The sequence below is a fragment of the Pleurodeles waltl genome, chromosome 11, assembly GCF_031143425.1.
Source record: "Pleurodeles waltl isolate 20211129_DDA chromosome 11, aPleWal1.hap1.20221129, whole genome shotgun sequence".
Classification (NCBI taxonomy): domain Eukaryota; kingdom Metazoa; phylum Chordata; class Amphibia; order Caudata; family Salamandridae; genus Pleurodeles; species Pleurodeles waltl.
Window position 1 is genome coordinate 256,273,698 of NC_090450.1, and position 72,089 is coordinate 256,345,786.

Here is a 72,089-nt window from a genome sequence, read left to right on the forward strand (position 1 = left end):
CGTACCGTGCATTGGTGGTAGGTCTTGGAAGTCTGCGCTGTCCTGCGATTCCGGTGAGCAGCACCTCCGGGATAACTCTTGCCACCATCTCCTCCAGGTCATCCAGGTCCTCTTTTGGGTGGTGGACTTCCACCTCCAGTCTGCAGTGCTACCTGTCGGTTCCTGGCCAGTTTCTCTTTGGTTCTGCGCTTGCAATCATGCCAGTCCTTACAATCAGTGACAGTCTTCTTCACCTCTGCCACACTGTTGACTTTATCTACTGTTACCTGTCAAATGGCCTCCTCCTACCTATTGGCAATTTGGAGGTGGCAAAGTGCTGGTATTGGTGCTCGGTCACCTCTCTGGCCAAGTTGTCATTTTCCTCCTCACTGAAGTAACACTTCTGCTTTCTTTTCTCCTTCTCCTGGGATTTTCCTGGCTAGCTTGTACTGTGCTGTTTGGGATCTCTCTGGGGTCTCTCCTGGCCTGCATTCTCCATCTTGGCTCCTTGTTTTTTTTTGCTTACAGGCTTTTTTTTACGCTAATGCTGCAAATATGACACGAACATGATTAGCATCAAAAAAACATGCCTCTAATCATGCTAACACCACTTTTGCAGCATAAGAGTCGTTTTACCTTATGATATGTCGCAAAGGTTAGCATTATTATTTTTGCCACTCACCTTTCCTTTGCGCCATGGTGCGTAATTTTCTAAATATGACACACAATTGGCGCAAGGAAATGTAATTAGCAGGCTTTAAATATTTTGATGCACAACTGCGCTAGCGCAGGTGTGTGTCATTTTTCTTAAATCTGGACCAAAGTGTGACAACATTCTGAGAGCTCTAAAATCTTTACCCTTTGGTAGCATTGATTCAGCCCTAGATTAGCACTTCCCAACCTACAGACTGTGAGGCAACAATCTAAAAGATGGCTAACTGGTAGTTTACTCCAACTATCAGTATATAATATTGCTTCATTAGCAGGCGCAGCAGCGATGGTGATTGTATTATTCTGTGGAAGGGCTGGCTCATCAATGGGAGATGTTATGACATTAGAATGTCTATACCAACTTAAAGCCACATTTTTCAGAAATAAGTCAAATGTCTAACACAACTTAGGCCGCATGCAATGTGATAAGGATTCTGACTTCCCTATTTGTGCTACCAATGCCACCCTCCTGCCAAGTGTCTTTTCTGATAAGACCCATGAAATCTATAACAGTATCAAAGTTGGGATCGCTTCAGCAGATTCTATCTGTGAATATGTTTGCAGCCTCATTGCAACCTAACCATGTACCGGTCACTAGCCTACTCACCAAAATATATTCTTTAAGTACTATTATTGAGATGATACATTGTTTAATCTCATAAATTGGCAATCAGATTGGAGCCTCTGGCTGATATCTGTCCTGAAGTCATTGCTGCAGAAGGAATTCCCACAGAGAACTCTGCACTAAATACCTTTCATCATCATCATCATCATCAACTTTATTCCGGTAAGAAAAAACATACCATAAAAGTAAAATACAAACATCATAAATTGTTAATTTTTTGAAATGAGTAGATTTTGAAATTAGTAGAACACTAAAAATATAAACACAGTAAAAATATAAAAGAGATAATAGGGAGTTAAAATTCGAGCAAAATGATCAGAATATATGTCTCCTAAATTTTGAGTGTACCACACAATAAGGACCCTATTCCCTATGCCTTTAGGTGTTCAATAATGCAATAAAACGGTGTCTTAATATTAAAAATTAAATACTAAAATCAGACATCAAAAAGTCAATTAAAGTGCATACATAGATCTAAAAATTAGCTACCCAGTCTTATTCTTTAAAATTGCTAGTCTAAGGCGCCAGATTGATTCGAGGAATTTTGCCACTGGTAAAACTACCTCGGCAGATGGATCAGATTTAAAAATTCTCTCAGCGTACAAATGAGACCTGGCACCTATAGATTTGCAGAGCGGGATAATCCAACAAGCTCTTTGTTTGTGATATGCATGACAATAAAAGAGAACATGTGAGATAGACTCTTCACGTTGGCAGCCCATCGGGCAGAGCTTGGAACTATTAGTGGAAAAATGCCAATTGTACGTTAGAGAACACAGAGGGAGGGACCCTATTCTGAATCTAACAAAAAGAGCTCGCGCAAATGGAGATAATGCTATATCCATATAAGGCTCAAATTCATAGTGGCATTTGAGTAATAAATAATTATCAGACATTGACAGCGGAACGATCTTAGTAAATTGCACAATCTGAGCGTTGTGCCAAAAAGCATCCTTCAGTAGCTGCACAGCATTTTTAGGAATGGGAATAGGGTCCAACCAATAGGACCCAAAACCTAGATGGAATAAGGATTCTTTGACATAGGTACACCATTTCGTTTTACTAATAGTGTTGCTGCCCACCAATTTGAGAAGCCCACAACCAAATGGAGAAAGAGCATCTGTTATCCAGAGCCGGATCCAATATAGTAAGGGCCTTAAAGCAACAATCTGCAAAATAGAAAAAAGATTTAAATCCATACGGATGGGCAAAGATGGAGTGCTGGAAGGAACTTTTAACAATGATTTCAAAAATTGATTTTCCGCCCTTTCCAAGTCCACCAGGTTACAATGGCCCCAAAGTTCAGCACCATATAAGGCCCCCCCCCCGGGCTTGGAATTTATATATTTAGCGGGCGGGAGACATTGCAAACTTGGGAGATCTAGAAGCAAATCTTACAATGCCACCCGCCCTTTGCTTCAGGCACAATAAGGATTTCTGGCAGTGTGCATGCCAAAGGTGTGAGTCTTCCAGTTTAATACCTAAGTAGTCAAAAGTGCCCACTCTTTCCAAGGGTGCACCATCCAGGTATACTGGTCTCTTCATTTTGCACCTATTGTCCCCAAAGACCATATACTTTGTTTTTGCTGAGTTGATTTCCCACCCATGGTCTTTGCAAAACTCCAAAAATCGTGATAGCAATCTGGAAAGGCCCATGGCAGTTCGCGAGAGTAACAGGGTGTCGTCTGCAAACAGTAGACAGGGGAACTTCTGGCCACGCAAAATCGGGGCATCACCATTACAATCTAAGAGGTATGGGATGCAAGCGTTGATAAACAATAGGAATAGGGTGGGTGCAAGGCACACCCCTGCCTCACACCTCGCGTTGTAGAAAAAGCTGGGGTCAGGTCACCAGCCGAACCCCAGCGCACTCTGGTGTAATTATCAGAGTAAAGATCTTGGATAACATTAATCAAAGAACCCGGAACTCCAATATTGCTCAGGACCTCCCAGAGCTTAGCACGCGGGACAAGGTCAAACGCAGATTTCAAATCGACAAAGGCCACAAATAAATGGCCTTTGTCTGCGTCTACGGTCTTCCACTTGATGGTAGTAAATCGGAAGACCTGATCGATGGTACTGACCTTGTCCCGGAAACCAGCCTGGAGATGGCTTAAAACCTGATTTTTTGTTATCCAGTGTTTTAATCTGGATAACAACTGGAAAGAGAATATTTTTGTAGGTTATCTAATAGACTAATCGGTCTGTAGCTCCCAGGGGAGCTCTTATCTCCTTTTTTGTGTATGGGGACGATAATAGCCACCTTCCACGTATCTGGGTAAGAACGAGTTGTCAGAACAATATTCGATAGCCTATTAATGTACCGGGTCCAAACAGATAAATCTGATTTATACAGGTCCGATGGGACACTGTCTAAGCCAGGAGCCTTCCCTGTTCTTTGAGCACGGATTGCCAGCTCAGTTTCCTTTAGGGTAAAAGGTGACACAGGGGAAAAGCACAATGAAGAATCATTAGGAGAGTTGTTCAGATTGGAGCAAGACCCATAAAGTTCCCGAAAATGGGAGAGCCAGGATTCTGCATCAATGTGACATTCAGTAGTAGATGAAAGGGCGGGGTCTCTGCGTGATACCAGGGTCCAAAAAAGTTTAAGGTCACAGGCGCTAGCTGCCTCCAGCAGACGCTCCCACGATTTTTCTTCGTATTTAAGTTTAGATGACTTACAAGTAGAAGCATAGGGCCGTATTTATACTCTGGTTGCGCCGAATTTGCGTCGTTTTTTTCGACGCAAATTCGACGCTAAACTAACGCCAACTAACGCCATATTTATACTATGGCGTTAGACGCTTCGGGCGCCAAAGTGCCCGGAGTGAGCGTCATTTTTTAGCGTGAACCCCTTCCTTGCGTTAATGAGATGCAAGGGAGGCGTTCCCGTCTAAAAAAATGACTCCCAGGCCTTTACGTGGTATTTATACTCCCGGGCAAAAATGACGCCCGGGAGTGGGCGTGGCCAAAAACGGCACATTTGCGCCGCTTTTTAACGCCTGGGTCAGGGATGGCGTTAAGGGACAAGTGGGCTCAAAATGAGCCCCCAGTGCCCTCCCCTGCCCCCAGGGACCCCCCCTGCCACCCCTGCCCACCCCAGGAGGACACCCAAGGATGGAGGGACCCATCCCAGTGAAGTACAGGTAAGTTCAGGTAAGTATAATTTTTGTTATTTTTCAAAAAATTTTTGTGGCATAGGGGGGCCTTATTTGTGCCCCCCTACATGCCACTATGCCCAATGACCATGCCCAGGGGACAGAAGTCCCCTGGGCATGGCCATTGGGCAAGGGGGCATGACTCCTATCTTTACAATGATAGGAGTCATGTTGATGGGGGATGGGCGTCGAAAAAAAATGGCGCAAGTCGAGTTACGACGATTTTTTCGACGTAACCTGACTTGCCCCATTTTAAGACGCCCATACGCCATTTTCCCCCTACGCCGGCGCTGTCTGGTGTACGTGGTTTTTTTCCACGCAAACCAGGCAGCGCCGGTCTGCTTGCGCCGGCTAACGCCATTCCATAAATACGGCGCCCGCATGGCGCTTCAGAATGGCGTTAGACGGCGCAAAAATTTATGACGCTAAACTGCGTTAGCGCAGTTTAGCGTCAAAAAGTATAAATATGGGCCATAGTTCCTTCTTGCATGTATGATAGCATCCCGGCTCTTTAGCTTTAGAGCTTTGGACAAAAGGCTCTTAGCCTCCTGACACTCCTTATCAAACCACTTACAATTGGGCATGGAGGAATTGTTTTGGGTTGAGGGGGGTTTAGTAAAGAGCTCCTTAAGATCCCTAAAAAGAGTCGCATGAGAGGACATAACTTCTGAGGGAGATAAGACAATAGAGTCATCAAAAAGCTGGTGGCAAGAGACTAGGTCGTGAAGCTTATCATTAAGCAGGTTGGATTTCAAAAACGAAGACCATCTCACCACACGCCTATTGCTGGATAATTCCAGCCTATCATTGGGAGCATCCAAAACATAAGGTGGAGTGAGCCCTGAAAAAAGAGTTGCATTATATTCAATTTGTAAAGGGGCATGGTCGCTAGTGCACCGAGAACCAACCTCAACATTGATTATGAAATGCCAGACTCGCAGGTAAAAAATAACTTAATCCAGAGTGCTACTATAGTGGCCTCTGTAGAAGGTAGGTCTAAAGTTGTCATTTAAAAAACGGCCATTTCCAAAATGCAGGCCATAAGTTACTACAAGGTCTATTATCGGCATAACCCTAAGGGGAGGGGTACATGGCACTGGTTGGATTGAAAGTGGGGGAAGATTCCATACTTCATCTTCGGCCTGGATACACTCGACAAAAGCTGAATCAAATTCAATTTGGGCATTGAGATCACCTGCAATAATAACACAATATTTAGAATAAAGATCGGATAAAAATTTGTGCAACAGATGAATAGTACCAGACTGGCGGTTAGATGGGCCTGGCCTATTATAAATATTAATACATAACACCGGAGTGCCTGTGATAGGCCATATTGCTATTGCAAGGATATCGCAAGAGTCAACAGTGATTTTCTTTACCCTGCCCACTTCAGTCCACTTGACCCAAGTGCATAGACCCCCAATCGCCCTTCCCCTAGTGGGCGGAGTCGCCTTTTTAGTGAAACAACAATAGCCTTGCCTATACGCACAATCCATAGCCCAAGTTTCCTGAAACATACATATGGAAAAAGATTCAACATAAGCCCCCCAGTCCAGGTCAGATAATTTGCTCTTGATGCCAGCCACATTCCAAGACAATCCTTTTTGTAGTGCTACAAGCTGGCGTACGAGAGTCGGCATCGGGAGCAGAATTGGAAGTCCCATTAGTGGTGCAGGGTAAAGCCCTTGTAGTATTGTCACCCAAACCGAATGAAGATCTTGTAAGTGTTGTTGCCCAGACATGTGGAACATTATGTTTGCAAGAATTAGAGTGACATAGTCAATCCACATCAGATGTATCCCCTGAGGTGGGGGGGTCTTGTATGAAGGTACCTTTATTGTTGCAAACCAAAGCAGCCCCGTCGCCTGGAAAAGGCAACAAGTCAGGGGAGACAGTTGAAACAGAGACATTTCGAGGAATTGGGATGGCTCCGGGTGGACGCAAGAACATGATCTTGTGACCCATAGCAGGCAAACTTTCTCTAAAAAAAATGTCAGAGTCAGATCTTAATGAATTACGAGCTTCCATCTACAAGATCCCTTTAAATAAAGTGGGGCTGGCAAGATGAAGTTTGATAGTGTCCCGCCCACCAGGGCCTCGCACACGAGAAGCAAAGGCAATATCCGCGTGAATGATAGAGCCACAACCCCTAGTGTGGCGAATCCAATACGACACCTTGTTAATAAGAGAGGAAGTGTCTTCCCTCGTATGTGATGGAAGTCGAGGGACGTTACACATGTCGATGCAATTTCGGTTGGGCACATGAGTAGAATGGCCCGGATTAAGAGGAAAGAGTGACGAATTCGCTTGAGCAGAGGTCGAGTGATTTCCATGATGATGACTATAACTAGAACCCTTGACCGTTTCCTGTGGCGGTAAGGAATCTACTGGCAGAGCAACAGGAGCCAATGGCCGAGAAGCTTGTGCAATGGCTGAGTTCGGGATAAACTGAGGAGTTAGGTCAGATTTTTTGAGTAATTTAAGGACCTCAAATAAGAGACTCTTCAATTCCCCGACTTCACGCTTTAGACTAGATACCAGAGCTAAGACATCATCACTCGGAGGATCAAAAATGGGTTTAAGAGGCACAGGCACAGGGAGCGAAGGCTGTATGGCACTTGCTAGTTCTGGTTGGTCCAAAACAAAGAACCGATTTGTGCATGGAATCCCATTAACAGTGGAAACAGAACGGGTTACGTCCAAATTAGAACTGATGCCAAGCGAAAGCGAAGAATTAGCCAGGCCAGTCGAGCATGGAGGGACAGCAACCTGGGCTGAAGTTTTCTGAGGCTGAATGTCAGTAGGTTTAGTGGAGGTAGTCGTTAAAAATGGTAGTAAAGATCCTGGTTTCAGTTTCTTACAGGCATTACCCTCTTTTTCCTTGAGGATGGATTCCACTTCCTCAATTAAGTTATCAATTTCTCTGGAAACGCAATTGGAGAGGAATTGCATTGCTCTGTTGGATTTAGAGCTTTTGGATTTGGCTATAGCCAGGTCAGGACTAGAACAAACCTTGCGCTTTCCAATGCTGAACAGAGAATGGGGAAGAGAAAAAAGGTGGAAACTTACTCAGCACCACAGGTCACGGCAGGTCGACGCAGCACAAAGACCAAGGGATTAAGGGGTATGGCCCAGCCCAGCCTCTTCCGGGCGCTGACGGGCGAAGGACGGGCCCGCCCTTGGCCCAGGCTTTGCCCGGGCACTGCCCGCGGGCGTCCCGCGACGGCTGGAGCGCAACGAAGTTTTTAAAGGGCTCCTGCCCTGTTGTAGTGACGCCGCCCCCTGGCTCCAGCAATGCGCGACCCGCGACGGCGGGAGTGCAACAAAGTTTTTAAAGGGCTCCTGCCCTGTTGTAGTGACGCCGCCCCCTGGCTCCAGCAATGCGCAACCCGCGACGGCGGGAGCGCAACAAAGTTTTTAAAGGGCTCCTGCCCTGTTGTAGTGACGCCGCCCCCTGGCTCCAGCAATGCGCGACCCGAAAATACCTTTCACTCTGATTAGGTTGTGCCTCATGTTGAATGCTGGTTGTAATGAAATCTCTGCTCAAACAGCCCACCCTGAATGCCTTGGTTGATACCTACTACCCCATTTCTTTTCTACCATTTAGTGGCAAAAGTGCTAAACAATTGGTAACAGAATGGCAGTTCAATTACCTAGTGACAATGGGGGCTATTAAATGCATTACACAAATGAAATTTTATATAGGAATGTTAATAGAACCAGCATTGGTATCTACGCTTGACAGCATAAGACTGAGCTTTGAACAGGATACCCCACTGGTCTTATTCTACTAGGTCTCTTCAGCACTTTCCACATAGTAGAAATGTCCATCTTGATCCACCATCTAGAAGAGTAGGGATTGGGGACGTTTCTCTCCTGATAATACTTCTTATATCTGGGTGGAATTATTCTTTGGAACTTCACTTTTGTGGTCTAATCAGAGGCCAATTGTTGTGGGAGCCTCACTTGCGCCTCTAATACAAGATCTCGTGGTGTAAACCTGGGTCTCATTTAATGTCTGGGTAGCAGTCTGCGAGCACATTACTTTAGAAGAGGTTGTGGCGTTTATTCAGCATGGAGCGGACCATCCAACTGATGTAGATATCCAAGCCTCCTTGTTGGGGAATACTTCAGTGAAGATGCTGCCTCAATGATTCCAGAGAAAGTACTGATCCATTGCTGAGTAGTCCCAATGTTTGACACACCCATTAGGAAAACTATTTTGTTCTGCAATAAAAGACTTTGAAAGTAAGAGTTTGTTATGGTAGGAAAAATAACAATATTCATGATGTTCAGTAAGTTTTCCCACTGCAAGTGGGTATAAATGTGGGATTTCATTAACTAGGACCACCATGTTTCACAAAACGGTTCCCCTTAAGGAAAATGAGTGATGGTCTCCCCATACTAAATAGTAAGAGTGACTGTCACTGTAACCCAGCAGTTCTGGGTTAGATGGAGCCAGTTGACGATAAACTAGATACCCAGAAATATTCTCATCACTAATAAGGTGAGTGAACTGAAATTTTATAGAGGTCTGCAACAATTGTTTTATGTATTATGCACCATTCCACCAAACTCTAAATTATTTCATTTGTTTCTTACCTAAAAGACACATAGCTGATGTTGTTCATCTCGCACCTTAATCATCCTTAATCTGAGTTTAAGGGGTAGATCATTCAGCCTTGTTTGTGGCCCATCCACACTTGGATGAAACGTGACTGTTGTACTTATTTTTATCCAGGACTGCTTTTGGCACCAAGCTCTTAATGAGGTTGAATGGGTCTTCCACCCCTAAGTTAGCCATGTTAAATCACCATTTCATTCCATCTGGACAAAGATTTTTTGATGAGAATACAGGTAAAACCTGTAGCATCATCATCCTTACACCAGCTGAGGTACTCTTAAGAAACTTCCCCCCCTCAACACCTTCAAGCCTCTATGGTCAGTGCAAGAATTATTTCCAAGATGGTTCCTTGTTTTTCAAAGAATTCATTTAAAGTCATCAGGGCCAGATAATGCTGGACTTTTCTGGTGGAGATAAAAATAAAGCTCCTGTTTTATGCACCTGCAGGACGGAAAGTGAATTCAATTACTCCTAAATTTCTGAGAGCTAGTGCATTATTTTCAGGCAGGAAAGCTCAAAATTAGAAGCAAGTACAGTTGTTCAAGGAGTTTGCCAAAATGACTTTATGATTGTACTCCTAGTTCTGTTCTTTGGATTAAACAAGTGTTACACATCAATTAGTTGGAGTGTGTGATGTTCCTCATTTCTAAGGTTGAGCGATTCTGCTGATTCTAATATGCTCTTAAACGTACTGCTTTTGTCAGGGCAGGTGTGAGTAAGTGTGGGCAGACAAACACATACACATTTGTTTGCATGTATATCTATTTATATATATATATAAATGTATACACACACACGCACACATATACACAGATATATTCATATATATAATAATACCTAATGGCAGTCACCAGTAGGTAGTTACAGTTAGGACCTAGTTTCCATAGGAAAAGCAGTTCAGCTGCTGTGTTGAATGTTTCGGAGTAATTCATCAAGCAGGGGGCGAGAAAAAGGGGGGTCCCAAAATGTTTTTTCCCATGCAGTTTCCATACGGATTTTTAGAACCGCTGGATGGAATTACACCAAATTTGGCAAAATAGATTTGTATATCTGGGCAGAGCCTACGCCCAGATCTCATGGTGAGATCTGATATGCTCTCCGCACTTCAGCCAGAAAGTGCTGACAGACATCTTTGGACCAATCTACATGACAGCACCCTTTTAAAATGCAAGGTAGTGAATGGCAGGGTTTGAACATCACAAAAACAAGAATGTATAAAGGGCAATATCAGATTTTAGTTACAATATAAATAATCTGTTAATGGTACCTCATTATTTTTGGGAAATATGGTGTGTTGTAAGGTGATTTTATCACTTGAAAGAGCCTTCTGCTGAGATATCAGGAATCATGTTTGAGAGAAAACTGTTTTCTCATGATTTTCACCTAGAGGTTATGGAAGGTGCTCCAGAAGTTAAAATTATGACATATTTTTCTAAATTCACAATCTTACTCAGCCATATGAAATTGAAGTCTCACATTCTCAGTAAAAGTTGTACTACCAATAGGAGCAGCCTGTTAGTTGGTACTTTTGTGTTCTACTGCAGCCTCTCAGAGTGTTCTAAAGAGCGCATTTCCTTTTAATTTAAGTATGGCACACCTGGAGCCATCTTGATTGAATCAAACTGGTAAAACTAAAAACATTTAATTTAGACAGGAACAACATGAGGGGGTTCATTTTATCATAGAAATGATAGTTAGTCCTGTGAAAAAAAATTAGGACACGTTTTAATTGAGTTTTCAAATATCTTCATCTTCTATTTTATTAAAATATTCTGACATACAGACTGAAACATGCACTTTCAACACCAGCAGCAGACTGCCAGTTAACTCCCTAGTGATCAGCAGATTTACTACAGTGTTCTAGTGAGCAACTAAAGTGATAACATTCTGAATTTATGCCAAAAGTGAGGGAATCAAAGTGGAAAAATAAAGTAACTTTTTACTGAGGTTACTGCAGCAATTGTGGTAGAGAGCTTCATAACAAATAAGTGTCCCAAATGGCCTTCTGAAAAAGAGCCCAAATGTAGCAGGAAATCACCCAAATGTAGCCCAAGTATAGCCCAATGACAGAAGTGTGCAAAGCACTTAGGGCTTAATTTACATGAAACTGACGCATCTGCCCGAAGAGTCAGATTTCTTGTGCTGCCCAATGATTCCCTTACTACACCATGGATGCGCTGAATGTATCCGCCTCCCTCCATTCCGCTCTGATGTCACCAAAATCATCTGCGGCGTACCCCAAGGTTCATCCCTCAGCCCAACTCTCTTTAATATCTACATGGCTCCGCTCGCTAACATCGCCCAATCTCACAACCTCAACATTATCTCATCAGCCGATGACACTCAGCTGATCCTCTTCCTCACCAAGGACACTGCCAAGACCAACTTCCACGAAGGAATGAAGGCCATTACTGAATGGATGAAGAACAGCTGCCTTAAACTGAATTCTGACAAGACTGAGGTCCTCATCTTTGGCTCCACCCCTCTGCATGGGATGACTCCTGGTGGCCTGCCACACTGGGAACTGCTCCGACACCCACCGACCACACATGCAACATGGGATTCATCCTGGACTCCTCACTATCTATGTCAAGTCAACGCCATCTCCTCCTCCTGCTTCAAAACCCTCCACATGCTCTGAATGATCTACAAATGGATCCCCACAGAAACCAGAAGAACAGTCACCCAAGCCCTCATAAGCAGCAAACTGGATTACGGCAATGCCCCCTACGCAGGAACCACGGCCAAACTCCAGAAAAGGCTGCAACGCATTCCAGAATGCCACTGCACGCCTCAACCTGGACATCCCCCACCACTGCCACATCAAAGGCCACCTGAGAGACCTGCATTGGCTCCCCGTCAATAAGAGAATCACCTTCAAACTCCTCACCCACACTCACAAGGCACTGCACAACACCAGACCAGAATACTTAACAGATGGCTCTCCTTCTACACCCCGACCCGACAGCTCTGCTCCGCCGACCTCACCCTCGCCACCCTCCCACGCATCCACAGAACAACCACCAGTGGCAGATCATTCTCGCACCTCGCCGCCAAGACGTGGAACACTCTTCTCACCCACCTGCGTCAGACCAGGACCTCCTTACCTTTAGGAGGCTTCCCAAGACTTGGCTGTTCGAGCAGTAGCAGCCCCCCTCCCAGTGTCTTGAGACCCTAACGGGTGAGTAGTGCACTTTACAAATTCCCTGATTGAATGATAGATTACCCCAGAGCCCAGGAAAGCAGGAGTAAATCACAGTAACTTTCCTAGAACACACAAGAACAAGAGAAAGAAGATAATGCAAGAACGAGAAGAGGATGCAAGACATCAATAGTTGATTCTTGTACCTGAAGACCTGTGGAAGAAGGGTACCAAGTCCAAGAAGCACAGAAGAGTCCAGTCGGAGAACAGGAGCCCCTGCTAACCCGGTTGAAGGTGCAAAAGAGGAACCACCGGTGAGGAACAACAGTCAGTACTGCAACCAAGAGGACGGATGCGGGTTCCTGGTTGGTGCAGATGATGTCCCACACCGGATGGATGATTGCAGTCTGGTTTGCATCGCTGGATTCCACCAAAAAGCCTTGGCACATACAAAGCTTGCGGTTAGCAGAAAATGGCGCTGCCCGGCACTAGGAGGGACCTAGTGGAGTCTACCCAGAAGAGGGAGTCAGAGGGGGCTCTGAGCAACTCTGAGAGCCCTCAGAAGACCAAGCAGCGCAGGTAGACAAAGAAGGTGCAAAAGGAGGCCCAAGCAGCACTACAACAAAGGATCCGACGCCGCTGGAGAACCACTCAGGAAGCTGTGCATCACAGAATGTAGTGCTGGGGGCTGGAGCTGCACGGTGCATGAAGAACTTCATGGAAGGATGCCAACAATCCTTGGCAACTGCAAAACACGTGGTGCACAGAGGTACTGTCTTTCACGGGGAGGCAAGCTCTTACCTCTACTAAAGTTGGACAGTAGGACCATCGGGACCACTTCGGTCCACCACCCGTGATGCTGGATCCACTCATCTTGTCAGGAGGGGGGACCCACACTGCCGGTCGTCGATGCAGAGAGGTGCCTGCTGAAGCAGGGGAGTGACTCCTTCACTCCACAGGTGCAGGCTGAAGACAAGATGTAGTCTGAGGATGCATGCTAGCCCAGGTGTTCTAATAAAAATTATTAATGAGTGTTCATGTATTCTGAATAATGGGTTTGTGTAGAAAATATAATAACGTAGAAAAATAATGCACGCATTTGAAAATGTGATCACGATGAGCGGCCACCAATGTTCATAAAGTGTACTTATTAATATTCTAATACTGTGAAATGTTGAATACCTGTTTTGACTAATGTAGTAAAATGACATATTAAAGGTTCTGCATTATGTATTAGCTTTATTAATTGTAGGCCTTAATTTACGGAAGGTCTTGGCCTACTGCCAAGCCTCATGTCAAGCTGTATTTCTTAACGTTTAATAAATGGCTGTCCTAGAGATTTAAACTATGATTTTCCATTTGCATTGTTTAAATGTGCTCATAGATGAACATTTTTCTCATGAGAACCAACTGCTAGAAGATGCTTTTCTTGCTAATGTAACATTATGGCCCTCATTACAACCCTGGCGGTCGGTGTTAAAGTGGCGGTAAGACCGCCAACAGGCCGGTGGTAAAAAAAAGGGAATTATGACCGTGGCGGGAACTGCCAACATAGACAGCCACTTTAACACTCCGACCGCCACGGCAGTACAAACAAACAGCATGTCGGTCCCTGCCAACAGACAGGCGGAAGACAATGTACCGCGCACACCATTATGAGAGGCCAATCTGCCACCTTTTCCGGGGCGGATTCAATGCGAACAAAAACACGGTGGAAACAGGACTTGGAAGGGAAAACACTCACCTCTACACACCCTACGAGGAACGAGGACGCCATGGAGCCGGAACTCCAAATTCTCCCTGTGATTGTCTTCCTGCTCCTCTACCAGGAGCAGGACCGACGGCAGCGACGACCACGGTGAGTACTGCACCTACAACACAGGGGAGGGGGGAGGGAATAGAGAGTGACACACACACGCAACACGCAACACCCCTACCACCACCCTCACACACAACAACACACACACAAATACATGCTGAAACATTACATTTCCCCCCCAACCCCCCCTGGAAGAACGCAAGGACAAAAGGAAATCAGTTGCACGATTGTAATCAGGAAAAATCCATTACTCAAAAATATATATACACTATTAACAAATATGTACACCAAGAATTCAAGTGCATGTACTGCACCTACATGGTCCGTGGACCACTGGGCCCAAAATGCATGGGCGAGGCCCATACACAATACCCGATCCAAACAGAGAGAACACTGCAGGGGCATCAGATCGAAATAAAACAGGCACCTCAGGGGGAAGGGAAGAGGGGGGCACCTCAGCCGGATGAGTGCACGATGCCAGCTCCACAAGGGGGCTCCATGCCCATTGAGGTATCCTGGGGAGTGCAAAGCCACAGTCGCCCAAGTCTCTCCAGTGGGTGGTTTTCCCACTGCTGCATCCTGGGGAGTGCAAAGCCACAGTCTCTCAAGTCTCTCCAGTGGGTGGTTGCCCACTGCTTTATCCTGGGGAGTGCAAAGCCACAGTCTCTCAAGTGGATAACAGTCTCCACTGGTTCTGGAGGGGGCTTTGTGCCCAGAGTGATTCATCCTGCCAAGGACAGAGGTAGTGGATGCCTTTCTCCACTGGTTCTGGAGGGGGCTTTGTACCCAGAGTGCTTCATCCTGCCAAGGACAGAGGTAGTGGATGCCCTTCTCCACTGGTTCTGAAGGGGTCTTTGTGCCCAGAGTGCTTCATCCTGCCAAGGACAGAGGTAGTGGATGTGATACTCCACTGGTTCTGGAGGGGGCTTTGTGCCCAGAGTGCTTCATCCTGCCAAGGACAGAGGTAGTGGATCTGACACTCCACTGACGGTGGGGCAACATGGAGCTGTCCAAGCCCCTGGAACTGACCACCAGCCTCGTACGACTGAACACTGGGGATGGCAGCCATGTCTGCGGTGGTGCCATTGGCACAGGATGTGGCGTGGCCGCTGGCGGTGCTGGTTGCGGGCTCAGTAGCGGCGGTGCTTGCGGTGCTCATTGGGCTGCGGTGCTGGTGGGGGGCTCACTGAGCATGCTGCTGGCGGTGGTATCCTGAGTGGCGGTGCTGGTGGGGGGCTCACTGAGCGTGCTGCTGGCAGCGGTGTACTGAGCGGCGGTGCTGGTGGGGGGCTCACTGAGCGTGATGCTGGCGGCGGCGTCCTGAGCGGCGGTGCTGGTGGGGAGCTCACTGAGCGTGCTGCTGGCGGCGGTGTCCTGAGCAGCGGTGCATGTGGCGGTCTTGTCCGCCGTGCAGGTTGGCGGCAACTTCCCTTTCTTTCTCTGGCCCTTCCCCACCTTGGATGGTGGCGCAGCTGTGTTGCCACTCCCAACTGTTGTTCTGGCTGAGCCCTTGGTGGCAGGTGTTTTGGCCTTCTCCCTCCGGGCTGTGGGCAACTTCTTTTGTTTTGGAGATGGGGGAATGTCCTTGGCCTCGCTCTTTGAGACACGGGCTGCCCTGCTGCTTGGCGCACCCCAGAAGCAGGTTACCGCTGGCACCACTGTTCCCGGAGATGTGGTGGCTGAGGTGCTGGGTTGGGACCTGGAAAGGCCGGTGCTAGGGGACAGAAGGGGTGGGGGAGGTGAAGGGAAGAGGTCAAGGTTTGACAGGAAAAGTTTTTTAGACACACTGGGATGGGTAGATGGAGGGGGTTTGGGAGTGGAGGAAGAGGTAGTGGTTGTAGGAGGTGTTCATTTGCTGACGTAGGGTGAAGGTGCATGGGCTGGAGGCTGTCATGAGGTGGATGGCTGTTGGGTGGGTGTGTGACTGCGTTTGTGTAGTTTGGGAGGAGGGCTCACAGACACACTGGGAGAGGACACAGGGGATGTGTGAATGGTAGTGGGGGTGGTGAGTGCACGTGAGCGGTGTATGGTGATGGGCATGCTGGTGATGGACATAGTGGCTGAAGATGTAGTGCATGCAGGTGAGAGTGGAGATGTGACAGGGAGGGAGGAGGGAGACGTGGAGGAGGGCGACACAGTGGAGGCAGTGGATGTTGGTATGTGTGCATGGGTATGATGCTTCTGTGAGTGCCTGTGGGATGTGTGCTGCTTATGTTTGCCAAGCTACCCTTGTGTGTTGAGGTGTGTGCATGCTGGTGTGATGGTGTGCTTGGGATAGGCTGAGGTACTGGGGATTGGGCCTGGGTGGAGGAGGTTGGAGGGGGGAGGTTGGACACAGGGACAATGGCTGCCATCAGTGCTGAGGCCAGAGCCTGAAATTCTCTCTGTTGGGGTGCCTGGCCAGAATGAATACCCTCCAGGTATGCATTTGTCTGTTGCAACTGCATCTCTACACCCTGGATGGCATTCAGAACGGTAGACTGCCCAACAGTGAGGGATCTGAGGAGGTCAATGGCCTTCTCACTGAGGGCAGGAGGGCTGACTGGGGTAGGGGCTGAGGTGCCTGAGGTGAAGGAGATGCCCACCCTCCTGGGTGAGCGGCCACGGGGCACAGGCTGAGGGGCTGCTGGGAGGGCGGTGCTGGTAGGGGGGGTGGCGGCTGTACCTGTAGATGCGGTGGGCACAGACAGGCCCACCACCACAAGGGAGCTCCCATCAGAGGAGGAGTGGGTGTCGCTGGTCCCAGCTCCTGTCCCCGCTGTGGAGCTCCCCTCGCCTTCCGTCCCACTGGTGAATTCTGAGCCCGTAGTCTCGCCCAACAGGGCCATGTGGGATGCAGCTCCCTCCTGCTCCGGTTGCACAGCTCCTCCGCCTGATGATGCTAATGCACACAAGAACAGGGAGAGCACAAAGAGGGGGGAAAGAAAGTAGAAAGACATGTTCAGTGCTTGCAATACCGCTACTGTTGGCGGACACTACTGACACAGCAGCCCTCTGCACTACGCCATGCACTTTGAGTTCCCTAATTGATCACAGGGACATGGGGTACAAGGCCTATGCCCGATTGCTGCACACAGGCAAGTCACAGGAGCCTGACTAGGTGTAGATGCCTCTTACCACTGGTGGGGATGGGGTGCCACTGAGCCTGCCTCATAATGGGTCCTTGCCTACAAGGCTCGCCCTAGCCTAGGGGAACCCACAGCCCACCTCCCCCACCCAGACACCTCCAATACATGCTGAATCAGATGGATGTGCGTGTACTCCCCCCCTTGTGGCTGCAGTGATGCCCTCAAGTGCCCATCCAACTCCGGATACGACTCCGCCAAGATCTGGAACATCAGCGGGGTCATGGTACGAAGGGCACCCCTCCCACGTTGGAAGGCCATCCCCTGCTGGGCCTCCCCCGTCTTCTTGCTCCAGCGGCGAATGTCCTCCCATCTTTTCCAGCAGTGGGTGCTCCGTCTGTGGTGGACCCCCAGGGCCCGGACGTCCTTGGCGATGGCACGCCAAATATCCTTCTTCTGGTGGGCGCTGACCTACAGGAATGGTACAGGGGAAAAGGAAAAACTATAACCGTCCGGACCATCACAGTCATTGGCCCACGTTTCCACCCTTGCCCTGACGCACATCCACTCACCGTCGTTTCATGCACGCCTTATTCCCCCCATCTCCCATCCACACCACTCCAAACAGGCATTGCCCATACAGCATGCTCACAGTGTACTCACCTGTTTGCCTGGAGGACCATAGATTAGCATGTACTGGGGGAGGACCCCATCCACTAGTTTCTCCAACTCCTCTGCAGTAAAGGCAGGGGCTCTTTCCCCAGACACTTGAGCCATTGTCGCTTCCAGACTGAGGTCACAGCAGCACTTGCAGTGTAGGTCCTCTCCTGTCAAAGATCAGGCATCAACTGAGTGAACAGAGAGAAAATGGCGGTCACGTCCACGGCAGTGCGTACCGTCACCGCCAGCGTACATCGTCATTGGCTCCTGGGACCCATAGGGCCCAATGTTAACCAATGCAGGATTGCGCCGCGGTCTACGACCGCCTACCCCAACGGTGTACAACGCCAGCGCAGTTACCTCACATCCCCATGTCCCACATTACAGGTCAGGCAGCCACCATTTCAGGGGGCCACATGGCATTCATTTTAAATGCGTCACACATATCTAGGCCTTGCATACACACTAAGACAGGCACATAGCGGATTGACAAATGTGTCCAATAAAGTTGTTTATTTCGTAGCTCAGTGTTGGCTGACCCTCTGATCGCTGTTCTCATCCATAGAGCACCTCCGCTGGGCCAGGTGAGGAGATGGCGGCATCCTCCGGTGTACAGACTTCTGGTGGACCTGTCGACAATGGAAGAGCGGCATGTAATAGTCACCTAGAGACTTGATCGTGCCACAATCCAGGAACTGTGGGCCCAGTTGGAGCCAGACCTGATGTCAGCTATCCCACAGGAATCCCCCCTCTAGTGCAGGTCCTGTCAGTACTCCATTTCCTGGCAAGTGGGTCCTTTCAAACAACAGTGGCCATTGCATCAGGCATGTCCCAACCAATGTTCTCTAATGTGTTGTCCAGAGTGTTGTCTGCCCTGCTGAAAGACATGCACAGCTACATCGTTTTCCCTCAGGTGGAGGATTTGCCTACAGTGAAAGGTGACTTCTATGCCCTGGGACATATCCCCAACATCATAGGTGACATTGATGGGACACATGTGGCCTTGGTCCCCCCCCGCAGGAGTGAACAGGTGTACAGAAACCGGAAGAGTTACCATTCAATGAATGTGCAGATGGTGTGTTTGGCCGACCACTACATCTCCCATGTGAACGCCAAGTTTCCTGGCTCAGTGCATGACGCTTACATTCTGAGGAATAGCAGCATCCCTTATGTGATGGGGCAACTCCAGAGACACTGTGTGTTGCTATTAGGTGAGGACATGGACCCTATACCCTATACAATGTGGATAGTTGTCTGGGGTTGTCCCTAAGGGTTAGCGTGTGTCTAACTGTTGTCCCTCGACATTTGCAGGTGACTCTGGCTACCCCAACCTGTCATGGCTACTAACCCCAGTGAGGAATACCAGGACAAAGGCAGAGGAACGCTACAATGAGGCACATGGGCAAACTAGGAGGGTTATAGAGAGGACCTTCGGCCTCCTGAAGGCCAGGATCAGGTGCCTCCATATGACAGGTGGGTCCCTATACTACTCAACAAAAAAGGTGTGCCAGATCATCGTGGTCTGCTGTATGCTGAACAACTTGGCTTTGCGACAACAGGTGCCTTTTCTGCAGGAGGTGTTGTGGCAGTTGTGGAGCCTGTGGACAGTGAAGAAGAGGAGGCAGAAGAAGAGGACATAGACAACAGAAACACCTTGATCCATCAATACTTCCAGTGAGACACAGGTAAGAAGACATCACTGCCTCCTACAACTGATAAAACTGTTCTACCTCTCATCTGTCTGTCACTTTCACCCAGTGTATGGACCCTATTTGTCACTTTGCCTTTCCATTTCACAGATGTGTGTCCCACTGTGTGACCTCTGCTATGTTACCTCATGGACTAGAGCTGTGTGACATAGGTATGTTGACAATACAACGGACATTGCTATTTCCCTCAGTTATTGCAAATACATAATTGTGAAAGCACAGACTGACTCCAGATTGTTTTGTGATTTAAGGGTATTTAAGTGCTAAATAGTGGAGGGGGTTGTAAAATGGTCAGTGACAAAGTGGGTCAGAAGGATGACATTCAGGGTGGTCTCATTTCTTGGTGGGGATCTTTGCATTGTTCTCTGTCTTTGTCCTGGATCTCAGGGACCGCTTGCGGGGTGGTTCTCCATCTGCAGGGGGAGGGATGCTGGTGTCGTGGTCCTGTGGCGGTGCCTCCTGTCACTAGCGCCGGCGGAGGTGGTGTGCAGTTCATCATCCAGGCTAGTGTCATGGGCCCCTTGTTGTGCCACAGTGTCCCTCCTGGTGTTCACGAGGTCCTTCAGAACCCCTACAATGGTGCCCAGGGTGGTATTGATGGATTTGAGTTCCTCCCTGAACCCCAAATACTGTTCCTCCTGCAGCTGCTGGGTCTCCTGAAACTTGGCCAGTACCGTTGCCATCGTCTCCTGGGAATGGTGGTAGGCTGCCATGATGTTGGAGAGGGCCTCGTAGAGAGTGGGTTCCCTGGGCCTGTCCTCCCCCTGTCGCGCAGCAGCCCTCCCAGTTCCCCGGTTTTCCTGGGCCTCTGTCCCCTGAACCGTGTGCCCACTACCACTGACCCCAGGTCCCTGCTGTTCTTGGGTTGGTGGGTTAGCCTGGGTTCCTTGTAGTGGTGGACACACTACTGCTTGTCGTGTCCTGGGGACAGAGGTATGGGTCCGCTGGGTGGGTGCTGTGCTGGTGTTTCCTGAGGGGGGAGGCTCTGTGGTGGCCTGTGACTGCGTGAAGGGAACCGGCTGTCCAGAGGTCCCAGATGGGCCGGGTTGGTCATCTAGATCCAGTTGGACAGAGCTTCTGTCATCACTGTGGGCCTCTTCTGTGGGTGGAGTGGACATGTCTTGAGCCTCCTGTCCGGTGACGTTGGGTAGGGGTCCTGCAGGGTTGTAAAGGCATGATTATTGCATCTGTGTGTGCCATGGTGTGCAATGGGTACCCCAGGGCTTCCATTCCTGTGTAGGACCTTGTGTGATTATTGTTTAGGGGTCTGTGTGGGTATGTGTATTGGACATGCATTGGTGATGGGTGTCCATACTTTGTTGTTGCATGCAGGGCTTGGTGTTGGGATGTGTGGTTTGTGATAGTGGGACATATGTGAGGAGTTTGGAGTGATGGGGGTGAGGGCGAGGGTGGGGGTGGGGGTATGTGATAGCATGCTGGTAGGGTCGGGGATTAAGTAGTGAAAGATTTGACTTACCATAGTCCATTCCTCCAGCTACTCCTGCGAGGCCCTCAGGATGCAGTATAGCCAAGACCTGCTCCTCCCATGTTGTTAGTCGTGGGGAGGAGGAGGGGGTCCGCCGCCAGTCCTCTGAACCGCAATGTGGTGTCTTGAGACCACAGAACGCACCTTCACCCGTAAGTCGTTCCACCTCTTCCTGATGTCATCCTGTGTTCTTGGGTGTTGTCCCACTGCGTTGACCCTGTCCACGATTCTGCGCCATAGCTTCATCTTCCTAGCTATGGTGGTGTGCTGCACCTGTGATCCGAATAGCTGTGGCTCTACCCAGATTATTTCCTCCACCATGACCATGACCTCCTCCTCAGAAAACCTGGGGTGTCTTTGCGGTGCCATGGGGTGGTGTGGGTGATGTGTGAGGTGGTGTGTGTTGTGATGTGTGGGGTGATGTTTAGGGGTGTGTGTGGTGTTTTGTGCGTGGATGTGTATTTGTGATGGTGTTGTGTGCCTCTGTATGCTGCTGTTGTCTTTGCATTACTGTCTCTCTGGTCTTCTTCAAAAGTTTGGTAGTAAGGGTTTGTGGGTGATGTGGGTGTGTGTTTTATATTGTATTGGGTGTGTGGGAGTGGTATGGTGTGTGTATGTGTATCAGGTGTGTGCATTTCGAATTGTCCAACGTGGTAGTGTTTTGTAAATGTGTGTGTATTTTAAGCGCGGCGGTGTGTACCGCCAATGGAATACCGCGGTTGAAAGACCGCTGCATGGATTCGTGGGTCGTGATAGTGTGGGCGTATTCCTGCTGCCGTGACGGTGTCGGTTTTGTTATCGCCAGTTTATCACTGACCTTTGGTGTGGCAGACTTGTGTGGGTGTCTAGATTTTGGCGGATTCTGATCTGTGGGTCGTAATAGCTGTGGTGGAATTCCGTGGCCGTGGCAGTGTGTTGGCAGTCTTCTGCACAGCTGTAAGCGGGATTTACCGCCAATGTTGTAATGAGGGCCTATGTGTTTTATGTGTGTGAGACTGACTTTCTCAAGAGGAGAACAATGGAGATACTGACTAGGAATAGAAGCTGCAACAATATTGTTACCTGATGAGCTGGATGATGAGGACATTGCAGGAGAACCAATCAACGACATGTGAAAGGAGTAATAGTGGAATTCATAGATTTTGAGTTTTAGTTTTATTGGACAAAGTGTGAACATGCGATCCCTTGACCAATATGGATTTGGGAAATAGTTTTACTGGTTTTGATTTAACGAGACTGCACTGAGCGAAGACACCATTGTTGTCCGTTTTCTTGCTGGCCATAAATTCAATATTTTCTTGTGCGTCTTGACAAGAGATGTGCTAAACTTTATTGCTTAAAGTTTTTGCGTTTTCAAAACTTTGATGCTGAATCCTGATGCCTTGCTGATCGACTGATTTCCTGAGGACTGACTCTGCTTGCTGATTTACACTGAGGATAGGTATTATGAATTAGAATATTGATAATCATGCATATTTGTTCTTTCTTTTTATGTACCAAGTGCACTGTTTTGATAGAGCCATAGTTAGATGTTTTTCCAAATTCGTGTTACTAAATTATTTTGCATGAGGCCCAACATGCTGATCTTTATCTGATGTTAGTTAAGGATCCTCGCTAATGAAAATCTGCTAGTAGGGAAAAATGCTTGAGGAATTTCTCTGCTGAACTCAAATGTATGTAATCTCTTACGCAGTTGACTTTATTATTAATTTACACCATAACCTTAGAATGTGTTGTAATTCAAGCCTTAATTAGATTATGTTTCTTCCACCGCTTTGGACAGCCAGTATTGTTCCTGTATGTGTTTCATTTGATATTGAGATCAATCTAGATTACTTTAGCATTGTTAATATAGGGAAATAAATATTTTAACTTTTAATAAAAGGTGTGGTTATTTATGACTGAAAGGTCATGGTGCGTGACAATTACTGACTCTATTGATTATTAATGTTATTGATTATGTTGATTATTGAGATTGTGTATTGATTATTGGTAATTTTGGGTAGTGGATAAGTGTGGCACAATGGTTAGAGCAGCAGACCATGATGCAGAGTTCTGGCCCGGGACCAGGGTTCAATTCCCACCTCGGTGGGTCTTGGGCTCCATTCCCTTGGCCCAGACAGTTCTTGCTTTGGTGCCTAATCTAATTATTGGGTCCCACTCTGGGCAATAGCTTGCTTAATCTCCACAATGGCCCTCACAGTGCTTGGATGCCTGCCTTCAACCTGGGCCTGTCCAGGAGTGGGCACCTCACAGGGAAAAGCCAGGAGGGGTTCCACAGCAGTATGCGTACAGTGCTTTGAGACCCTAATGGGTGACTAGGGTGCTATTTTTTTGGTATTTGATCTGCATGTATTGGAGGTATGGTAGGGACATCTTAATTGTGAGTCAAAAGGTTCATCGGCCTATTCGTGTCCCTTTGTAAATTTACTTATTAAGGTCAGACGCGCTGGCAGAGATGTTAGCAGAGGTAATGGTTACTCTCCTTAAGAGCTTATCATAGACGTCCGGTACAGGATAACAGGCGTTAACAGTGTAAAGAGAGGTAATGGTTTGTGTCCTTAAGAGCCTATTATAGATATCCAGAGATAGTAACAGAGGTGAAGATTAATTATTATTGAGATTTGGATTTTATTTTTCAATGTTGCAGTTTAGAGAGAAAATATTTCCTTTCACAGAATCCTGGATCTAGCTAATGCTTGTTTGAGGATGTTCTTGGCGTTCTACTAACAGTGTGACCCAAGTAGGTTGCACTTGCACAGCTTATGCAAATCGCAGGTGAATTGTGAGGTTTTAGGGAGTTTGCGTACTTCAAATTAAGCTGTAGAAGGAGTGTGCGTTCTCCACAGTGTGAGAGTAGGGAAGTCGTCAAACTTCACATGTGTGTGGCGCTTTGTGCTCAAAGATTGTCGACGTGATTGTTGTTGTACGGACCCTGCGTGGTCTAAAACTCCAGAGTATATTGAAAAGTGTTTGAGACACTTGGGTTTTATGTTGTAATCTGTCTGGTTTAGTAGGCTTATTGGGCGTGGTCGACAAGTCTAGTGTGAATCAAAGTGAGTGAAAGAAAATTTAGACTGAGATTTGGCGAGTCCTATGTGCATCAGGACAGACCCACTGATCAGTTGAGAGTATATTTTGTGGTTCGAATTTTGCTTCTGAATCTGGTAGACTGAGAAAGAAGGAGTAGCTGTTAGAGCGAGAGCTGTCAGTGAAAAATCAGTAAAGTTTCTATAGTGATTGTGTTACCTTTCCTGTAGTAAACCAGTAGATTTGTTTTTTGTTTTTTGATTAGTGCTTGCAATTTTTGCATTAGTTTGTGTAAATTGAAGTTTGGGAGGACAAGCTGCAAGACTTTGCCAGTCACAGTACGTGTGAGTGTGACGTCATTGGAGCCGTGCTGGGATAGGTTGGTTAGTGAGAAGGGTCGTGCACGGATTGGCAGCCGTCTGTGAGAGGCAATTGGTTGAGAAAGTAGGTGAAAGGAATTCTGGAATTAAAAGTCACCTTCTGATTTGATTTTGAATAACAAAAAGGTCAAAAAGATGACATTTTTCAATGCTTTAAAGAGTGCCTTAAGGGGAGATATGTGTATTACTACGAGTATGGGCGAAGCTACACCGCCAGAAGGTACACCAGCTTACATTGTAATGGAATAGAAGGGTGTCGCGCCATGTCTTTGACTGAAGCAATGGTGCAAAGTGACAGAGAAGGATGGGAACTTAGCATTTCCTACAAATGGGATGTTCAATTTGAGGGTTTTGGAGCATTTAAGGATGGTGCTATATGAATCGAAGCCCCTTCCGAGACCAGCACAGTTTGACTCATTAGTGATTTGGGAGCTAGTAGCCAGACAGCAACAGCAACAGAAATTCAGAGGAGGATGAGAAAGGCAGAAAAGACATTAACAGAAGCTAGGTAGGACAGCGAGCAGAGAGTTTGGCGTATAGAGACTTTGCACGGAATTAAGTTGTTTCTGGCAATTACGCATGACAGTGAGAAGGAAGGAAGGAAAGCTACTAGAAAGACTAACAGAAGTCCGTCCAAAAGTTAGAAATTCTTCAACAGTGGAGGAGGAATCAGATGATGATGAGTTTATTACACAGTTATTAAGAAATCACCCACCACCATATACAGCAGATGACAGTGGTCTGAGTAGCAGTGCTGATCTGACAGGTCCAACACAGGTTAATAGGACAATGAGTCTGATGCAGGTTAATGCTAGCCTGACACAGAATGCAATGCAGAGTGGTCTTAATGTGTCTACTCCTCCTGTAGTTAAAAGTGAGGTGCAACCGGCACAGGTTCAGAGAATTTATCCTGATGTGCCTATTATGGAAGCAACTTCGAACTTAATGGTGCCTACGGAACAGGTTTACCTGAGACCGATGTTGGTTCAGCCTGAGCCAACTCCACTTTTACTGCCCCAAGTGCGGCGACAGGTAATGCCAAGATTCACTCCAGTAACAGGGACACAGTCAGATATGACTCCAATGATGAATCAGAACATGGGAGTTACTCTCCCACAGAGCGTAAGTGCCAGACCAACCCAGATGCTATATCGCTACCTACTATTGTTGGTCCAGACATACCCTTATTTGCACAGAAGAAACTTACTGTAGGTGAACAGGGAGCAATGTACCAGAGTATAATGAGGGGAGGTCATAATGAAAATGGTTGAGCAGTCTCTCCTGTGGGACAGACTATTGACGGTCAGGATCATTGTTAGACCATAGTCCATTTGCAGCACTTCCAGATACTATGGTAGGGTCAAACGTTAGCCAGAGTTTGAAATTGTTGGCACTGCAGCCCCCGAATGCAGTTGCACACTAGGTGCCACCAGTCCAAGCAAGTAACATTTAATTGCAAGGATTGACAGCTCAACAGTTGACTGAATGGTTAGACAAGTTGAACACCCCACAGAGTGCCCCTAAGGGAGAGGAGTGTTTGAATTATGTCAGGCTAAGCATAGAGTGGGTGAACTCATTGAGGGACCTATGGGTGTGAACAGGTTAGAATCCTACACAAAAGCAGAAATTAGATATTTGTGCTCAAAGATTACGAGGGAAGTGAGCAATGTGCATCAGAAACTAGCGGACCTGGCAAAGAAGTATGGCATAGAAATTGAGAAAATTAAGCATTTGAAAAGGAGATACAGATTAAATTTTGAGGCTAAAGATTTTGAACACATGAGATCTGCCGGAATGAAGGCACACCTTAAGGAATTGCTTCAAAGTGTCCAGACTTGGGGAACATTAGACAAATGGGAAGGCAGATAGGTAAAGAAAAGAGACAAAAGAATGAGGGATTATGCGGAGCTGACTGCAAATGGGCAGCAGGTTATAGATTAGATTACGTTTCTTCCGCCGCTTTGGACAGCCAGTATTGTTTCTATATGTGTTTCATATGATATTGAGATTAATCTACATGACTTTAGCATTGTTAATATAGGGAAATAAATATTCTAACTTTTAATAAAAGGTGTGGTTATTCATGACTGAAAGGTCATGGTGTGTGACAATTACTGACTCTATTGATTATTAATGTTATTGAGTATTGTTGATTATTGAGATTGTGTATTGATTAATGGTATTTGATCCGCATGTACTGGAGTTATGGTAGGAACATCTTAATTGCGAGTCAAAAGGTTCATCAACCTAATTGCGGCCCCTTGTAAGTTTACTTATTAAGATCAGGCGCGCTAGCAGATGCACGACTGGGAAACAGTTGCAGTTGCTGACAGGAGCTGAAGATACAATGTTGCAAAAGTTGTCTTTGCTTCTTTGTTGCAGTTTTGTAGAGTTCCTGGAGGGTCCAGATGCACTTTCTTCGGTGAGAAGGTGAAGTAAAGGATGCAGAGGATTCCTGCTGGAGTTTTGCAAACCGAATATGAAGAATCTCCCAAGATGACCCTCAATAGCCCTGAAAGGGGAATTGGTCACCTAAGCAGGTAAGCACCTACCAGGGGAGGGCTCTGACGTCACCTGCCGGCACTGGCCACTCAGATGCTCCCAGAGTTCCCTGCCAACTTGGAATCCAAGATGGCAAAATGCAGGGACCCTCTAGAGGAGCTCTGAGCCCCGGCCCTGGGGTGGTGATGGACAGGGGAGTGGTCACTCCCCTTTCCTTTGTCCAGTTTTGCCCCAGAGCAGGGACTGGGGGTCCCTGAAACGGTGTAGACTGGATTATTCAATGAGGGCACCAAATGTGCCATTCAAAGAATTTTCAGAGGCTTGGAAAGGCTACCCCTCCCAAGCCTGTAACACCTATTTTGAAAGGGAGAGGGTGTAATATCCCTCTTCCAAAGGAAATCCTCTGTTCTGCCTCCCCGAGCTTGAGCTGCTCAAGTAACAGGAGGCCAGAAACCTGTCTGAGAGGTGGCAGCAGCTGGGGCTGCCTTGAAAACCTCAGAAGGCTGGAATGGCAATACTAGGGGGCTTGCAAAAGCCTTGGGGTATGATTCCAACATGTTTGATACCGCACTCACAAAGTCCGGGAACATGGTCCTGGAGGTTGTGGGCGGGCACCTCTGCTAGTGCAGGGGTGCCCTCACACACAGCTACTCTGCACTCTGCCCTCAGGGCTGGAGGGCCTGCTAAAGGGGTGACTTATAAGTGACCTGGTGCAGTGTAATTGTCAGTGAAAGGGTGCATGCACCATTTCATGCAGGCTGCAAAGCGAGTCCTGCAGAAGCCTTTGCATGGGCTCCCTATGGGTGGAAAAGAAATGCCTCAGACCATAGGGATTCCCTGGAACACCATTGCGTTGGGTATCTAGGTACCATATACTAGGGTCTTATAAGTGGGCACCAGTAGGCCAATTTTGGGTGAAACCCTAAGTTAACAGTATGCAAAAACAAAAGGTACAGGAGAGAGAGCATAATCACTGGGGTCCTGGTTAGCAGGATCCCAGTGAACACAGTCAAGCACACTGACATCAGGCAGAAAATGGGGGTAACCATGTCAAAAAGAGGGTACTTTCCTACAATGATTTTCTCAGAATCACAGGAAGTTGAGCTCCCGCTGAAACTTGAACCTGGTTCCCCATTTTAAAAGTCTGCAGCTCTGGCTGTCATGTCACTTCTCCCCTAAGAATAACAAATAAGAATAATTGAGGCCAGGAAGCAGGGTGCAGTGGCAATAAGGTGACCACACTGGGCAGGCAGAAGGGGCAGTTTCAGCACAACAGACAATGGAGGGCAGGGAAAGGGGGGGCAGGGGCAACAAACCAACCATGAATGACAGCAAGAGACAATATAACAGAACATTGAGGGCAGAAGGAAGAGGCAGTTGCAGTACAACCATACATGTCAAAAGACCCGATTCAGGCAGTAGTCTCCTGATGTTTTTAAGCCCAAAAAAGTATTTTGTCTGTCTTCTGCCTACAATCTCCTCTTTTTCAATGTAAGTCAGTTGGGAAAATCAATTACCATTTTTTCAATATCTCCCTCTTACGAAGGTCAAAATGTTGGCAAGTAGGGTATGTTGGATAACTAAGGACAGGAGGAATGTGGTAGGGACATCAACTCGGATAACAGAAGGCAGGGAGGAGATGGGAGGGGCACCAAAGTGACCTTACATGGCAGACATCAGAGGTTGCAGCAGTGCAATACACCACAAAGGGCAAGAGTGACGGCAGTGCAGTACAGACCATGGAAAGCAATAAGGGGGGAACAGTGCCATGCACATGGCCAACAGAGCATAGGGGAAAGAGGCAAGGGAAGCAAGCTCACAATACCAGACAGACAGGAGGGACAGTTGCAGCATAATGGAACATATAGGGCAAGAGGGAGGGGGCAGGTGCACAGCAATGGACGAGTCAAGGAAGGGGATAGAGTCCTGCACATGGAAAACAGAGGAGAGGAGGCAGGGCTGGAGTAGGAAGCTGACCATGGAGGACAGGAGGGATGGGCATTGGAAGCACAAAACACCATGGAGGGCAACAGTGAGACTATGACTGCATGCACACAGAGAACAGAGGAAAGTTGGGAGGGAGTCATGGGTAGCAAACTGACCATTTCTGAGATTTTTAAAAAATCTATTTACTAACTATAATGTTCCTGTAACCTTTGTTTTTTGAATATATATATATATATATACATATACATATATATATATATATATATATATATATATATACTGTATATATATATATATATACTGAATATATGTAATACCTACTGCGGTTGCTAGTAGGTAGTTACAGTTAGGGCCATGTTTCCACAGAAAAAGTGTATATCTTAGCACCTTTTGATGAATCTTCACAATTTTTTTTTAAAAAAGGGCCCTAGTGATTCTTGTTGCACATGGAAAGATTTGAGGTGATCCGTCAATCGGAGACCAAGAAAAAGGGGGGTCAAAGAAGTGGTGATTCCCATGTTAATTCCCATAGGACCATAAGAAATTACTACAGCCCGAACCGCTGGACGGAATTACACCAAATTTGGCAGAAAGCTAGCTTTCGGTATGCAAATTGTGCTTTTGGTTTTTTGGTGTTAATCCATGTGAACAATTTTTCACGAATGCACATGCGAATAGAAGCGTTGTTATTTGCTGGCCACAACCTGACTAGAAAGTTGCAGCCACCATTTTATGTTATGAGCGTGGGTTCCCGGGGCTGAAAATAGAAAGTATAAGTGGTATAAGGGGTCAAGGAGGAGGTACCTGACCCTAAGGGTGTGATATAGGGGTGTTTTAGGGTCAAATTATGCGTTTAAAATGACTTTTCTTCACCATGCGCAATATTTGTGAATATTCCCCAATATTCGATAATATTCTTGAATATTCAAGGATATTCAAGAATATTTGAGAAAATGCAAAACAAATTGAGAAAAAAACATTCACAGACTCATTCATAAACAAATTCATTCACTCATACATACACTCAGAGACTCATGTACCCATTCAGACAATCATGCACCCACTCAGACCCACTCATAGACTCACATACCCATTTCAGACCTGCTCAGACACTCACACACCCACTCACAGATACACTGAAACAGACAGGCCCTGTGGCCCAATCACAGCTACAGTGAAAGAGACAGGGCCTGTGGCCCAGACTTGAAGTGGGGTTGGGGGGTTATAAAGGTTTGGCTGCTGGTTCTGGCCGCAGGCCAGGCCCCGCTGCCAACCCCTGCTGTGAGTGGCCCAAGGCCATGCATGGCAGCGGTTGGATTAACATATAGGGGGTGATTCCAACCCTGGCGGTCGGTGATAAAGCGGCGGCCAACCCGCCAACAGGCAGGCAGTAAAAAAAAATGAATTCTGACCCTGGCGGGATCCGCCAACACAGCCCGCCACTTCAACACTCCGACCGCCACGGCGGGACAGACAAACAGCGCGGTGGTCACCGCCAACAGGCAGGCGGCAGACAAAGTACCGCCCACCCTATCACAACTCACCAATCCGCCACCTTTTCCGGTAAAAACACGGCGGAAACAGACTACGAACGGGAACACGCTTACCTCTACACACTCCACGAGGACGGAGAACAGCATGGAACCCGACTTTAACATCCTACCAGCTATTGTCTACCTGCTCATCTACCACGAGTACGAACGGCAGCGCAGACGACAACGGTGAGTACTGCACCTACGACACAGGGGAGGGGGGAAGAGAAAATGTTACGGGCACACACATACGCGACAGCCACCCCCCCACCCCCCCCCTGCAACTATCTACACACCAATGCAGAGCAACAACTCAGAGTGACACCCCCCAAACCCCCCGGAAAAATGCAAAGACATAATTAAAATGATAATTAAAATTTATGTATAAAATAGGTTCATTGAAGTCATGGAAAATTATGTATATGAAATATAAAAATAAAAAAATGAAGAGTGCGAAATCTATATACATAGGCAATAAGTCCTGCTCAGTTTGTCAAAGTTCCACAGTCCGTGGGCCAATGTCCACAAACACATGGGCAAAGCCCACACAGGAGACCAGATTCCGTTGGAGAGAACACTGCTGGGGCATCAGATGAGAAAACTACAGGCACCTCAGGGGGAAGGGAAGGGGGGGCACCTCAGCCACATGAGTCCACGACGCCAGATCCACGAGGGGCCTCCATGCCCACTGTACCATCCTGGGGAGTGCAAAGCCACAGTCTCTCAAGTCTCTACAGTGGGAGGGTTGGCCACTGTGCCATCCTGGGGAGTGCAAAGCCACAGTCTCACAAGTCTCTACAGTGGGTGGCTTGCCCACTGTGCCATCCTGGGGAGTGCAAACCAACAGTCTCACAAGTCTCTACAGTGGGTGGGTTGCCCACTGTTACATCCTGGGGAGTGCAAAGCCACAGTCCATCAGATGGATACCCGACTCCACTGGTATTGGAGGAGGCAGGGTGCCCAGAGTGCAGCGTGAACACTAGCTCAACACAGAACCGGCACTGTCAATGGGCCAGCGGTGCTTGAGACGGCGGGGCCCAGCGGAGCGGTGCTTGACAGATAGGGCCCAGCGGAGCGGTGCTTGACGGCGGGGCCCAGGTGAGCGGTGCTTGACAGGAAGGGCCCAGCGGAGCGGTGCTTGACGGCGGGGCCCAGCGGAGCGGTGCTTGACAGGAAGGGCCCAGCGGAGCGGTGCTTGACGGCGGGGCCCAGCGGAGCGGTGCTTGACAGTAAGGGCCCAGCGGAGCGGTGCTTGACAGGAAGGGCCCAGCGGAGCGGTGCTTGACGGCGGGGCCCAGCGGAGCGGTGCTTGACAGGAAGGGCCCAGGGGAGCGGTGCTTGACGGCGGGGCCCAGCGGAGCGGTGCTTGACAGGAAGGGCCCAGCGGAGCGGTGCTTGATGGCGGGGCCCAGCGGAGCGGTGCTTGACAGGAAGGGCCCAGCGGAGCGGTGCCTGTCTTGGCGGGGCCCTGTTCAGCGGTGCTCTTCACGGCGGGGCCCTGTTCAGCGGTGCTCTTCACGGCGGGGCCCTGTTCAGCGGTGCCTGTCTTCACGGCGGGGCCCTGTTCAGCGGTGCTCTTCACGGCGGGGCCCTGTTCAGCGGTGCTCTTCACGGCAGGGCCCTGTTCAGCGGTGCTCTTCACGGCGGGGCCCTGTTCAGCGGTGCCTGTCTTCACGGCGGGCCCTGTTCAGCAGTGCCTGTCTTCACGGCGGGGCCCTGTTCAGCGGTGCTTGTCCTGTCTTTCAAGGGAGCCAGACCTGGCCAGGACTCCCCGCTTAGTCGCCCTCCGACCGTGCGGTTGCTGGCCCCTCCTGTGATGGAGTCCTGGGCCCGTGGGTGTCCTCCGTCACACCCGGGATGGGGCTGGTGGGGCCCTCCTGGTCCGCGCGCCTGCTGGCTGACTTCTCCGCCCTGCTGCCCTTGCCCTCCTTCGATGAGGCTCTCCGGCCCTTGCCTCCCCTTGATGTTGTGGCAGGTGACGGGCCACGACTTTGCTCCTTGGTGGCAGCCGTGTCAGCCTTCTCGCGCCGGCCCTTTGTTCTTCGGGTTCTCTTCCCAGGGGGGTGGGCTGGCTGTCCCCTTGCTGCTGGCCGATGTATCTGCACTAGGAAAAGGTGGACTCCAATACCCGTGCACAATGGTCGCCTTCGATGCAGGGCTGGTGGTGGCTGAGGTGCTCTTAGGACTCTTACCAGATGGAGGGTGTGGGTCAGTGGTTGGAAAGAGGTCAAGGTTGGAAAGGAAAATCAATTTGGAAAGACAGGGACGGGTAGGTGTAGTGGTTATGGGAGTGGAGGAAGAGGATGTGGTTGTAGGAGAGTCAGGTGTGCTGTCTCTGGGTGCAGGTGCTTGTGACGTAGGCTGTGGTGAGGTGGATGGCTGTTGGGTGGGTGGCTGCCTGCGTTTGTGTGTTTTGGAAGAGGGGGTGACAGACACAGTGGGAGAGGACACAGGGGACGTGTAAATGGCAGTGGGGGTGGTGACTGCACGTGTGCGGACTGTACTGGAGGGTGTGCTGGTGATGGAAGTACTGGCTGATGGTGGTGTGCATAGAGGTGTGAGTGGAGACGTCACAGGGAGGGAGGAGGGAGACGAGGAGGAGGGGGACACAGAGGTGGTAGTGACTGTTGCCATGTCTGCATCTGGATGTTGCTTGGGTGAATGCTTGTGGGATCTGTGGTGCTTATGTCTGGATGAGCTGCCCTTGGGTGTTGAGGTGTGTGCAGGCTGGTCTGATGGTGTGGATGGGATAGGCTGAGGAACAGGAGACTGGGACTAGGTGGAGGCAGTTAGAAGAGGGAGGCAGGAAACAGGGACAATGGCTGCCGTCAGTGCTGAGGCCAGTGCATTGAACGATCGTTGATGGGCAGCCTGACCCGAATGAATGCCCTCCAGGTATGCATTGCTCCGATGCACCTCCCTTTCTACACCCTGGATGGCATTCAAGAGGGTAGACTGCCCAACAATGAGTGTCCTCAGGAGGTCAATGACCTCCTCACTGAGGACAGCTGGGGTAACTGGGGCAGGGCCTGAGGTGCCTGGGGCGAAGGAGATGCCCGCCTTCCTGGGCGAGCGGGCACGGAGCGAAGGCTGAGGGGCTGCTGGGAGGGCGGGGCTGGTGCGCTGGGTGGCGGCTGTACCTGTTGTGGCGGTGGGCACGGATGTTGCCGCCACCGCAAGGGAGCTCCCTTCCGAGGACGTGTCGCTGACGTCTCCACGGGTCCCCGTTGTGGAGCTCCCCTCGCCCTCCGTATCACTGGTGTACTCGGTGTCTGTAGCATGGCCCACCGGGGCCATGTGAGTTGCAGCTCCCTCGTGCTCCGATGCCAATTCTCCTCCGCCTAATGATGCTAATGCACACATGCACAAGAAGATAAAGAAAAAGGGTGGGGGGAGAAATAAAGACAGGTTGAGTGCATGCATTGTCAACACCGTTGTCGGAGAGGACAGACACAGGAGCCTCCTGCACTACGCCGCGCAATCGGGATACACTACTCAGTACTTGTGACTAGGCCTACAGGTCTATGGACAACAAATGCACACATGGGTGATGCTGGACCATGGATAGCTGTACTTGGCACCCTACAGAGGGGGCGGCCGGGGGCACAGGGCCATGCCTAAAGGAGGGGACTAGCCTACAGAAAGTGCCCTGGCCTAAAGTCACCCACAGCCCTCCTCCCCAACCCAGACACCTCCACTGCGCGCAAAGATAGCAGAATGTGCTGATACTCACCCCCTTGTGTCTGCTGTGATGTCCTCACGCGCCCATCCAAATCGGGGTAGGCCACCGCCAGGATCCGGGACATCAGGGGGGTCAAGGTACGACTGGCACCCCTCCTACGTTGGGAGGCCATCCCCAGCAGAGACTCGGCGGTCTTCCTGGTCCCGCGGCGGATGTCCTCCCACCTCTTTCGGCAGTGGGTGCCCCGTCTGTTGTGGACCCCCAGGGCCCGGACGTCCTTGGCGATGGCACGCCAAATGTCGACTTTCTGATGGGCGCTGACCTATTTGACATGTACAGGGTGGGAAAGGAAATATCATCACTTTTCTGCATGTTAGATGTGATTGGCCCCCCTTCCCCAACCTTGCCATGTGGCACATGCTCTCATCTGTCGTGCGTTGCACTCCTCATTCGCTCCCCTCCCCACCATCTTACATCCACCCCACTCAACACAGGCATAGCCCATTCAACGTGCACCCAGTGTACTTACCTGTTGGTCTGGAGGACCGTAGAGTAGCGCATACTGGGGGAGGACCCCATCCACAAGTTTCTCCAACTCTTCAGAAGTGAAGGCAGGGGCCCTTTCCCCATTCGCAGCAGCCATTGTCTCTTCCAGACCGAGGTCACAGCAGCACTTGCAGTATAGGTCCTCTCCTGTGGATGATCAGGTCTCGAGTGATTAAGCAGCTAGAAAATGGTGGTCACGCCCGCGGCGGTGCGTACCGCTGCGGTGCGTACCGCGACCGTCGGCGCACATCGTCATTGGCTCCTGATACCCATAGGGTTCAATGTTAACCAATGCGGCATCGCACCGCGGTCTTCGACCGCCTACCGCCACGGTGTGCCACGCCAGCGCATTGACCTCACATCCCACTGTCACACTTCTCAGGTCAGGCAGCCGCCATTTCAAGGGCCCACATGGCCTAATGTCTACTGCGTCATACAGGCCTAGGCCTTGCATTGCCACTCATACAGGCCTTTCACTGCATTGCGAATCAATTACGGTGCAAGCTGTGTGAACGTACCTGTGGGTTGCTTGACTTTGTGCTCCATGTTGTCCTTCCTAGGCACCGTCCGCTGGGACTTGCGAGGAGAAGGATGAATCCTCCCGTGTACCGACCGCTGGTGGACCTGTCGACAATGGAAGAACGACATATTATACTTCGATACAGACTTAACAGAGCCACTATACATGAACTGTGTGCCCAGCTGGAGCCAGACCTGATGTCCCCCATCCGCCAACCCACAGGGATTCCCCCTCTGGTGCAGGTTCTGTCAGTACTCCATTTTTTGGTAAGTGGGTCTTTTCAGACAACAGTGGCCATGTCATCTGGGATGTCTCAGCCTATGTTTTCTAAGGTTTTGTCCAGAGTGTTGTCTGCCCTGATGAAATACATGCGGAGCTACATTGTTTTCCCTGAGGAGGATGAATTGGCTACAGTGAAGGGTGATTTCTATGCCCTTGGACATATCCCAAACATCATTGGTGCCATTGATGGGACCCATGTGGCTTTGGTACCCCCCAAAGAAAGTGAGCAGGTGTACAGAAATAGAAAAAGTTATCATTCGATGAATGTCCAGGTGGTCTGTTTGGCAGACGAGTACATCTCCCATGTAAATGCCAAGTTCCCTGGGTCAGTGCATGACGCGTATGTCATGCGAAATAGCAGCATCCCCTATGTGATGGAACAGCTACAGAGACACCGTGTGTGGTTATTAGGTGACTCTGGTTACCACAACCTGTCGTGGCTACTGACCCCAGTGAGGAATCCCCGGACCAGGGCAGAGGAATGGTACAATGAGGCCCATGGGCGAACTAGGAGGATAATAGAAAGGACCTTCGGGGTCCTGAAGGCCAGGTTTAGGTGCCTGCATATGACAGGGGGATTCCTAATGTACTCATCAAAGAAGGTGTGCCATATCATTGTGGCCTGCTGTATGCTTCACAATCTTGCATTGCGACGCCAGGTGCCTTTCCTGCAGGAGGATGGTCCAGATGGTGGTGTTGTAGCAGCTGTGGAGCCTGTGGAGAGTGAAGAGGAGGAAGACGACGGGGACGACACGGACAACAGGGACACAGTTATACAACAGTATTTTCAGTAGCACACAAGTAAGAATCACCCACGCCATTTTACATTTACTTCAGGCCTCCTGCGTCTCTACTTTCTGTGTACCCCACCATTTCCTTTTAACTGAATTGTGACTTTCCATTCACTTTTCAGAGCTGTTTGACCAACTGCGTGACTTCTGCTTTGTTTGCCCATGGACTACACCTTGTTGTCATTGGTATGTTGTCATCACAATGTCACAGAACATAATAGCACCGTTATGTGTGATACATAATAGTAAAATATAAGCAGACTCCTGTTATTGTACGTGCAATAAGTGATTTATTTCAAGTGCTACATATAGGTACATGATAGTAAAACGGTGATGGGTGGGGGTGGAGTAATGTCCATGGCAGAGTCCAGTTCTCAGACGCACAGGTGCATTGTCCATATGCCTGTGGAAGGATGGAGCAGGGGAAGTTTATGGTTGGACAGGGTGACAAAGTGGGACAGTGGGATGACATCAGGGGGTATCTTATGCTGGCGGGAGTCTTGCAATCCTACTCTGTCTTCTTGTTTGATCTCAGGTTCCGCTTGCGGGGTGGTTGTTCTTCAGCAGGAGGTGGGGTTCTGGTGGCCTGTCGTTGTGTGGGGGCCTCCTGTCCACTAGCGCCGGCGGAGGTGGTAGGCTGTTCCTGGTCCAGGCTAGTGACAGGGGCCCTTTGGGGTGCCACATGGTCCCGCAATGTGGTGACTATCTGGTTAAGGGCCAGGACTATGGTCCCCATTGCGGAACCGATGTTCCTGAGTTCCTCTCTGAACCCCATGTACCGTTCCTCCTGCTGTGCCTGGATCTCCTGGAACCTGGCCAGTACCGTCGCCATCGTCTCCTGGGAGTGGTGGTATGCTCCCATGATGGTGGTGAGGGCCTCTTGGAGAGTCGGTTCCCTGGGCCTGTCCCCCCCTGTCGCACAGCAGCCCTCCCAGTTCCCCTGTTTCCCTGGGCCTCTGTCCCCTGGACAGTGTGCCCACTACCACTGCCCCCAAGTCCCTGTTGTTGTTGGGGTGGTGGGTCAACCTGGGTGCCCTGTAGTGGCAGACACACCGCTGATTGACGTGTCCTGGAGACAGAGGCATGGGCCCGCTGGGTGGGAGCTGTGCTGGTGTTCCCAGAGGGGGTTGGGTCTGCTGTAGCCTGTGGCTGTGTGTGGGGAACCGACTGTCCAGAGGTCTCCGATGGTCTGGGCTGGTCATCTGGGTCTAGGTCGACAGAGCTGCTGTCATCGCTGGGGGCCTCTTCTGGGGGTGGGATGGACATCTCTGGACCCTCCGTGGCGGTGTGGTGGCGTTCGGGTCCTGCAGGGGTATAAGGGTATGGTTATTGGTTCTGTGTGTGGCATTTCGTGTGATGGGTGGGTGTCCGTGTACCCAAGTGCAGGCATTCCCGTGTGGGGGCTTTTGTGAGGGTGGCTTGTGGGGGTGATGTGTATGTGCAGTGGGCATGCTTTGGTGATGGGTGTCCATGCTTTGTGGCCGCATGCAGGTCTAGGTGTTGGGATGGGTGGGTTGTGATGGTGGGACATTAGCAAGGAGTTGGTGTGATGGGGGTGGGGGTGAGGGTGGGGGTATGTGCTGGCATGCAGGTGGGGTGGGAAGTAGTAGTTACGATTTGACTTACCAGAGTCCATTCCTCTGCCTACTCCTGCGAGGCCCTCAGGATGCAGGATGTGCAAGACTTCCTCCTCCCATGCTGTGAATTCTGGGGGAGTAGGTGGGGGTCCGCCGCCAGTCTTCTGCACCGCAATGTTGTGCCTTGATACCATGGAACGCACCTTCCCCCGTAGGTCGTTCCATCTCTTCCTGATGTCGTCCCGATTGCGTGGATACTGTCCCACCGCATTGACCCTGTCGACTATCCTTTGCCATAGCTCCATCTTCCTAGCAATTGTGGTGTGCTGCACCTGTGCCCCGAATAGCTGGGGCTCTACACGTACTATTTCCTCCACCATGACCCTGAGTTCTGCGTCAGAGAACCTGGGGTGTCTTTGGGGTGCCATGGGGTGGTGTGGATGAGGTGAGTGATGTTGTATGTGTTGTGGAGTGTGATGTGTGTGGTGGTGTATGGTGTTTTGTGCGTTGTAATTGTGTGGGTGATGTTGTGATTGGCCTCTGTGTGATGGTCTACTCTAAGCTGTGCAGTCTCTCTCTGTCCTTGATTCGCAATTGTGGTAGTAAGGGTTTGTGGGTGATGTGGGTGTGTGTTTTATATAGTATTGGGTGTGTGGGAGTGGTGTGTGTATGTGTATCAGGTGTGTGTATTTCAAATTGTCCAATGTGGTGGTGTTTTGTAAGGGTGTGTGTATTTTGAGCGCAGCGGTGTGTACCGCCAATGGAATACCGCGGTTGAAAGACCGCCGCTTGGATTCGTGGGTCAGAATGGCATGGGCGTATATCTGTTGGCGTGGCGGTGGAGGTTTGGTCATCGCCATTTTTTCGCTGACCTTTGGTGTGGCGGACTTTTGTGGATGTCGGGTTTTTGGCGGTTTGCCAGTTGCGGGTCAGAATGACAATGGCGGTTTACCGCGACCGCGGCGGTGTTATGGCGGTCTTCTGACCGGCGGTAAGCGCCTTTTACCGCCGAGGTCAGAATGACCCCCATAGTATTTAAATAATACTTTACGTTAAAAAAAGCATAGAAATTTACTGAAAAAAACAAAGGTTATTGGGACATTATAGTTAGGCTCTGAATTTACATGTAAAAGAAATTCAGCAGTTATAGTTAGAGTCATTTCAAGAAACTATAACTCGCACCCTAAGGTAACTATAACTTGCGCCCTGCTAAATTTCTATGGTTTGGACAAGTAAATACAGAACCCAACTATAACATCGCTGTAACCTTTGGGTTTTTCAGTGGCTATATACATGTGCATATATATATTTATATCATTATTCTTATATATTTGTGAAAATATTAATTGAAAAAACCAAAGGCTTAAGGGACTTGATAGTTAGACTAACATTTCAAGCATACAAAACCATAGGGATTCAGCAGTAATAACTACCTCACCTAATTATAACTTACACCCCTGCAGTGCACTGTTTATGACCTGACATATTACATCACTCATGAGATGGTCAGGGACATCACTGGTAACTAGGCCTAAATATTTGTAAGTTTTGTTTAATTTAATTTACTTATCTATAACATCCGTGTATATATATTTCCACAATGCAGTCCAGTTTGTGGAGCTCTCTGGCAGCTGGTGCAATGCGTATGAGAGGCTGACCGTTTGCCTCCAAATATTAGTGTTACAAGAAAAAAAATCACTCTGCACTCGATGAACTGGCCCAGTTTACTACCTTATTTCATATACAGGCAACTGACCAACACGTTTCGACCTGGCAGATTTTTTCACAGTCTTGTTCACGGTTGGTTAGTTCTTCTTTCACGTCAACAATTTTACCTTAGTGTCCACCAGCCTGTTATGAGGCTTCAGGGACTTGTAGTGACAACATTTAAAAAACATTTTTATGTACTTACGGTCACACACTTGTTATGAATAGGAGTGATTTTTTTTTTCTCTTTCTTTTAAATATTTTTTGTCTATTTCGTTGAGTGCAGGAAGAGTGTTTTTTGTTTTGCCAATAACATTGGTGCCACTTGACAAATCTTCACGAATGTTTCAAAACGTATACTTCAGTAAGTTCAGCTGCTGTCTTGGAAGTTTGGGGGTGATCCGTCAAACCGGGAAAGAGAAAAAGGGGAGGGTCCAAAAATGCATTTTCTTCATCATTTTTCAGAGAGCCCTTAGACATTCTGACAACCCAAACTGTTCAACGTAATTAGACCAAATTTGGCAGGAAACAAGATCTTGTTGTGCATATTGTGCTTTTTGTGATTTTCTGAAAATCCATTCATGTTTGGAGATAATAAGGGTAAAATAATATAGTTATCTAGGGATGTGGATTCTCTGCGGAACCAACTGTCTGATATCTGATTGGCTGCCAACACTTCAACAAGGAAGTGTTGGCAGCCATTTTAGGACTCAGCTTCAGCCTAGTCCCACCATAAAAGATAAAAAAAGAGAAGAGGCCAGCCTCAGCCCTCAGGCTTGACCTAGAGGTTCCCCAGGGGCACAACCAGCGCTAAAAAACATTAAAACAAATATTTACAAAATCTGCGTATGATCCATAGATTTTTCTGAGATTCTCTTTTTTAAAGAGCAGTCTCCCTCTTTTTTTTTTTTATTTTGCTCCCAGACGGGCCAGGTGCCAGGGGCAGAGGGCTTAAAAAAGGAGTGGGGCAGATGGGATCCCCATCCTAGGGCTCAGATGAATCCCAGAGACCACCACCTCCCCAGGGCAATGATGCAAATATATGCGGGGCGGGTGGGCTGGACGCCCCCCCTGCACACCAGGGACCACCACCTCTCTGGGGCAAAATCCTTTAAAAATAGTAGGGTGGCCCTGAGGACCCACTGCACCTTGGGGACCACCACCTCCCCTGGGCAAAATGCTTTTAAAATAGTAGGGAGGTCCTGCGACCCCCTGGGCCTTGGTAGACCCCAGAGCAGGGGGTCCCTGAGGCTAAATTTGAAAGATGGAGTAGGGCCATGCGGCCCTCATTATGGAGCCATAGATAGCCCTGGTGACCGCCACCTCTGAAATTCACACGCTATATTTCAATCAGCTAACTATAACTTGCGCACCCCATACACTGCTTATTACCTCATACATTACGTCACTCATGACATGTTAAATGGCATAACTGATGATGTCACTTAAGGCTTTTAAAAGTGCATTTACAGTGTTTTTATTCTGTTTTTGTCATAAAGTGTTCATTTTATTTCATTTCAACATTTAACTATAACATCAGTTTAACCATTTGGTTTTTACAGTTTTGAATTTTAGGTTTGAATTTTAGTTTTAGAGATGATCATGCTACAAAACCTGACTATTGTTTTTTTGTCAATTGCTAGGGTTTTTCAACGTATTCAGTCACTATTCAGTCATGGCCTCCATGGTCAGCTTGCTGCCCTTGCCCCTGCTCCCGTCCTGCTTGCCTTCTGTTCTCCATCTGTGTGTCCTTGCCCCCACCTACTGTTCTCCATGGTTAGATTACTGCCCCTGACCACCTCACGCAAACTCTCTGTTCACTGTCTGCATTCCCTGGCTCCTCTCTTCTCACCTTTGTGGTCAACTTGCCTCCTGTGCCCTCCACCCTCCGCCCTGTGTTCACTGTGTGCATGCCCCTGACATCTCTCACCTGACTTCTGTGGTCCTCTGAGTTGCTCCTGCCCATGCCAGCCTGTCCTCAACAGTCAGCTTGTTACTACTGCCCCTAGCCCCACCGCTGCCTCTGTTCTTCATGTGCATGTCCCTGCCCTTTTCTATGTCTTTTCATCCATCATCCATTTTGTTGACCCCTCCATGTTGGTCTGCTCACTGTGGTCAGATTGCTGCCCAGCCCCCTTCTGTCTTTCTTCTGTTCACCATCTGCATGCTTCCACCCCATCCCTACAGCTCTCTTTGACAGGCTTCTGCCCCTGCCGACTTGCCCTATGTGGTCAGCTTGCTGGTCCCACTTCCCTTCGTTCTCTGTATCCGCACCCCTGCTCTTGCCCCTTGTTCTCTTTCTTGTGTTGTGCTGTCCCTGCCTTTGCAGTGCTTTCCTTCTTGGTCAGCCTGCTGCTTATGCCCCACTCCTCGCTGTCCTCCTTTGTCCAAATCTGTGCCCAGCCTGGTCCATCTTGCCCTAGGTGTTTTTTGTTGTTCGGGCACTGCAACTCCTGCTGGCTGTCCTTTCTTAGCTTGTTGACCCTACCCACCTCTTCTCTGCCCCGTGTTGTCCAAGTCATGCTATAGGCCCCTCCCTCTGTCCTTGCATGGGGCAATGTGCTGCCACTCCTCCTCTCGTTTACTGCCTGTGGTCAGCTTGGTATCCCCACCTCTGCACCCTATTTGTGTCTTCTGTTCTCTGTATCTATGCCCTTGTTCTATTACACCAGTCTTGTGTGGTCTGTTCTGCTGCCACTGCCACTCATTCCAGCCCTAGGTGATTAGAGTTCTGCCCCTGCCCTGCTCCCCCATGCCCACTGTTCTCTGAGTGCAAGCCCTGCCCCCTTCGTCCTGCCCTCTATGGTCCATTGAGCTGCCATTACCACTCCTGCATAATCTGTTGTGCTGTCACTGCCCCATGTACCTGCTCTGTGAGGTCAACTGGTTGCCCCTACCCCCTGCCCTCTGTTGCCTGAGTGCAGCTACTACTCCCTCCTGTCTGACATCCATGGCCCTTTGTGCATGTCCCTGTCCCCTCCCACTTGCCCACTATGGTCTATTGTGCTGCCAATAACCCTCTCACCTGCCATATGTGGTCTGCTGCATTACCACTGCACCCCCCACCTGTCCAGGATGGTTAGCCTTCGGTCCCTGCCCCTGACCCACTCCTCCCTTCCCTCTGCCATCCGTGTGAGGCGTACCACACCTGTCTCCTTCCTCCTGTAATCCATTGTCTGATACTGTGTCCCTACTCCCTCCTTTCTGCCTTCCATGGACCGTTGTGTTGTTGCTACCCCTCCTTGCTGTCCTCCATGACCTGCAGTGCTTAAACTCCCCTTTGCTTGCCATGCATGGTCCATTATGTTGTTACTGAGCCTCTCACAAGCCTGGTATTGTTCGTTTGTTGACCCTGCCACTGTCCCTGCCCTCTATTGTCCAAGTTCATGCCCTCCGTCGTCCTTAGTGTAATTATAAAAAGTACAACCCTATAGGGGTTATTCTAACTTTGGAGGAGGTGTTAATCCGTCCCAAAAGTGACGGAAAAGTGACGGATTTACCACCAGCCGTATTACGAGTCCATTATATCCTATGGAACTCGTAATACGGCTGGTGGTATATCCGTCACTTTACCGTCACTTTTGGGACGGATTAACACTCCTCCAAAGTTAGAATAACCCCCTATATGCCCATCTGGACTAAGGGTAACATATGGTAAATAGAACAATTGTCCTGAGAGATTCATTGGCTGAATTACCCTCTGTATCACTTAAAGGTAATGTCCCATGCAATCTGTCAAAATTATCATATCCATGGAATGATAGATTTCATATAAGAAACAAATTCAGTCAGATGCTAATTCAGTCAATTTTTCCCTTGTTTATCGGAATGCTCCTGCCCTCTTCCTCCTGTCCTTGATTGTCCATTGTGCTGCAACTGACCTGAATAAGCGTCAATTTTTTTACGCTAATTCAGCGCAAACTTAACTCCATATTTATATTTTGGTGGTAGACATGTCTAGCGCCAAAATATTGGAGTTAAAGTCATTTTTTGCCTGCAGAAAACTCACTTGCGTCAATGAGATGCAAGGTAGGCTAAAAATGACTCAAATGCCCTAGCACCTCATTTATCTCCCTGTGCATAAATGGTGCACGGGAGGGAGGCGGGCCTAAACAATATTTAACGCCTGGGTGAGGGCAGGCGTTAGAGGACCTGTGAGCCCATTTCTATGGTGGAACACCATGGAATAAGGCCACAGGTGCCCTCTCCCTGGCCCCAGGGACACCCCCACCCACACCAAAGGGACAGCAGAGGATGTAGGACCGCATCCCAGGTAAGTACAGGTAAGTAAAGATAAGAATATACCTTTTTTTTTAAGTGGCGTAGGGGAGCCTAACTTGGGCCCCGCTACTTGGCACTGTGCCCAGTGGCCTTACCCAGGGGACTTATGTCCCCTGGGCATGGCCATTGGGATGGGGGTCATGACTCCTATCTTTACTTAGACAGGACTCATGTCCATGGGGGTTGTGAATCTAACAATGGTGCTAGTCAGGTTAGAGTCTTTATTTTGACTGTAACCTGACTAGCACCATTCTTTCATGCACATCCTCCAGTTTTCCGTACTCCTCCCCCACCTGGTTAGCATCATGTATTTTGATGCTAACTGGGCCTTAGCGCGGGCTTGTGCCATCCCTCAAATATGGCGCCCGGCTGGTGCTCTGGAATGACACTAGCCGGCGCTATGCTTTTTGACATAAACCTGCGCTAATGCAGGTTTGCGTCAAAAAGTATAAATCAGGGCCTAATCGTTCTAATGTAAAGTGGTGCACTGAAAAGACATATTAACATGCATTCACTCATGGTTAGCCATTGAAACCTATGAGGTATAACGTTTAGATTTTATGTTTGAAGAATTAATTTGTCATTGTGGTATAATTTGTGATGTAAACTAATGGTCTGCATTAAAAAGATATTATATTTCATATGGATAATGTTTTATAATGAACATGCAATGTAGAGAATGTAGTAGTGATGGTATAGTCAAATGAATGAGTTAACAGAATTATTTTTATTTTAAATGTATTGTAACCTGAACAAGTCTGGTTGCTTATTAATATTGGATTATGGGTTAAGATGCTAAATGTGTATTAAATGCATAGATGAATGTGATGTGTTAACTCATTACATTAGGCTAAGTGAGGCCTGTAAGGCCCTGCTTTTTAACTGTGCAGAAAATATTTATTCATTCTTGTTAATGTGAACCTTTCGTTCAGATTTTGTTCTTAGGAGAATGCTAGCTTGGTAATAGACACCATATTGTCTTAAACATAGAGAGTTGTGAATTTTGCCGTGAATCCTGTACATTTGGAAGTGTGGACTAGCACAGTGTAGTGTGTCAAAGCCACATGGATGAGAACCAATTGAATATTTCCTACCTGTTGGTAATGGGAATTCATGGCCATGTTGCATTGTGTGTCATCTGATCGATTTCTATTGGATACTACATCTACGTCATGTGGACTGACAAATCATCTTGCCGTATGAACTTTGATACACTGATCCCCAACTGAACTCAGAAGCAGAATCTTTTTCTAACTCTTCGCTGCACAGTGAACCCTTTGGACTCTGAGAGGTTTTGGCCTCCCTACTCTTGCCCCTTTGAGATGCCTTGTTGATGCCTTGCTGAAACTTAGGGCCAGATGTATCAAACATTTTTGTGATCACAAACGGCTCAACGGGCCGTTTGCGATCGCAAAAATGCATTTTGGTATGTAACAAGTCCAATTCGGAATTCATTAACTTGTTACTGAATCGCTAATTGGATTTGCGACTACATACCGATTCGGTATTAGGAAGGGGCGTGTCAAGGACGTCCTTTCCTAATACTGGATCGCAGAGGTATATATAATTGTTTTGTGACTGTGAATGCAGTTGCAAAACTTTCGCAGTTACCACCTACCACCTACTTCAAGTAGGTGGTAACCCATTTGCAAAGAGGAAGGGCTTCCTTAGGGACCCCTTCCCCTTTGTGAATGCATGCAAAAACATTTTTTAAGAGCAGGCAGTGGTCCCACGGACCAATGCCTGCTCTTAAAAAATGAAAAGAAAACTTTTCATTTTTTATTTTTAAATGCATCCCGGTATCCTTTAAGGAAAGCGGTCTGCATTTAAAAAGACAAGATTGCTTTATTGAAAAGCAATTACAGACATGGTTGTCTGCTGAGCCCAGCAGGCCACCATCCCTGTGATTGTAGCCATTCGCAATGGCTCACAAATTGCGACCTACCCCATGAATATTATCCAGGTAGGTCGATTTGCGAGCCCTTGCGAATCGCAGTATGAAACTCCTGGAGTTTCATACATTCCAATAGCGATTACCTAATTGTGATTCGCAAAAAATTGCAATTAGGTAATCGCTATTGTAAAAAATTATACATCTGGCCCTTAGAGATTTTTCCCCTGACTCTGAGAAGAAGACACTTGACTGAGCTTCTGAAATACTAATGCCTTCCCTTTTTACTTACCTTCTGCCCATTTTAGTTAGTAACCTGTTAGGCCAGATTTCCTTTTTCCAAATTCTTTTTATTCTTTTTTATATTTTTGCCTTTTGGCCATGTCCACATGTGTTTAACCCAGCACGTGTTCATCTCTGATTGACTAATCTGTAAAGTTTCCCTTGCTGAATTAGCATACTCTTGAGGACTTTAAATGTTTGTAGGAACTGAACAGCGCTTATTTTCTGTACATCAGGCGATTCTTCTGATGTTTTATATTGTTTTTGTTGAATGTTTAGTTTTGCTAATGTGACTGAATCTTTTCAGTCTCCTAGGTCAACCCTTGAAGATTTTGTACCTGTATAACTGGGTTTTGAGAACTGTCTACACAACTTTGAGTTTGAGCTTGTAATAAAGCCCCCTTAACTTTATTTCAGACTGGAATTTGTCTTGTGTGGCCACATTGGTGATACTATTAGTTTAAAGATTATTTGCTATGAAATGTAATGACTTCTCTCCTCCCCCTTATGCTGTGCCAAAATAAAACATTTATTGACCTTCTCAAGCACTGATTTCTTGTGAAGGAAGAAATTCACCATCAGATCTGGTAACAGATTGATGATTTGGCCCAGGAGGGAGGCAGTAGTCCAGTTTGCTGCACAAGGAGGAAGAACAAATTAGGCACAGTGTTAGACAAATAGGATTGGCCCCATGCGATTTGTGCATTTGGAAGTTGCTCACCCCAAATTCTGTTCCATGGTTCATTCCAAAGACTGATAAAGTTCTAATGTCATTCCTGTGAGAGACAGATGAATGAGTATTAATAGGGTTTTGCGCTTGCATTGCTTTGGCCTGAAGAGTGCGGTAAAGTGTGATGATGTAAAGTGTTTTGCAGAGTTTTTGAAGTTGTGTGATTGTGGTGCTTTTTGCTAAAAAACTGTCTGCAGTTGTTGTGGTTGTTGACAAAGGAAATTGTGGGATTGAAGTTACTTTCTGGTCCAGCAGGAGGTTTATTGTGATCTGTTGAATTTGACTGAAAATGAAGGTCTTTAAAGCATTGAGAGGAGATATATTTATTAGGTGCGAGTGGAAAACACCACTCCACAGGTGGCGATACCGGAGTTTGCCCTCTCCCAGCTCTGTCTGGCACGCAAAGTTCAGCATAAAACTCTGTTACCATCATGTACCGGAGTTTACCGGCACCTGGAGCTGGAATTAGCAGGGAAGTTGGTATAAGAGCTGCATATTTACTGTGGGTTTACTACACTCTCCATTTCATGCTAAAGGTCTGTGAGTGAACTACCTGTTTAATAACAGCGCTGGACAAATAAAACTCTTGCACATTTTCAGGCCTTCTGCTGGTCCCCGTACTCGGACACAGAATTACTTTTCCAGTTGAATCCCGAAGCACTTTGGTTATGAAAGGCCTGCTTCCAACAGCCCCTGTAGGTGTCAGCTGTACAGACGTGACATGCTTTATGGCCTGTTCTGTTTTGGAACTGCAGCTGACACCATGTTTTGAAATAAAAACCGAGTCCTAAGTGAGGGGATCCGTGGAGAAGATATCATTGGCAGGAGCCCAAAAAACTGTTGCCACCAACGCTAAAGCAGGCCCTTAATATAATATTACAACCACGCTTAAATTATGTTACTAAATCTAGTAACGTTTTTTCATTTTTTAATACTGTACCGCTTTTTTGTTTAATCTTCTCTCTCACTTTCTTTTTCACCTTCACTTTCTTACCTTTCTCTCTTACTCTTTCCTTCTATAACATTTGCTATCTACTCTCTCATCCCTCCTTTTCCTTCTATCTCTCTTACCCTCACTATCTTTCTGCCTCTCCCCCACTTCTCTTTCTCTTCTTGTGTTCTCACTTTCCCTCATTAATGCTCTCTCTCTATCCTTCTATCTCTCCCTTTAACACTTTGGGGTTATTACGACTTCGGTGGTGGAAAAGCCCATCCGCCGAAGTCCCATCCTCCGCACCAGCCCCATTACGAGTTTCCCTCTGGGTCAGCGGGCAGAAACAGAGTTTCCGCCTGCCGGCCCAATGGGAAACGACCTACTGCATTGTCTCCGACTCGTAATAGAGCCGGCGACAATGCTGTAGTTCGTAGGGTGCAGCAGCACCCATCGCAACGTTCACGGTCTGCAAAGCATTAGACCGCCAGCGTTCGTAATAAGGCCTTCTGCGTCCTACTACCTCTTTCTGCACCTGCCTTCTCTGGCACTTTTTTCCCTTGAGTTCTGCCCTGATCTTTTCCCTCTTCTTCATTCTATTTACTTGCTCTCGCCCTCCTTCTCTTCTCCTTCTTTCCTCTATTCAACAATCTCTTTTTAATCCCTTTCTAACTCAATCTGTCTTTCTCATTTGTCCTTGCCTTCACTCTCTTTGTTTGTATTTCCGTTTTCTTCTCTCTTGTTTTCTCTCTTCCTCTTACTCTCTCGCCCACTTCCTTGCTGTCTCTCTTTCATGTTTCCTTTCGTTCCGTCTTTCGGTCTCCAAAGTAAGGACCTACAAATACCATGACCTCTATTATCGACCGGCTTTGAAAGTATTGGTATATGGCTGAATATCCTTCACCAACAACGTGAATGTTAATGACAATTTCCGTGCTCTTCTTCTCCTCTCGACATCATTAAAATAAGTGACTTTCATGGGAAACAGAACCAAAGAATGAGTGATGGGGCCCAGATCCTCCTGTCACTTACAAAAACAATGTAAAAATCAGGGGGTCTTCAGATGAGCTGAGGGCGTGGCAGATAATTGTATTTCATTTTAGTTTAAGCCAAAACATTGTAATTAATTATAATGCTGCATTATTTGTTTAACAAGGTGCTTAATAAGGCCCTGGAGTGCAAAAGTGTCATTTTCAGACAGAGGCAGAGGATGACAAAGTCTTTGTCCCAGATCACACGGCATGACTGAGTGGGAAGCAGGGTGATATGCAATGAGCACAACCCACTCATTTTGGTACCAAGGAACAATAAAAGAGAAAACAAGTGTAAGGAATCACAGTAAAGTACAGCAAATGGACATGCCACCCCAGACCTATAACCTGGCGGATCTTTAACAGATTGCAACCGGTCTTATGAGTAAGACTTTCATACCCAGCATATACACTGTGCTCCAACCCCTAGAGACAGAAACTTACTTGTCCCGGCAGTCGGTGTGTGGTGCACTTTTCTCTCTGACCCTAAGTGATGGGCATCCAAGCATCCAGGCTGGCTCTCTGTGTAGGCTGGAACGAGGGCAAGGGAGAGGGGAAGAGGGCGGGGTGGTGCTTCCTGCTGATTGGATTAAGAACTTGGAGAAATCTGACAAAAATGATTTGTAAGTACAGAGCTTTCACATGCTCAATATTGTTGTTTCAAGGGTGGTGTGCAGGTTGTATTGATAGACTTTGTAACTGAAGAAAACTGGAAAAGCACGTTGTGGGAAAACGGTGGGTGGAACTCAGTGGAATCTCACAGAGTTCTTATTTAACTGTGGAATTCTGAGTAGGTCAACTCAGTGAGTTACACCTACCCTTAAAATGTATTCCAGTGGGAGATGGATTAGAGACCCCACCCAAAGGTACTCCAGGTCATTACGTAGCTTCAGAAAAAGGTCTTCATGCATGTTTGTGACTTGTGCAGTTGTTCAAAATTACTGAGCAAGTAGCTACATTAGCATGTCCTCATTATGGAACTTTTTAATATAAGAATTCCTGAAGTATGATATGAAACCATCTCAAATACATGCACAATTTCAAGTGCTTGACATTTTGTAATAAATAGCATCACAGCTGAATGCCAAGTATGAAAATAGAATGCAGAAAGCCTTAAAGACAATTGCTGAGGCAAGTTGGTATAAAGAGCAGAAAGCATGACGAGCAGAGATTATTGAGGAACTAGTTTGTGTCCAGCTATTTCCAGTGAAGAAGGGGAAAGCACAAAACCAAAGACTAAGAAAAAAGGAAAACAGAATACAAAACTGATCCTGAAATGAAATGAGATTGATTCAGATGATGAGTTTATAAATCAGATCTTGTTAAATCGTCCGCCTCCACATCATTCTGTAGCAGCACCAAGTGAAGCTGCATATGATGTAACCCCTAATGTTCCTACTGGTCCAGTTGCACATATCCCAAATCTGATAGTGCTAGATACATCTACAAACACACAGATAGCAAATGTGAATCAACCAGCTTGAGGCTTTAGCACAGTTCAGCCTGTACAGAGCCCTAATGTGAATCAGATTGTTACAAACCTTAATGAGAATCAGTCTGTGCAGACACATTATGTGAATTTGCATGTGTGCATGTTCAGTACAAATTTGCCCTTATCAAATGTTTCCCTGATGCAAATAGGACACAATTTTAGAACTGCTCTGTCAGGACAACTTATAGGACTGACAATTCCTTGGAATCAGACACATTATGTTGGCTCGGATGCATTTACTGTCCCTGTAACTATAGGTCCAATTGTTCCTTGGTATGCTCCAAGCATGTCTGGACATAATGCACATTAATTAAATGTCCTAACTGTGCCTGGTACACCGGTTACATCCAATGGGATGACACCAAGCAGTGCACAGAGATCTGTGTACTCAAATGATTCAGCAATGGATGGAATTCATTCTCTTGTGAAACCATTATTTCCCCTAAACAGATTGCACATCCATCGCAATGAAAAGTCAGACACCAAATGTTTATTGCAGTACCCAGAAAGGAAAAATACTTTTAACACACCATATGTCTATGTTCATTACCCCAAATCAGCAAACCGTAGGTCCTTTAAGAGTAGATGTGTGCAGAATAATTCTGTGAGTTTACGAGGAGTCACTGCACAGCAATTTAATGATTGGCTGAATAATTTGAGTTCTGAAGGAGCGACAGGTGTAAAAACTGTTATGTGAGAACAGAAGAAACCCCCAAGAGACATAGGGGGTCATTCCAACCCTGGCGGTCAATGACCGCCGGGTTGGAGGACCGCGGGAGCACCGCCGACAGGCCGGCGGTGCTCCCAAGGGCATTCCGACCGCGGCGGTAAAGCCGCGGTCGGACCGGCAACACTGGCGGTCTCCCGCCAGTGTACCGCAGCCCTTTGGAATCCTCCAAGGCGGCGCAGCTAGCTGCGCCGCCGAGGGGATTCCGACCCCCCCTACCGCCATCCAGTTCCCGGCGGTCCGCCCGCCGGGAACCGGATGGCGGTAGGGGGGGTCGCGGGGCCCCTGGGGGCCCCTGCAGTGCCCATGCCACTGGCATGGGCACTGCAGGGGCCCCCGTAAGAGGGCCCCTACAAGTATTTCACTGTCTGCTTGGCAGACAGTGAAATACGCGACGGGTGCAACAGCACCCGTCGCACCTTCCCAGTCCGCCGACTCAATTACGAGCCGGCATCCTCGTCTTTTGGCGACCGCCCGCCAGCCCAGGGAAAAACTTAGAATACCCTCCGCGGTCTTTCGACCGCGGAGCGGTATTTCGGAGGGGGGAACTCTGGCGGGCGGCCTCCGCCGCCCGTCAGGGTCAGAATGACCCCCATAGATCATTAAACGTGTCTGGACTGAAATGGGAGCTAAACTAAATGACATTGAAAATGTTAGATACAGCCCAATTAGAGATGTACACTGAGGGCGAGCTGTTGTTCATGTACAAAGACATTGCCCATTGTGCAGGAATGGCATATGAAAGATTATCTGATGTGGCTAAAAAATATGATGTGGATTTGGAAAAATCAAAGTCCTTGAAGAGAAGTTACAGATTGGAGTTTAGCGTAAAAGACATAGCTAACATGAGATCCCCTGGAATGAAATTGATCATTAAAGAATTAATCACATACATTTATAAATGGGGAGCGTTACATGAGTGGGAATGTTGATGGACAAAGAAAAGAGATCATAAGAAGACCAAGCCCGAAGTGCCTCCAGCAGTAGCAAAACAAGCTGAGGCTAACGTGAAAATGCTTCTTATGAGAGAAATTCAAGGTGGAGGGTATGCTCAAGTAGCTTGGAGTAGAAGTGATATTTTGTCATTCACAAATGATTACCTGAAATTGAGAGAGAAACCGGTGGACTGGTACAAGTAGACAAAAAGTTTTGTGAAACTTTCAAAATGCCTGTGGGAAGATTTGAATATGCTGTTTGACATTTGACATTGTGGTTCCAAGTTATTTGTGGACTTAATGTAAAGTTTTTGCTGATTGGCCAGAAAGTGAACCTCCAAGACATCCAGAAACAGGTGCACCGCCTGAACAGGTGGTGAAAAACGATTACAAAGGAATTGGTTTTCTAAAGGACAACGGGGTATGTTTAGGAAAAGTGGCGCTGCATCCACTGCAGCGGCACTTTTGTAGCGCATCTTAGCAACCGCCTACTGCCACCATGTGTGCGCCGTATTTAAAATGTGGTGCATTATGGTGCAGGTTAGGTGCAAGAGCATCAAAGCTTTTGATGCGATTGATGTACTTGGCAGGACTAGCTCCAAAAATGTTGGCGCTGGTCGGGCAAAGTATATGGAGGCCCATTTTTATAAATGGTGTGCTTCCTTTTAACGCCTGCTCAGAGCAGGAGTTAAAAAATGCAGCTAAGAATGAATCCCTTAGATTCCACTGTGCCATTTTTGCGGTCCACCCTAACGGGGGAATGCCCCCTTTGCATCAATTATTCATGGCGCATGAATAATGTGGCGCAAAAGGTCACAAAGTGGTGCAATGCATGCATTGTGCAACTTTGTTAATATGGTGAGGTGATTTTTGAAGCCTAACACCACATCAGCATCAAAATAATGATGCTAATGTGGCACTAGAGCTTCTTAAATCTGGGCCCAAGTGTCCCCAAAAGACATTGAGTGGGTGAAAATTGGAAGAACGACTCAGGAGTCGAACAAGTGATTTCCTCCTCCTATGAGAAATTGTTGCAGACTTTCAACCATTACAGTGGTACAGGATCCATAGGAGCTAGAGATATGACTCATTTTGTGGTCACATTTGGGCAAGGATTGAAACCTGAGATAAGTGAAATGATTCAGAAGCATTTGCTTTGATGGCACACCAACCCAGTAGATGCAATCCTGCGGTACGCAAAGCATTGTGGTGATGATTTGGAATTGAGGCAAAAGAAATTAATAGAGAAGTTCATGGTCATAAAATGGAAAGCTGCACAGAAAGATGGTCAAAGTCCACAGATGGTGGTGAACACTGGTGGTGTGCAAGATTTGCAATAGCAGGGAACTACTCTTCTTTTCCAGCCTAGAGGTAGAGGATATGGTGTTTAGGTAGATCAAACTGGTGTTGTTGATGTCCAGACCTTGAAAAGGCCAAATCTGTGTCATGCATACAGACGTTTTGGCCATTGTAGAAGGGAATGCCTCATTAATAATGTGAATAATCAGGTACAGAATAATAGAACTGTTCAAGTACAAGGCAATAATCAGGTTCAATTACAGAGAGTTCAAAGACCCTGAGTGCAGAATGTAAATGTGGCCCAAGGACAGCAGATGCAGATACAGTAAGGCCCGATAACTCAGCAGCCGATAAATTTTCCCTGACAAAATTTAAATCAGGTTACAAATGTATATTGGAATCAGTTGGCATCACAGTTTCCCTTAATAGTTTTGAGTGATAAGGATTTTTCAGAAATTCTTCAAGTAGATAGCTCAGATGACAAGAATTGCATTCTATACGCTTCCTTAGAGGTGGATCAACGTGGCCCCTATGTGAATGCTAATGTAATGGGTCACCTGCTGTCATTTCTGGTTGACACTGGAGCTACGCGCTCCACCGTCAGAACAGCAGAAGTACTACATTTTCCACTTTCAGAAAGGAAAATTCAGGTTGTAGAAATTGCAAATAAACAATTGCCCTATCCAGTATCAGACTCTGTCCCAGTAAAAATGTTTTTTTTAAGATGAGCACCAGTTTGTGGCTGTAAATCAAGTCCTGTAAGTTTGTTTGGACAGCACCTATTGAGCAAGCTAAATTGTTCCATTCGCCATAAACCCCGAGGAATTGAGATTCATACAAATTATGTGCCATGTACAATTGTGTCACATTGTATCCAATGCAGATACGCAATAAAGTGCCTGAGGATTTGAAAGCCACAGTGACCTGAAGTTTGGGATTATAAAAGAAATAGGACTCATTAAAGGAGTTGAGCCTCTAAAAATAACAGTGAAGCTCCATGCAGTGTATCCTCAAATTCCCTCATATAACACAACACTGATACGGTTGCAGGAATTACTCCTTACTGAATTGTCTGATTAACAAGGTATTCTCAAGGAGACAATTGGAAGTCACGTAACTCTCCCATTATGGGACTGTTGAAGCCTAATTGAAAATATTTCATAATCCAGGTTCTTAGAACGGTGAATGAAATAGTTGTCCCATGTTGTCCCGTGGTCCGGAATCCAGCAGTGATTTTATTTCAAATACCCTGTGAAGCAGAATGGTTCTGCATTTCTCTCCATACCATTGTATGAGGAGAGCCAGTTTCTATTTGTGTTTCGGTTTGGCAGTCATGTTTTGTCATGGTGCTGAGTTACACAAGGATATACCAAGTCCATCCATTTTTAACTAGATCTTGAAAAAGAATCCTTAGTCCCTTAAAATGCCCTATTATTCACTGTTAGGCCCTGATTTATACTTTTTGATGCTAAACTGCGCTAACGCAGTTTAGCCAGGTGGGGGTGGCGGTATGGGGGTAGTGGGTTTGGCGTTAAAAAATGACGTTAGGCTGGTTAGAGTAAAAGATGACTCTAACCAGCCTAGAGTTATTTATTGATGCTAAACCTAGCATACCACATGACTCCTGTCTTATGAAAGACAGGAGTCATGCCCACCACCCCAATGGCTAGCACAGGGGACAAGAGTCCTCTGGGCATGGCTATTGCACTCAGTACCATGTGTTGGGGACCCATTTCAGGGCCCCCAATGGCACTGTTAAGAAAATACCGAAATACTTACCTCTCCTTACCTATACTTTCCTGGGATGGTGTCCCCCATCCTCCACTGTCCTTCTGGTGTGGGTGGGGGTGTCTCTGGGGCCTCCGGAGGGCACCTCTGGGCTTATTCCATGGTGTTCCACCACGGAAATAGGCCCACAGGTCCCCTAACGCCTGCCCTGACTAGGCATAAAATAATGAAGCTAAGCAAGCTTAGCACCATTATTTAGGCCCGCCTCCCTCCCGTGCACCGTTTTTGCACCAGAGGATAAATAAGGCCTCAAGCAATTGCTGAAGAAACTGAGGACATAAGCCAAAGTAACAGTGATGCTGAGAATCGAATAACTCATAGATCAAAATGAGGGAAGGAGAGGTCCTAATCAAAAATACTCACCATTTGAATGGACATATTGTGCTACCAATGAATGAGAGAAGGAATTTGCAGCCTTTTGTGTTGACAATTTGAATCCAGTTCAATATTCGTGAGGTCCTGATTGTGGTAGAACTGAATTTTGAAGTCCAGTTGCCACTTGATGAACAAATACATTACATTTTGGGAGTGGTTATTAGTGATTATGAGCTGTGCTTTTATTAGAGACATTTGAACATTTATTAGACTCCTTTTTGAACAATTGTCAGTAGAAACTCTTAATGAACTTTCTAGAAGATCAGTGAAAAGAAAAAGTGATATATTGGAGCAGCTTTGCATTTTTGATTTTTGTATTTTGTATTTTTGAATTTGGATATTTGTTGTGAAATTAGAGAACTCACGGAAGCAAAAAAACTAAGCTTAGGTACATATGTGTAGGATTATTAGTTGTAGCAGTCACAATGATCATATCATTATTAGTTAGATTCAGTTTCCCCACCCTAATGTTTCAGAAAGTGTCAAATCTACCAATGCCCAAAATTTTGCAAACCCATCAGCAAATCAAAATTAATTGTTTATTGAGAAAGAGTTAAATGCAAATGGATCCAGAGGTGATTAGTCCACAAATGTTTATTATAAACTATTGAATAAATACGTAACTATGATGGAGGTTAGGGATTGTTGTGTATGCACATAGTTACCGTCATCAGTTAGTGAAGGAATCACCTGTCATAATATCCCCTTAATTTATGGAATTTCCTGTAGCCTGTTGCTAAGACTTTTATCAGCAGAATATTATCAATATTATTACTCAAACTATGACCTTGTTTCCCAGTCATGAAACATTTGAGTAGCATTGCTGAAGTGGAAAATATTGACACAGTGGGAGGTTTCTGATAACCTACCTTGACATTTGGTATTGTTTTTGCCCACAAAAACAACCTGACTTGTATTTTGACCCCATTAGAAACGGAATTAATTGGCTAAACCTAAAGTAGAAAAGGGAATAGTGTTACCAAATTGAAAAAGAGAAGGAGGTCATTCAATAGCTGGAAATCAAGGATTTTTGGCAATTGATTGGCAACATGAAGGGAAATTATGTGTATATAGACTCAAGTCAAAGACTGACACAAATTTTGTAGGGGCTACAGAATGTAGACACCCCTCAGGTGCCAGGCCTTTTTTTGGCTATTTGGGGCAGGGCGCGGTTAGGCCCTCATAACTTTTTGTCCACATAAGCTACTCACGCCAAATTTGCGTCCTTTTTTTCCAACATCCTAGGGATTCTAGAGGTACCCAGACTTTGTGCTTTCCCCTGAAGGAGACCATGGAATTAGCCAAAATACAGTAAAAATGTTCTTGTTTTTAAAAATAAATTGGAAAAAAGGGCTGCAGAAGAAGGCTGGTGGTTTTTCTTCCCTGAAATTGGCATCAACAAGGGGTTTGCAGTGCTAAAATCACCAGCTTCCCAGCTTTCAGGAACAGGCAGACTTGAATCAGAAACCCCAATTTTTCAACACTCTTTTTGCATTTTACTGGGACATACCCCATTTTTACGATTGTTTGTGCTTTCAGCCTCCTTCCAGTCAGTGACAGAAATGGGTGTGAAACCAATGCTGGATCCCAGAAACCTAACCATTTCTGTAAAGTAGATAAAATTCTGAATTCAGCAATGGGTGATTTGTTATAGATCCTACAAGGTTTTCCTACAGAAAATAACAACTGAAATAAAAAAATATTGAAATTGAGGTGAAAAAACCCGCCATCTTTCTCTACGTTTTACTCTGTAACTTTTTCCTGCAATGTCAGATTTTTTAAAGCAATATACGTTACGTCTGCTGGACTCTTCTGGTTGCGGGGATATATAGGGCTTGTAGGTTCATCAAGAGCCCTAGGTACCCAGAGCAAATAAATGAGCTGCACCTTGCAGTGGGTTTTAATTCTATACTGGGTATACAGCAATTCATTTGCTGAAATATAAAGAGTGAAAAATAGGTATCAAGAAAACCTTTGTATTTCCCAAATGGGCACAAGATAAGGTGTTGACGAGTAGTGGTTATTTGCACATCTCTGAAATCTGGGGTGCCCATACTAGCATGTGAATTACAGGGCATTTCTCAAATAGACGTCTTTTTTACAAACTGTCTTATATTTGGAAGGAAAAATGTAGAGAAAGACAAGGGGCAATAACACTTGTTTTGCTATTCTATGTTCCCACAAGTCGCCCGATAAAAATGGTACCTCACTTGTGTGGGTAGGCCTAGTGCCCACGATAGGAAATGCCCCAAAACACAAAGTGGACACATCACATTTTCTCAAAGAAAACAGAGGTGTTTTTTGCAAAGTGCCTACCTGTGGATTTTGGCCTCTACCTCAGCCGCCACCTAGGGAAACCTACCAAACCTGTGCATTTTTTAAAACTAGAGACCTAGGGGAATCCAAGATGGGGTGACTTGTGGGGCTCTCACCAGATTTTGTTAAACAGAAACCTTTTCAAATCTCAAAATGTGGCTAAAAAAACACTTTTCCCCCCATATTTTGGTGACAGAAAGTTCTGGAATCTGAGAGGAGCCACAAATTTCCTTCTACCCAGCGTTCCCCCAAGTCTCCCGATAAAAATGGTACCTCACTTGTGTGGGTAGGCCTAGTGCCCGCGACAGGAAATGCCCCAAAACACAAAGTGGACCCATCACATTTTCTCAAAGAAAACAGAGGTGTTTTTTGCAAAGTGCCTGCCTGTGGATTTTGGCCTCTAACTCAGCCACCACCTAGGGAAACCTACCAAACCTGTGCATTTTTTAAAACTAGAGTCCTACGGGAATCCAAGATGGGGTGACTTGTGGGGCTCTCACCAGGTTCTGTTACCCAGAATCCTTTTCAAACCTCAAAATGTGGCTAAAAAAACACTTTTTTCTCATATTTCGGTGACAGAAAGTTCTGGAATCTGAGAGGAGCCACCAATTTCCTTCCACCCAGGGTTCCCCCAAGTCTTCTGATAAAAATGGTACCTCACTTGTGTGGGTAGGCCTAGTGCCCGCGACAGGAAATGCCCCAAAACACAAAGTGGACACATCACATTTTCTCAAAGAAAACAGAGGTGTTTTTTGCAAAGTGCCTACCTGTGGATTTTGGCCTCTAGCTCAGCCGCCACCTAGGGAAACCTACCAAACCTCCTGCGCATTTCTGAAAACTAGACACCCGAGTGATTCAAGAGAGGTGTGACTTGCGTGGATCCCCCAATGTTTTCTTACCCAGAATCCTCAGCAAACCTCAAGTTTAGCTAAAAAAATCAAATTTTTCCCACATTTCTGTGTGGGATCACCACACCAAGGGGAACATTTCCTACCACCCAACGTTCCCCTTAGTCTCCCGGTAAAAATGATACCTCACTTGTGTAGGTGGGCCAAGTGTTTGTGGCAGGGAAGAGCCAAAAACCCGTCGAAATTGAGGGGGAACCACAGTGGGTCCAAAAGGGCAGTTTGAAACAAAACATTTTTAGGCTGACAAGTGCAGCAGAAATTTTATCAGTATGGATGAGACAATGCTGGGTGGTAGGAATTTTGTGGATTCCTGCAGATTCCGGAAGGTTCCATCACAAAAATGTGTGAAAAATGTGTGCTTTCCAGCAAAGTTGCAGGTTTGCAGGGCATTGTGGGTAAGGAAATGGTGCAGGGTCCATGTGAAGCACACCACCCTGGAATCAACTCGATTTTTAGTTTTCAGATGTGTCTAGGTCTTGTGGATTTTTCTACATGGCAGCTTCCCAAAGTAAAAAAATTGCAGCCCTCATCATTCCAAGTGGGACGATTTTGAGAGTTACCAAGCTCTGATGGCCCAAATATAAACCAAAAACCAAAAAAATCAAATGTCCTCTTGCTTGCCATGGGATAAGATGTTTTAGTGTGTGGGGAAGAGCTGAATGACTGTTAGCCCCTTCAGTTCGGGTGAGGGCATAGCCAGGCTCATACTGGTTGATAGTCACCACCCCACTACTTTTTTTATTTTTTATTTCATGGCATCTAGTAGACTTTCTGCCCCCGCCATGTGGATCGGGGTAATTGCCCCATCTAACCCTGGTGGGCAGAACAACTTTGGCCTCATTTATTTAGGGTGGGGGTATGGCCATAACCCCACCCTCTCATTTTGAAAAAAAAATCTTCCCCGGTGTCTGGTGAGCTTAATGCTCCCCTTGGGGGCAGATGGGCCTTCCAAAAATAGGCCAATCTGCCCTCAACAGGGGCAGATATGGCCAACAGTAATGTGTCCCCATGGGGAGCGACCCTTGCCCAAGGGGCTGCCCCCCAAACAAAACACACACACATATACACACACCAATCCCTGGTGTCTAGTGGTTTCTGCCCCCCTTGGGGGCAGATTGGCCTAACAAAAATAGACCGATCTGCCCCCAAGGGGGGCGGAAGTGGCATAAGAACAATTTGGCCCCCCAGGGAGCGACCCTTGCCTAAGGGGTCGCTCCCTGCACATAAAAGAAAAAAAAGAAAAAAAAAATCCCTGGTGTTTAGTGGGCATTTCTACCCCCCCCCACCGGGGGCAGATCAGCCTAATTATTTTAGGCCGATCTTCCCCAAGGGGGGGCAGAAATGACCTACAAATTATTTGCCCCCCTAGTGAGCGACCCTTGCCCAAGGGGCCGCTCCCCTCATGTAAATAAAAAAAAAAATGAAATTCCCTGGTGTCTAGTGGGCATTTCTGCCCCCCCTGGGGGCAGATCGGCCTAATTATATTAGGCCGATCTGCCCCCAGGGGGGGCAGAAATGGCCTAAGCACAATTTGGCCCCTCAGAGAGCGACCCTTCCCTAAGGGGTCGCTCCCTGCACATAAAAGAAAAAAATAAAAAAAAATCCCTGGTGTCTAGTGGGCATTTCTGCCCCCCACCACGGGGGCAGATCGGGGCAGAAATGAGCTAAAAATTATTTGCCCCCCTAGGGAGCGACCCTTGCCCAAGGGGCCACTCCCCTCATGTAAGTATAAAAAAAACAAAATTCCCTGATGCGATCGGGCAGCAGAAATGCTCAGAATGACATCGGAAGAAAGGAAAAGCCTTTCCTTTCTTCCGATGTCTCTCCCGCCCCCCTCCTCCCGAGCAAAAGAGAAATGCTAAGCATTTCTGGAGGTGACCTCTGATGAGGTCAGGACGTGATCACGTGCTGACATCATCAGACGTCACGAGGGGATCGGGGGTGAAAGGGGAAGTGATTCCTCTTTCATCCTTGACAAGGAGTGTGGGCCCGGTGCAGGACAAGGTGGTCTCGTCCCAGGCACACGGGAACCGTGTGCTGGGACAAGACCACCTCATCCAAGGCACCTGAGGGGTTAAAAGTGAATGGACTGTTATGTTAACTAGTGTTTATTTCATTTGGAGGAAAAAGCTGCCAAGAGTCTGGTATGGTGCGTTTTCTATGAGTACTCTTTCCAAAGATTTATCATGTGAAGAATTTTGAAGATCCAGTTTGGATCACACACCAGATTTAAAAGAAGTGCCAGTGCTTCAGAAATAGTAGGTGACATTTTTGGTGCCAGAATTCCAACAGTGGGAGTTATCCTCAAATGATCACAAGATAAGGAAGTCATCAACAGAATTGGCTGTCCTAAGATCAATGACTTTATAAAATCGTCTTGATAAGACATTCTTCTCGCAAAACAGAGCAGAGATTGCAAAATATTACAAGTTCAAAAGTGCTGCACTTATTGTCCTGATAATACTAAGGAGCTGAGGAAGTATATATAAATTATGACAGACTTGAAACAGGACCTAAAAGAGTTAGAAGCGACAAGTGCTGAGAAGCAATAGGTAATGAGTTTTCAGCAGTTGGAAGATGGTTTGGAAGTTTAGAGAACGGTATTGTGGGACCTATCTTGAGACCTATTTTGATAATAGCCCTGTGTGCCTTGGTTGCAGTTGGTCTTTACAAGTTGATCAAGAACCCAGAAAACATGGGAACCAGTGGTGGAGGTAGGAGAGAGGAGTTTGAGATGGAGACTAGGCGATGCTATATTGCAGTGACATCAAGCAGTTAGAGGAGTCCAGATGATCTTGCCTGGAACAATCTCTGAAATTTTGAGCTGGCTCATTAAAATGAGAAGTTGTAGTTTGTGTGATGGCTTGATTCGCTATTAAAGGGGGAATGATGTAGTAGAAATTTTAGTACTGTCCATCATGTCACAATGATAATCTATATCTGACAGTTTATGCCTTATGTTAATCAAAGCACAGAAAGCCAAATTTAAAAGGCCCTAATGCCACTGGAGCGTCTCTTTTAGGGTCGCTCTGGTGGCGCTGTGCACTGCACTGTATTTACAAGGTGCCGTTAAGCCACTTTTTGTGGCTTAACGCCACCTTGTAAATACAGCCCCTTCACACAAAGAACTGTTTTGGTAGAAAGGGCGTGCAATGGGTGTTGCTGTGGAAGTGCCACAGCAAAATCCATTGCCTTTTGACGCTGCCCCAGATTTACGGGTTTTTGTAAACCGAGGCAGCTCCATAATCTAATGCCACTCCAGGGATGGCGTTAGCATAGCGTAACAAGGAAAATTGCTTTAATTTTGTCTCCTTTTTAGCTCTTTCTATGCGTGCTGCATAATGCAAATCACCACTGAAGATTGTTTTTGTGCAAGAACATGTCCCTTCCTGCACAAAAACAGTCTCCCCCGCAGCGCAGCTAACCTTGCACCATGGCCCAAGGATGGCTGCATTGGCGCTTGGCAGCAAAATTCAGCACCAGTGCAGGGGACAGCAAAGTGGTACGCCATATTCGGTTAAATATGGCAGATCCCTGCATTTTGAAAATGATGGAGCATGGCGCTGCCAAATGTGGTGCAGCGTTGCGCTCTGTCACTTTCTTTTAAATCTGGGCCTAAGAGTACTAATGCAAAATGGTGCACTGAAAAGCATTATTAACATGCATTCACTCATAGTTAACCATTGAAAACTATGTAGTATAGCGCTTACATTTTATGTTTGAGGAATTAATTCAGCATTATGTAAACTATTGGTCTGCATTAAAACAATATCAGATTTCACATGGATAATATTTAAAAAATAACACTCAAGGTAGAGAATATAGTAGTGTGGTATAGTCACATTAAAGAGTTCACAGAATGCTTTTAGTTTTAAATGTATTGTAACCTGAACAAGTCTGGTTGTTTATTAATATTGGATTATGGGTTAAGATGCTAAATGTGTATTAAATGCATAGATGAATGTGATGTTTTAATTCATTGCATTAGCCTAAGCGAGGCCTGTAGGCCCCGCTTCATGACTCTGCAGAAAATGTTTTTTAATTCAAGTTAACTAGAACTTTTCTTTCAGATTTCGTTCTCATGAGAAAGCAAGCTTGGTGATAGATGCACTATTTTCTTACACATAGAGAATTGTGAATTTGGCCGTGAATCTAGTACATTCAGAACTTTGTTCTGGAACCATATGTAAAATGTATCAAAGGTTCATGGATGAGAATCAAATAAATATTTCCTCTTTTTTGGAAATGGGAATTCATGGACATGTTGCAGTGTGTGCTGCCTGATTGATTTCTATTGAATGTTATATCTTCTACGTCATGTGGAATTGATGGATTGACAAATCATCTTGCCCAATGAACTTTAATATACTGATCCCCAACTGGACTTAGAAACAGATTCCTTCCCTGCTCTTCGCTGCATATGGAACCCTTTGGACTCTGAGATGTATTGACCTCTTTACCCTTGCCCCTTTGAGATGTCTTGCTGAGACTTTGAGAATTTTGCCCTGAACCCGAGAAGAAGACTCTTGATTGAGCATCTGAACCTTTTTACTTACCATTTGCCCATTTTAGTTAGTAACCTGTTATCCAAGATTTCCTTTTTCTATTTTTTGTCTTTTTTATGTGTTTGCCTTTTGTCTACATGTGGTTAGCCCAGCACATGTTAATCTCTGATTGGCTAATCTTTAGGGGTTTCCCTTGCTAAATTCGCTTAATCTTGATGTCTTTAAATTGTCTTAATGATTGTAGGAACTGAACAGTGCTTGTTTTCCATTCATCAGATGATTCTTCTGATGTTTTATATTGTTTTTATGCAATGTTTAGTTCTGCTAATGTTAGTTCATATGAATCTTTTCTGTCGTGTAGGTCAACCACAGGCGATTTTGAAACCATTATAACTTTGCTTTCTGAATTGTCTGTATGACTTTGAGTTTGAGCTTGTGCTAAACCCTCTTGACTTTATTTAGGACTGGAGTTTTCCCTGTGTGGCCACATTGGTCGTACTGCTAGTTTGAACATGATTTGCTATGAAATTTAACAATTTGCCTCCACACCCTTATGCTGGGCCCAAATATTTATTGACCTCATCAAGCATTGATTTCCTGTGAAGGAAAACATGCTCCACCCATTTCAACTCTGTTAAGGACACAGAAGTGAGGATTATGCATACCTTTCTTCACTTTAATTGGCATAGCAGTCATTTCACAGTTCATTTCTCTAATGAACTTGAAAAATACACTTCCCTTGATCTCTTGAAACCTTGGCAATGAATGGTAGTAAAGTGTCCAAATGTCCCCCAACAGGTCACCCAACATGGCATAACAGATACTGCCACCCCTTACTTTTTGTTTGTCTTCATGTGAGAATCTCAGCTGTTGTGTCTTTTAAACGTACTGTTCTGGTTTGTGCCTACAACAAAACAACGTAAAGACTGTTATCCTATTCCTAAATTGCACTTAAAATCCTTACAGCTCTCAACTGAAAAACTGACACATCTCAATTAAAAAGACAAGGTCTGTATTCACTCCCTTTGTAGTCATAGATGTATAATCAACACATATCTACAAAAGTTATCCGAACAACAATAAAGCACATTGTACTAACAATTAATGAATCTTTATACTTACTTTTAACAATCTTCATAGAAAAAGGGAGTGAGAGAACAATTCCCGGTAATACTCCTGAGTGGGATAATCCGTGCTTCTGTGCTGTTAATAGAATTGAAACTTTCCTTCTGTATTGGTTGGAAATTGTATATGCTGTGTCAGGACTGCAGGTGAGGATTATGCATATTTATAAGTTAATTACCATCAATGCTGCTGGCTCTGAAGTGGGCTTAAAGTAAAAGTTCTCAAAGGTTTCTTGCATGAAATCACACACAATAGCATAGCAATTTTAGCTGACAGTTAATTTCTGAGGAGAAATTCTTTGCATTGCCAGGATAGAAGCATATTTAGGACTATGATCGAATCCCATACGTTTGAGTACCTGGGTTGAGGAGGCTTAGATAAAAAGAAAACGTTTATTATTTTGCATGCCCACAGGTGCATCGTTGATCAGTGCGTAGCTTGCTAAGGTGACTGATATGAAGGTATTGATTGTCTTATATGCCAGTTCAGAGTTGGCCCTCTCTGGAATGATGATATTTAGAATGTGGATATTTCCTGCCCTCATGGGATCTGGGTGTTTCTCCAGACACCAATGTGTCCACTTTCTCTGAGCTGCTTGATAGCATTTGATGGTGCCCTGAGCCCAGGCACGCCTGATGAATTGTGCAGTTTCTTCAGAAGTTAATTGCTCATCTAACGTCTCCTGAAATCCTCCATGCAATAAGTTTCAGATGTACCCGCAGAACCATGGGTGTGCTTGTCCAGGTCAGTCTTCCAGGATTCCCAGAAACACCAGTAAGGCTACTGGTGGATCCCAACACCATCAAAATCAGAAACCATAGTTGTGACCTCCACACAGGCATCAGAAGAACTAGAGTCGTTCTCTGCCTTCAGGTATGAACTGTTACTCTTGTGACCATGGTAAATGGAGGGAATGTGTAATTCAGATTGGCTGACCAATCTTGGAGAAAAGCATTTGCCAGTGATGCTCCGGGCTCTGGTCTCCAGCTGAAGTATAGGGTAAGCTGATTGTTCAATCTGTAAGCAAAAAGATCCACCCTGCATAGTCCCTATCTGTGCATCAATGCCTTCAAAGTGTTCTGATTTAGCTTTCAATCACTGGAGTCTGAACTGCACCTGGAGTTCCAGTATGTCACCTGGTTCTGTCTGCCTGGAAGGTATACTTCTTTGACTGAAATCTGATTCTGCAGGCAAGTGCCTTGAAATCCTTCCCATCTTTTTGAGATTCCATGACCTTGTGCTCCGAAGTGGGTAATGCATCTCATTGCTGACATGTTGCCCATATTCAAGAGTATGTAACAGGATAATCTGTTCTTTTTCATGGATCTAATGGCAAACAAACCCAGAAGGACCAGCTGTAGTTCCTCTTCTGATCATCTGCCACCTATTGAGATGTTTCTGTGAAAGTGAAAACCTCTGAGCGCAGGTCATCCCTTTGCTGTGGCAAATCGTTTTGAGACTTTTAAGGGCCCTGTTAGGAAGTGGGCCAGAAAACATTGCCTGTATCATCAACAAAAAGAGCTCTGCTATTCAATCTGAAAGAGATATTATCTTATCTTAAAACTGTGCAAAGCTCCTTCTTAATTTTCACCATCTTTCCCTCAGATAGGTTCAATGTGGCTGATGTTGAATCTCTGAGGAATTCCAGGGTGGCTATAGACTGTTTTGGGAGCATGTCTGATTTCCTCTGATTGATTTTAAAACTCAAACCCTGTAACAATGCACTAGTTGTAGCCAGCTGATACCGGAGACGATTCCGACATTGGTCCATTATCATGATGTTGTCTAGATATGACCAGTCTGATACCCCTTGTCCGCAGATGTTCCACAACTGGGGAAAAGACATTTGTGAAGCACCATGGTGCTTATAAGTGGGCGAAGGGTAGTGCTAAGAACTTGTTAACCTGTTCTTGCCACAGAAACTGGACGACTCTCCTGTGGGCTGCTAAAATGGGGAACGTTGGGTAGGAGTTTTTCAAATCAAGTCAGTCCATCCAGTCTCCAGGCAAAAGGATATCTCTCAGAAGGTGAATTCCTTACATTTTGGAATGCTGATATATTAGCCATTTGTTGAATTCTTTTAAGTTTATCATGGGCCTGAATCCCCTGTCTTTCATTAGCACTAGGACTAGATTGTTTAAGAAGACTATGGGGTAGATTACCGACCTGTAAATTACACCTGTGAGCTGCACATCCTTTACTAAATTGTCTATGAGCTCCATTTCCACTGAAGAGAAATGTAGGAGTTTGGGATTCGTCATCTGTTGTGGGATCCCATAAAATTCTGTGTGGAAGCATTGTATAGTTTCCAATATCCATAGATTGGAAGAGATATCCTTCCACCTGTCAGGAAACCTCCTCAGCCTGATTCCTACTTGTGAAAAATGCATAATGCTTACCAGAAAATACTCCTGGTTCATTTGTTCCTCCTTTAAAGCCAAGCTTACCTCTGTAAGGAAAGAAGGTTCCTTGTGGTGTGTAATTCTTGCCCCAGAAGCACACATTGGGAGGAGTCTTACTTCTGTGCTGTGCCGCAGTAGCACCCCAGTCTCTTCCAGCTCCTGAAAAAATCTTCCTAGTAAAACTATTTTTTAAGCTCCTTGACACACAGTTCCCAAATGAGTTGCTGTAGGCAATGACTCTGGCCCCACAGATGGAGAGGTCTCTCATCTTTGGTTCTATTTTTATTAGAAGGGACCTACCATGTTCCAAGGACATAGCGCAATTCACATTTCGTAGCATGTATATCACCATCTGCCCCCACTTCATCTGCCATAAGGTCTCCTGACATTTTGACATCTTCAGCAAGCTCCAGGATCTTGGTGGGAGGACCCGCCACATAGAGGAGCTTATCCTGACATGCTCTTCATGAGCGGTCAATGCCTTTCTTAGGACCTTTGATGTATTTGGTGAAGAAAGTGGGCATTTTTTCATCTATCTCTGGGATTGCTATAACTTTGCCATCCAAAGAGGGTCTAGGGCAATCTTTCCTCAATTTTACTCTGACCTCTTTGTCCAGAGACTGCCTGATGTTCCTGCTGACATGGTCCGCCACTTTTTGGCTTGGAAACCACTCTGAAGTCCTCAGGTGGTAAATTTGATCTGGTTCAAACATGTCAGATTAAGGGTCTCCTTCTCTTGTGGACCCTGTTGTAACTGAACTGGGTTGTCAAGGTCTGCTGCACCCCGGCTCTTCCGCCAAGGATAGATCCTTGGCATCTGCACCACCCTCCCTCCTTTGGGGGACCCCACAAAAGAATCCGAGTTTGGGGTGTTGACGTCAGCAGATTTTCCTGGTAGCACTGCCTCCGGAAAGGGTATGTGTTTAAGCATGCATGCACATTTTGAAAAGGTTTTGCACAATTTCCCAATAGCTTCAAGGTGCCCCACATCATGCTTTCTGCTAGCTTTCCTAGAGAGATGTTCATCAGAGCCCAGTGTGATATTAGGAAAGAGGGAGAGTTATGCCTTACCCCGGTAATTCTGATTTTGTTCCTGCTAGTTTGCTCAGAGGATTATTAATTGGCCTAAAAAGCCTCATTAAGAGTTATTAAGACGGAAGATACCAGGCCTTATGGAATAATGAATTCCTCGAAGAGCCACACATCTTCCCACCCTTTCAGACACTGTGAATACTCATGATTATTGAAGGCCTGCATGTTTAGAGGTGGAGCTCCACCAATGTAGGCACTATGGGGGTGATTCTCATTGAGGCGGGCGGCAGTAGCCGCCCGCCTCGCGGGAACCGCCATATGGCCGCTCCGCGGTCGAAAGACCGCGGAGGCCATTCAGGCTTTCCCGCTGGGCTGGCGGGCGACCGCCAGGAGGCCGCAAGCCAGCCCAGCGGGAAACCCCAACCCACGAGGAAGCCGGCTCCGAATGGAGCCGGCGGAGTGGGTATGTGCGACGGGTGCAGTTTGCACCCGTCGCGTATTTCAGTGTCTGCATTGCAGACACTGAAATACACAGTGGGGCCCTCTTACGGGGGCCCCTGCAGTGCCCATGCCATTGGCATGGGCACTGCAGGGGCCCCCAGGGGCCCCTCGGCACCCCCTACCGCCATCCTGTTCCTGGCGGGAGACCCGCCAGGAACAGGATGGCGGTAGGGGGTGTCAGAATCCCCATGGCGGCGGAGCGCGCTCCGCCGCCATGGAGGATTCCCCCGAGCAGCGGAAAGTCGGCGGGAGACCGCCGACTTTCCGCTTCTGACCGCGGCTGAACCGCCGCGGTCAGAATGCTCGTGGGAGCACCGCCAGCCTGTTGGCGGTGCTCCCGTGGTCGGTGGCCCTGGCGGCCGCCAGGGTCAGAATGACCCCCTATGACTCTCTACAACCCTTATATCCATGCCCTGTTTGCTGTTTTATCTTTAATTCCCCTGAGGAACACTGAATTGCTCAGCGGTGTCAGCAGTAAGAGTGCTCTGGTTGTATGGTTGGAGGATTCCCAGCAGGGAATGCAGCAGTCTCATTCAGGCGCTCAAACAAAGCAAGTTTAATAACAGTCCATTCCAGTGCACTGCGCCACCTATGGCTATAATTAGGCACCACAGCCTGGAACTCTCAAGCCAAATTGCCTACTGCACGTTATGAGAGCTCAAGATAGTACAACTTTAAGTAAAAGTTGATTGAGCAGGAAAGCCATGTAACTATGCCACTATACCAATGACAGGAAATATATCAACGTTGCACTTGTTGCACAAGCAGTGAAGAAAGAGGAAAAGGAAGGCAACAAATTTCTCATTTAGCATGTTGATGATGTAATTGGTAGACATTCATGCACTTTATTACCATTCATGTCCAAGGTTTAATAGGAAGTGTAGTTTTCACGTTTATTAGCATAATTAAAACTAAAATGAGCATTTTACCAATTAAAGAAAAGAAAGTTATACATAATCCACAGCTCTGTTCCTGACACAGAAAACAGAATAATAGCACTCAAGTTGCTCTTTACTGTGGTACAATTTTAGTTGATCATCAGGGAGTTAACGGGCAGGCTGCTGCTGGTGTTAAATGTACATGTTTCATTCTGCATGTCAGAATATTTTACTGAAATGTATGAGAAAGGCATTTAAGAACTCAGATAAAAGTGTCCTAATTGTGTTTTCTACAGAACACTAAATATAATTTAGATGACAAAACAAACACCCTCATTTTGTTAATGTCTAAAGAAAACATTTTAAGTTAAACAGCTTTGATTGCTTCTGGTGTGCCACACTTTGGTCATAAATAAGATAGTTAGTGCTCTAGTTGTTCATTAGAACACTGTAGGAGGCTGCAGTAGAACACTGGGAAATCAGTTGACAGGCTGCTGCTTCTGTTGGAAGTACATGTTTTATTCAGTATGTCTGTGTTAGAAATGGGGTCTCTAGTTGGCAGAGGTATACAACCTTGTCCAAGTAGGGACCACAATCCTAGTCACAACACAATCCAAATTATTCTGAGCCCACCCTAGCTTGGCACTGAGCAGTCAGGCTTAATTTAGAAGGCAATGTGTAAAGTATTTGTGCAAGAACGTATACAATAACACAATGAACGTATAACAGAAATGCACCACAGAGGTTTAAAAAGATGCAGAATATTTATCTGAATAAAATCCTGTTGAAACTATGAAACTCCAATGTATACAAGCAAAGTTATGAATTTTTAAAGATTAAATCCCACTAAAGCACTTAATCAATCAATCAATCAATCAAAAAAAATTATAGAGCGCGCTACTCACCTGTGAGGGTCTCAAGGCGCTGGGGGGTGAGGGTTATGGGGAGGTAAGGGGGGTCATTGTTCGAACAGCCATGTCTTGAGGTTTTTTCGGAAAAAGCAGGAGGTCTTGGGTTTTGTGAAGGTTGGTGGGGAGGGAGTTCCAGGTCTTGGGGGCGAGGTAGGAGAAGGACCTGCCTCCAGTGGTGGTGTGTTGGATGTGGGGGATTGTGGCTAGTGCGAGGTGGGCAGGTGGCGTGTGGGAGTGTTGAAGTTCACTCTTTCGTTGAGGTTGGTTGGGCCGGTGTTGTGAAGGGATTTGTGTGCATGGATGATGATCTTGAAGGTGATCCTCTTGTCTATGGGGAGCCAGTGAAGTGATTTGAGGTGTGGTGTGATGTGTTTGTGGTGGGGAAGGTCCAGGATGAGGTGTGCAGCTGTGTTCTGGATTCTCTAGAGTTTTCGTTTGAGTTTGAGAGTGGTGCCGGCGTAGAGGGCATTACCGTAGTCTAGCCTGCTGCTGATGAGTGTGTGTGTGTCGGTCATCCTGGTCTCTGTGGGAATTCAATTGAAGGTTTTTTTCAGCGTGCGGAGTGTGTGGAAACAGGATGAGGTGACTGCGTTGATTTGCTGGGTCATGGAGAGGGAGGGGTCTATGATGATGCCGAGGTTGCGTGCGTGGTTTGCGGGGGTGGGTGCGGGACCTAAGGCGGTGGGCCACCAGGAATCATCCCATATGGTTTTGTTGGGGCCAAAAATGATGATTTCTGTTTTGTTGGAGTTGAGCTTGAGGTGGTTGGTTGTCATCCAGGTGGCGGTGTCAAGGAGTGTAGCGTGGAGGTTTGTTTTGGCGGTGGTGGGGTTGCGGGTGAGAGAGATGATGAGTTGGGTGTCATCTGCGTAGGAGAGGATGGTGATTCCGTGTGGACGGAGGATGTTGGCAAGAGGGGTCATGTAAATGTTGAAGAGAGTGGGGCTGAGGGAGGACCCTTGGGGGACTCCGCAGATGATTTTGGTAGCAGTAGAGTGGAAGGGTGGGAGGCAGACTTTTTGGGTTCTATCGTTGAGGAATGAGGTGAGCCAGTCTAGGGCTTTGTTGCGAATTCCTGTGTTGTGGAGGCGTGTGCGGAGTATGTGGTGGCAGACCGTGTCAAAGGCCGCGGAGAGGTCAAGGAGGATGAGTGCGACGGTCTTGCCCTTGTCGACTCTGGTTCTGATGTCATCAGTACATGCAATGAGGGCGGTTACCGTGCTGTGGTTTTTGCGGAACCCGGATTGTGAGGGGTAGAGTGTGTTGTTTTCCTCAAGGAAGTGGGATAGGCAGGCGTTGACTAGTTTCTCTGTGACTTTGGCGGGGAAAGGGAGGAGAGAGATGGGGCGGTAGTTGGAGAGGTCGCCTGGGTCGGCTTTGGGCTTTTTTAGGAGTGCAGTGATTTCTGCGTGCTTCCAGGGGTCTGGAAAGGTGGCGGTGTTGAAAGAGGTGTTGATTATGTCACGGAGCTTGGGAGCGATGGTAGGGCTGGCTTTGTTGAAGATGCGATGGGGCAAGGGTCAGAGGGGGATCCAGAGTGGATGGAATTCATGTTTTTTTCAGTTTCTTCATCAGTGGTTGTGGCCCAGGTGGTAAGTAGGTTTGGGGGGTGTGGGAGGATCTGAGTTGGGTGGGTGAGATGCATGTGTGATGGGTGGGTGTGGTATGACGCTGTTGTGTATGTCCAGGATTTAGTGGTGGAAATGGTTGGAGAGGGAGTCGCAGATGGTTTGTGTGTGTGGGGGGTCTATGTGGCTGGCTTTGGGTTTGGATAGCTCTTTAATGATGGTAAAGAGTTCTTTGCTGTTTTGGGAGTTGTTGTTAATGTGTTCCTTGTAGTGTGCTCGTTTGGTGGTGCATATTAGTTGGTGGTGGGTGCGAATTGATTTTTTGAGGGAGGAGAAGTTGGTTGTAGAGGGTTCTTGTCGCCAGGCTTTCTCCGCTTGGCGGCATTTGCGCTTGGAGTCTTGGAGTTCAGTGGTAAACCATGGGGCGTTCTTGATGTTGCAGGTGGTGTTGTTTTTTCTGTTGTTTTTTCTGAGGGGGGCTAGAGTGTCTGCGCAGGTAGTGATCCATTTTGAGAGGTTGTGGGCCGCAGTGTTGGGGTCGTCGGTGTGGGGGGGTTATGTGTCAGTTGGGAGTTCATGCGTTCTGCAGGGATCTTGTCCCACATGCGGTATGGCGTGGTGTGTTGGTAGTGGTGAGTGGGGATTTGGCGAAGGAGAAGTGAACGCAGTGGTGGTCCGTCCAGTGGAGTTTGGTGGTGTGGGTG